The following is a 58,366-nucleotide window of genomic DNA, read 5'->3' on the forward strand; positions in this document are numbered from 1 at the left end:
CAGCCCAGTAGTAAAAAAAAAAAAAAAAAGATACGGATGATAGGAGTTCATAGCCCAGAAACAAGAGAATCTTGAAGGTACGGAAACACTTCACCTTCACTTGTTATACTAGAAACACGAGTCAACTTTCTCAAAGATGCCATTTTTTTCATCCTGTGGGATTTGCAAAAGCCCTGGGGTTTGAGAACTCTGGGTGTCTGCCTCAGTGGGCGGGTAACTGGGATGCTCCCAGCAGAGGAAGACCTGGGGCATCAGAGCCAGCAGTGCCACCTGGGGGTTTGCCTCACCTGTCACTTTGCATTGTTCAGGTGATGAGTGTACAAAGTTCTTGTCACATGTCTAAAAGAAGAGACTGAAAACAACCCAGTGTCCTCAGGATGTCCACAAAGTGAACAAAGTCTGATTCACTCACCTGGGGAATATTATGAAGCTTTTCTAAAGGGTGGAGGCACCTCATTCACTGACCCGAGGGGTCTTCAGGGACAGTGGAGATATGGACAACCCAAGGGCAGAACAATGTGTGCCCATGTGTAACACATTCTCATTTGTTGATTGGAGCACCGAGAAGTCCAAGAGAATCGGTCAGTTTACTTGGGTGTGGAGGGGCCAGGGATGCAATGACTTTCCAGTCTTCCCGGGGGAGCTTTTTACATGTCTTTCGGATAGTTGAATGATGTGAGAGTAAAATTTTTTTTTTTTACTTTATTTTTATTGTTGACACTATTACAGATATCCCCATTCTCCCCCCTCCCGCCCCCCTTTGCCCATCTCCACCCAGCCCCTGTCCAGCCTTGTGAGGTAGAAATTAAAATTTAAAATTAACTGTAAGTTAAAGAAGAGCACCTGTTTGTGCTGGAGGAAGCCCATGATTTGGGTGTCGCACTGCATTTTAGGTGAGCATTAGTGTTGCTGACCTGAATCCCTAGAGGCAGCCCTTCAACCATTGAATGGGTCACGAGTAGCCTGGGGTTCCCGGTTTGTAGACAGGCATGTGTGCCAGGGCCCACAAACGCCTTGAATCCTTGGCCAGTAGAAAGGGAGCTAGGGTTCTGCCCCCAGGTGCGTGGTGTGAGTTTTTGTGGAACCCTGCAGCCCCTGCCCCAGGAGCCCCCAGACTCCTGACTGCTTACCCAGACTGACTGACCACCAAGGTTATTTATTTGGGTTGTCATATAACCCACTTCACAAATAGGGAGATTGAGACCAAGAGGGGAATATTAGTGGCTCGGGAGCCTAGATCAGTCCAGGGGCCCTGGCCAGAGCTTACAGAGGTCAAATCGCTGCCTGCTCATTGTTCAAGTGGGGAAACTGAGGCCCAAGGGCTGTTGGGGTCCAAAAGCATATTGTCCCCCAGCTTGGAGCCCCCAACACTGACACACTCAAGAAAATAGTATTTTTCTTTTTTAAGGAGAGGAGAGGAAAGAGAGAGAGAGACAGAGACAGGGAGACTGCGGAATGGATCTCCTGCTCCCTCTCTCTCCCTCCATGCTTGGGTTCTGGTGACTCAATAGACCCGATTCCGCTCCTGCAGCCGTTGCCTATTATGCCACCCACAGTTGGAGTGGAAAGGGGACGAGGCAACAGCTTCCAGCCCCCATTTCCCCTCCACCTGCCAGCTGGACCCCCAGAGGCTCCAGAGGGTTCCCTCCTGTTACACTACCCCCCAGGCTCTCCCCTGCCCCCAGCTTTTGGCCCCAGCTGGGAGCTTTCCCACACCCCATTCCCTGCACCTCCAGGTAGCCCCCTCCCCTGCACTCACCTGGGTTCATCCACACTGTAGCAAATGTCAGCACCTCCTTTCTTTAACTCCCTGGGTCAGGGGATTCCACTGACCCCAGGAGACTCTGGGTTCAGTAACCATCTGACTATTGAGGTCTTGGGAGGCTTCCCACATTGAAATATACAGCCTGAGTGGAACCGAGGCGGGAGGTGACTCACAGACACTGGAGTCATCCTAGTTTATACTGTCTGACCATCATGATTTATTCTGGTGTGTACTGTGAGCAGGGAGTGAAATAAAAATTTTCTCAAATAATTAATTATGCCCTAGCAGGTTTGGCTCAGTGGTTAGAGCATTGGCCCACAGACTGAAGGGTCCCAGGTTCGATTCCAGCCAAGGGCAGGTACCTAGGTTGCAGGCTCGATCTCCAACCCTGGTCGGGGTGTGTGAGGGACACAACCAATGTGTCTCTCTCACATCGATGTTTCTCTCTGTCTCTCTCTCCCTTCCACTCTCTCTGAAAATCAATGGGGGAAAAAATTAACTAGGGTTTCTTCACTGTTTACACTGGGGGACTTGATCCACCCGAGGTTTGTGCTGACCGTTGCTCACTGCCTGGAGAACATGTGAGTGCCCAAGCGGACCTGCCCTAGGTCTGAGTGGGGAGGGGGAGCAGATCATCTTTATGGGGAGCCATCCTGGGCATTGTGGGGTGTTGAAGATGGTCCCTGGCCCCACACACTGGATACCTGGAGCCATTCCCGGTCAGTCCTGACAATCACAGTGTACCCAGACAGTGTTCCCTGGGGGAACAATCACCTAGTAAGGACTCTGCCTTTGAGGGAACAGTGAATTCTCATGGGTCTCAGGAGGGCACATGGCTCTGTGGCTCCCACCACCTTTTCCTGTCCTTTTCTGTCCCCATGAGTAGGGCTCATCCCCACACCTGGACACGCTGGCCACAGTCCGCTTTCCTCAGGTCAAAGGGACCCCGTGAAGAGAGGCATGGAGAGCTGTGTGTGTATTCCCCTGAGGGCCATGCCATGCTGCCCTTTGTCCAAGGCACCCAGGCATGGGTAAGCAGCAGGCAGCTTCTCATACTCGAAAGGGAGTTAGGACCCTAAGCCCAATGTTCCCTGTCCTCCTGGAGTGTGATTTGACTCTCCAACTCCCTGTGGCCCAAGTTGAAAGGAGGAAGTGAGGACGCCCAGTCCAGGCATGGGGCAACCCCAACGGCCTCCAGGCCTCAGGCTATAAGAGGAGTTGGGCAGGCAAAGGGGCCCTGGAGCCCCCACCTGACCATGACCCAGAACCACCGACCTTCCCATCCTGCCCTGGCTCTCAGCTTGCTGGCTATGCTGCTGGGTTGTGAGTGGGGCCACGTGTTCGTTTGTTCATCTGTCCAGGCCCTGCTGATTCTGGGGAATATCCACCCATGACAGCCAGCTCAACACCCTCACCACACAAATGGGGAGACTGAGACAGGACCAGGGCAAGACCCATTTGCCTCAAGGGGGTGGGGGGTGGGAGCTGGGACATTCAACTCAGTTTCTCCATCTGTAAAAAGGGCAAAGCCCAGTGCTTCCCTCCCAGGGAGCTGGGTGGAGATGGACCCAGCAGGGACAGGTGACCGACGTTGATGCCACTCGTTCTCAGGTGCAGCATGGGCTTCAGAGATTGTGGGGGGGCGGGAAGCCAAACCCCACTCTCGGCCCTACATGGCGTCACTGCAGATGATGGAAGACCACTTCTGTGGGGGCACCTTGATCCACCCGAGGTTCGTGCTGACCGCTGCTCACTGCCTGGAGAACATGTGAGTGCTCGGGTGGACCTGCCCTAAGTCTGAGTGGGAAGGTTCAGCCCTCCCCTGGGTCAGAGGAGGGGAAGCAAGGTCCTGCCCTAGGTCTGAGGGGGGAGGTGGCCCTGCCCTGGGTCTGAGGGAGGCTGTTACCCAGGGAGCTGCATTCTGGCCCTCAGGATGCCCAAGGGGACAGGGATATTGGAAATTGGTGGATGTGGAGGGGAGGCAAGCAATGAGCATCCTGAACCCTCAGGCCCCAGGCCCTGGTGAAGGTGGTGCTCGGGGCCCACAACCTACTGACTGCTGAGCCTAGCCAACAGCGGTTCTCTGTCACTCGCCTGTTTACCAACAACTATAATCCAGAGCAGAATCTCAACGACATCCTTCTACTGCAGGTGAGTGGGCAGGGCCAGCAGGACCAGTAATTACCCCTTCATTCATCTTCAGTAAACATATATTGAGCACCTGCTGTATGCCAGGCCCCTGCAGGTGCTGGGACATAGCCTAGTACACAGTAGGCCTGGTAAGGAGAGGGCCATTCAGACAATAGCCCCACAAATGGCTTCCCCACCTGCCGCCCAGCGTTTGCCTTGGCTGTGCCCCTTGCCCAACGCCCATCCACCCAACATCCTCACCCCCAACCTCAGTGCCAACCTCACCTTCTCAGCGAGGGTTCCCCTCACCCTAGTGGAAAGACAGCCACTCCTCCCCTGATTTTTGGTTCACCAACTAATCTGTCATTCTCCTGGCCTCTCCAACTCCCTGAAAGATCAGCTCCCTGAGGGCAGAGGTAGTATCCCCAAGGCTTAACAGAGGACCAAGCATACAGTTGGCACTCAATAAGTGCTTTTTAAGTGAATGACTACCACAGTGACAAATGCTACAAAGTGGAGGCCCATGGTGTCAGAGAATGTAAAACTGAGCACTGGTAGGGTTTGGAGGATCAATCAGAGCAGATTCCTTGGAGGAGGTGAACCCTGAGGTAGAACCTCAGAGTGAGTGGGAGGGGGCCAGGCAGAGGGAACAGCATGTGCAAAGGCCCAGGGGAGGCCCTTTGGGGTAGTCAGGATGTGAGTGAATGTGAGAAGGGGGTGGCTATGGGGCCTGGAAACAGGATCTCATTGCCCACCGGCTCTCACTCTGCCCCAGCTGGACCGCCCTGCCAACCTCAGCGCCCAGGTCGCAGTAGCCCAGCTCCCCGAGCAGGACCAGCTGCTGCCCCACGGCACCCAGTGCCTGGCCATGGGCTGGGGCCGCCTGGGCACCCGTGCACCGTTGCCCAACATCCTACAGGAGCTGAATGTCACCGTGGTCACCTTCCTCTGTCGGCCAGAGAACGTGTGCACCTTTGTTCCCCGTCGCAAAGCTGGCATCTGCTTTGTACGTACCTGCCCGGCTCCTAGTGCCCTGAACCACATTTGGATGGCCATAGGGACCTCCTGAGAGGCTGGGGCTGCCCTGGAGAAAAGAAGGCTCCAGGAACTGCCCATAGGAGGGAGGGTGTGGATGGCAGCAGTTCAACTCCACCTCCTCCTCACTGAGCAGCTGCAGGCTATCCTGGGTCTCCCCATCTGGAAGAGGGGCACACAAGTGAGGGCTCCGTAAGTGATGTGTGGAACAGCCTCAGCTCCCACAGGCACAGAAAGGGTGCTCATGTCTACCCAGTGGCTTTCGTGGCTCTAGCGACTTTCCCACCCGGGGCCCCATCTCAGACCCAGGGGAGGTGTGAGTGACCAGCCTAGCCCATTCCAGGGGTCAGGTATATAGCAGGAAGCCAATAAATGTCTGCTCTCCTCCAGAGTGGCCTTGTCTCCCCTGTTGTCCACATGTCTTAAAGAAAATTCTTGATTGGAAACATTTTACCACTAAATGCTTCACTGTACCTGACGTGACCACATCCTGGGTGACTGACCAACCTGTTCCCACCCTTCCCAGGGGGACTCTGGCGGCCCCTTGATCTGCGACGGCATCCTCCAGGCCGTGGACTCCTTCCTGATCAAGGAGTGTGCCTCCCGCCAGTACCCCGACTTCTTCGCTCGTGTTGCCCTCTACGTGGATTGGATTCAGTCTGTGCTGAGAAGCGCTGGGGGCGAGGGCAGCCCCTGAGCCACTTCCTCCAGATCCCCCCTCCAGGGGCTGAGGCCAGAGAACAAGCCCTAATGGGGGAAAGAGATCTGGTGCCCAGCTTCACGGTGACATCAATAAAAATTGAAACCCTCCTTTGGCTCCTGTCTGTCCTTCCTATATCGGGAGACATGGGAGAAAGTGGCCAAAGGTCCCCAGCATCCAAGTCTCCAGACCCCAGACTCTGGATGGGGGTTTGGAGCAGAAGCCTAGAAGCCAGTGGAGAGCCCAGGTCATAATGGGCCCCATTCCTGCACTGCCCAGACATGGGTTCTAATCCAGCCTCACCAATTTGGCCCTGGGCAAATTGATGCCCATCTCTGTACCTCAGTTTCCTCGTCTGGAAAAGGGAGCCACCGCAGACATTTCCCAGAACTGACCAAAGGCCCTACCCTGGCCTTCAGGGATGGGGGGTGTTGTCGGGCTCTGTGTCTCCAGCTCTGGGCGGGGCAGCTGGAGGACTAGGCTGTCATAACACGGAGGGCCCAGGGCCTATGGGGCCCCTGACTCAGTCAGGGGCAGGCAGAATGGCTATTAGGGAGGCTCCCTGGATGGGGAAGCTACGCCTGACCAGGAGCTTGAAGAGAAGGGTCCCCAGGCAGAGACATGTCGAGTGCAGAGGAACAGGATGGTGTCTGGTATGGCTGGGATGGAGACAGTCAAGAGGATGGGGAAAGAAAGTTCAGGTATATGGTGGGGCTGGAGGATGCAGGGCCACAGACATGAATTGGAGTAGGCCTAGAGAAGAGGCCTGAGGCCAGGAAGAGGTAGAGATCATTGGTTAGTAGGTGAGCAGCCATGGGAATGAGGCTCAGAGAAGGGGCCAAACTGCAAACTGCTCGCAGGACATACTGGAACAGGAAGGAAGCTCATCCTTACTGACTTATTCTGCCACCACCTGGGGTCAGGGTACAAATTCAAGCAAGAGTGAGAACTCCCAGGCATGCCCCCTTTTGCAACGCTTTTACAGCTCACCCCAGGGGAAGGTGACTGGTTTACAGGAGCAGATGTGTGCTGAGACAGTGGACACGGCTGAATCCTGGGCAATGCACGCTGAGGAGTGTCAGGGGGATGCTGGGGATTCCCTGCATTTCCCAGGAGCCCAAGGAGAGGAAGTAGTTTCTATAAAAACCCCACAGAGTTGGGGATAGAAGAGGTTTGCAAGAGGGAATGTTGGGGACAGAAAGACCCACAAAAACACAGCAAGAGATGTTTTCTGTTTTTTTGTGGGCTTGTGTGTGAAAGATGGCTCAGTGAAGCTCTGCACAGCAAAGATCAAACTTGTCAATAGTGGGCGTTGAGAAAAAGGGAGTTGGGGGACCCTGGGTAGATTCAGGAAATGACAAACCCATGGGAATAACAAGCAGGATGATCAGCACATACAACTTGGGAGGCCTCAGGGAGTAAAGGGTTTTTTAGGAAGCCCCAGGGATGGGCATCTATGCTGCTGGGGGCCACAGTCAGGTGGGGCCACTCCCTACAGCTCAGGGGTCCCCCGGCCTCCAGTAGTGGGTAAAGATACTCATATCATTGTTTTTTCCCTGCAGCGTAACAGGTCTATAAAGTGCACACATCTTATTTGGAAGACTCATTACTCTTTACAGAGGCATGGCCAGTGTCACCACTACTCTTGATTGCAAATTAGAAGCCTAGTGTTTGCCTCCCAGCCTATACCTGCCAGGCAATCACCACCCTGCACTCCTGGAGGTGGTTAATGGTTAATAACCCTCTAGGACATCACTTTCTTATCTAAGAACTTTACAAATGTTCTTTCATTTAATCCTTGGGATAATCCTATGCAATGGATCCTATTATTATAACTTCTCTTTTACAGACAAGGAAACTGAAGCACAGATTAAGTCAGTGTCCTAAAGTTATGTAGTAGGCAAATGGCCACGTCAGGATATGAACCCAGAGTCGATAGCCTTGACCACCATGAGATGTGTGAGCATAGTATACAGGTGGTGCTCAATAAATGGGGTTAAATGGGGTCTCCCTGCTTAAGCGCCTCCCCCCCCCCCCCCAAGACATGACTTCCCCACATTCCCTCATCCCTGGACTGGAAACAGGTCTGTGTATACTGTAGGTGCTTACTAAGTACTCTATGGTAAATTTAACACAACGGGGTGGGGACCCTGCCAAGTAGACAGGGGAGCAGGACTGGTGATGTGCATCTGATGAAGGGAGGGATGAAGATGGACACTGACCACCTGCTATGTGCCAGGCTCTGGGAAAGCAGGGCCATCACCCTCACTGATGGGATATGGGGGTTGGTTTGCCTGTGGCCACAAATGGAGGGGGGCCCAGGGACAAATGAGGCTCCAGCCCTGGCTCTGGGTGTTCTCTGTGTCACCATCCACTTGTTCCTGCAAATGGATCCGTTGGTTCCCTCCCCTGAACCCTGCTCCCGGCCAGGAGAACGTTGCTTCTTGCAACACCCTTGGCTACAGCCGTTGCAACTGGAGCATTCTGGGGAAGGTGGGAAGAGGAACAGGGCCCTGGGGTGGGGGCTGGGCCCTGGGGGGCCCCTTCTCCATTGTTTGACCTGAGTGACTCCACAGCCCCAGGCAGAAGCTCTCAAGCTTCAGTGGACATCCATGGTCCAGCCCCCAGGCTGGAAAGGAGTTCGGGGGAAACTCCGGGAGGTGGGAGGGTGTGGGGTGGGAGAGGTTCTTTCTCAACCTCTGCTGATGGCCAGGGACTAATAGGGCCCCTGGGTGGGAATGAGTTCCTCATTGTGAGCAACAACCAAAGGGAGGTTGGAAGGCCAGGCCCAGAGAGGGAGACCCAGGACTCAGGGAGGTGGGCAACAAATCATCATTCAGCTGTGAATTGTGGGGACCTGAGTTCAAACCCCAGCTTGTTCACCATGTTCTGGGTACGAACTCATGGGGAAAGCCTCTTGTACCTCAGTTTCCTCGTCTCAAAAGGGGACCTAGCAGCCCCCTATCACCCCTGTAAAATGCCAGGACAGAGCTGGATGCACTGTCATTATTACACTGTCCTGGGTAAACTGAGGCATGTGGGGGAACCCAGACAACATTCTTTGGCCTAAGGTTGCCAGACTTAGCAAAAATACAAGACAGCCAGTTAAATTTGATTGTCAGATAAATACTGACTTTCTAGATAAGTACAATATTTGAGACGTAGTTATACTAAAAATATTGTTCAAACAAAAACTCATAGACATGGACATCAGTATGGTGGTTACCAGAGGGAAGGGGACTTGGGGGATAGTAAAGGGTAAAGGGGGTCAAATATGTGGTGAAAGATTTGGCTTTGGGTGCTGGGCACACAATGCAATACACAGACCATGTATCAGAATTGTACACTTGAAACATATAATTTTATTAAGCAATTTCACCCCAATAAATTTAATTAAAAAGAAAAAATTTTTATCTGACTTTCAAATTTGTATCTTGAATTTGATCTCGAGCCAACCCAGGCCCCTTGCACACATCACCCCAGTTCTTCCCATCATCACCCTCATCTATTCCTGAGGGTGGAGAAAGGAAGTGGGGACACCTGCCTCTGCCGTGGAGCAATGCAACGGCCCCCGGGCTTTGGGCTATAAGAGGGCCAGGTGGGTGCAGGGGACAGAGACATTGGAGCCCCCGCTCAACCATGACCCAAAGCTGCAGACCCTCTGGCCCTGCCCTTGCCTCCATCCTGCTGACAATGCTGCTGGGTGGTGAGTGGGACCACGTGTCTGCCCAGCCATCTGTCCCTGGGCAGCCATTCCTGCCTCTCAACTATACCCTTGACCTAAGTGGCCCCCTTATCCTCATGGAAGGGGGCGGTTGGGATGAGGACACCCATTTCCAGAGGAGGAGACTGAGGTTCAGAGTGGTGAGGGGCCCAGAGCCCAGAGTTTGAACTTGGTGGAGATGGGTCGGTGGGTTTGCTCTGGGGACTCCAAAGCCAAATTAAGTCCAGATCTTGCCCTGGCAAGAGGCAGTGGCAGGCCCCTCTTTCCTCTGTATTTCAATTTCCTCATCTGGCAACATGCACATAAAGAGCCCTGACCCATGGGTTCTTGGGGGGAGTTCAAGGGCTAGCTGGCCTACTGGAGTAGGGCTCCTCCATGGTACTCACCATCACCATCCCTGAATGTCTCCAGGCCCTGTGCTGGCCTCCAAGATCGTGGGTGGCCGGCAGGCCCGGCCCCATGCATGGCCTTTCATGGTGTCCCTACAGCAGCGAGGAGGCCACTTCTGTGGTGGCACCCTGGTGGCCCCGAACTTTGTCATGTCGGCTGCACACTGTGTGAATGGCATGTGAGTGACTCCCGAGCACACCTTCCCTCTTCAGGTCCTCTTTTCCACATCTGTCAAAGCGGGGTGGGGGTTGGAGGAGTGGGGAGTGAGACCAGGGCCTGGGGTCCCCCAGGGCACACCCATTAATGCAGCTTCTCTACCAGGTCTAAGTGGGGGCATTCAGCCAAGAGGCCCAAGGATCTGCCCTGGGTGGCAAGGCACCCCATGGGGATGGGGCTGAGCTTGGTTGAGCTCTGGGGTCTCTCTGCCACCCCCAAACCCCAGAGATACCTCGAATCACCTCCTGCACCCACTTTGCTGCAGAAACTTCCAGGCAGTGCAGGTGGTGCTGGGCGCACACAACCTGAGGCAGCGTGAACCCACCCGGCAGTTGTTCGGCATCCAGCAAGTCTTTGAAAATGGCTTTGATGCCCAGAGGCTGCTGAATGACATCGTGATTCTGCAGGTGTGAGGCCAGCTGGGCAGGGAAGGGATAGCCCAGGTGGGGAAGGGACGCTCAAGCAGGTGTAAAGGCCTGGGGGCCTGAGGCTTGGGGAGGGCAAAGAAGGGGCTATAGACTGAAGGGGGGGGTGTCACATCTGGCTCTAACTGGTAGGTCATCTTTGTGCCTCAGTCTCCACCTGTGTAACCTGGGGAAACCCCACCTGGCAGGGTTGTTGAGCAAATGAACAAAAGGATGCCGAGTACTCTGAACAGTGGTCCAATTAAAAAGACGGCATTTAAAAGACAGCATCATACAAACTCCATATATTTTCCAGGATCAACTGTACAAATAATGGTTTCTTTCCTTTTGCCTGTAAAAAAGAACGTATATGCTTAGGTTTCTGAGTATGTAACAGACTGTTGTGATTATTTGTGCCTTGTGGCCAAGGGCAGGGACAGCCCTTGACTTTGTGAAATGGGGCAAAATTCTTCACATCCAGACTGGAGGGAGAATCCTTCCCTTTCCCACTGCTTGCAGAGTTATGATTATTCTCTGTAATGTTCTAGAACAAGGGTTTGGTTGTCATTGCTGTTGCCCATAGTTTAGTGTATTGAGTACCTAATGTTTACTGCACTCAAGACATGTCCAGGGTTACCCTGAGCCACTGTGGTTGCTCTTACTTCATAGATGGGCAAACTGAAGTTCAGGGTGGGGAGCATCTTGCAGATTGGGAATCCTACTCCATAAAATTCTAGAACTACTATGGGTCCTTAGATGGGGAAACAGGCTAGGAAAGGGGAGAGTCGGTGCCCACTGCTCCATGTGATTCTTTGATGCTCTGTCCTGCCCACTGCAGCTCAACGGGTCAGCCACCATCAACGCCAATGTGCAAGTGGCCAGGCTTCCTGAGCAGGACCAAGGTGTGGGCAATGGGGAGCAGTGCTTGGCCATGGGATGGGGCCGGCTGGGCACAAACCGGCCGCCACCCAGAGTCCTACAGGAGCTCAATGTGACCGTGGTGACATCCCTCTGCCGCAGAACAAATGTGTGCACACTGGTGCGGGGCCGGAGGGCCGGCATCTGCTTCGTAAGTACCTGCAACCCCCCTCTCAGCCCTCACCCCACTCCCACCCAGGCTGCAGCAACCAGGACAGCAAGCCAGGTTCCAGGAGGACTTCCCAACCCTGAAGGGAGGTGGGTGAGGGGCTCTGGAAGCCTAGCCTCCTAATCTCACCTGGCTCCGCACAGGGAGACTCCGGTGGGCCTCTGGTCTGCAACGGGCTGATCCACGGAATCGACTCCTTCATCAGAGGAAGCTGTGGCTCGGGCTTCTACCCAGATGCCTTTGCCCCCGTTGCACAGTTTGCAGACTGGATCAACTCCATCATTCGCAGGCACGATAACCACCCTCGTCTCCACCCCAGGGACCCTGCAAGTAGGATCCACTAGAAGGGGCTGTGCCAGTCACCGCACCTCACCTGCCTCTGGCCAGGCCCATCCCATGGTGCATTATGCAGCATCTGGCACAATAAAACCCTCTCTGTTTTGTAGAATATGTCCCTTGGTTGTGTACTTGGAGATTGAAAGCATTCAGGAGAGTGTCTTGGGCATCTCACGAATATGCTGCCACCAGGTGGCAGCAAAAACAGGGCATTGGGGTAAGAAGTTCCTTCCCCTCCTGCCACAAAAGGATGCCAGTTGCTGTTTCCAGTTTCCCTCCTGTAAAACCCATTTATACACGATTAAGTTAGAGTTACAGGTGGTTATGACACAAAGCATTGTAGCAGGTGTTTGTTGAGTGCTTACCAGGTGCAGGAATCATTCTGTCTTTGCAAGCGTTGGCTCATCTGGAGCTCTCTCCAGCCCTTGAGGCAGGTCCCATCAGTGCCACATATTACAGATAAGAATGTGGAGGTGCAGAGAAGTGAAGCCACTCTCAGGAGCCTGAGTTCGGGTCCCAGCTCTGACGTTGGGTAACTTGGTTGCTGTCTCTGAACCTGTTTCCCTGTGGGGAGGAGTGAGGTGCTGGCTGGGAAGGGTGCAACCAGGGGTTGGGGTTTCGCTGGGTAACAGAAACAAGCCCTCCCCCATCTCCCTAGCCTTTTGCTCTGACAAGTGGGGAGGAGCAGAGCAGAAGATTCCCAAGGCATCCCCCAGCCTCGCTGGAAGTTGCTGCCCCCGGAGGGCATCACTGACTCATACCCCTCTTCTGCCTTCCTGGGCCCGGGAAGGAGCTCTCTGGGGCCACCGGTAGAAACAACAGACATGGCCTCTGCCATCATGCAGCTTACAGTCTGATGATGGGGGAGGAAATAGTCACCCAAGCAAAAAAACAAATGAGAGTAGTAACAACGGGTAACGCCCCGCCACACACATACCCTGAGTTTGGGATAAATCTCCTTTTCTTCTCTGTTCCCTGGCCCCAAATCCCCTCCCTCTGGAGCTCAGCCACCTCGGTCCCCCTCAGGGCTTTTGCCTTAGCTGTTTCCTCTGCCTGCCTGCTCTTCCTGTAGGCTGTTCCCTTTGCTAGCCCCCACTCTGCGCCAAGTGCCAGCTGCTCAGAAAGGTGACCAGCTGCCCTCCTTTTTCAATTTAATTCTATACCCAGGCGGTCTTCCATTGTCCACACAGCATCTGGATACGTTCAGGGTTATTTATTGAACTGCCCCATCTTCCTGGGTCATTTCCAAATTTTGTTGCAATTTTGAACATTCTTACATAATCTGGACTCAATATCCTCATGGGCTTTCATTCAGAACTTCTGATTTTAATAGGGAAACATGTTAGGATCTAGCAGATCACATTTGTTATTTTCTATTCTTTTCTGTATGTATGAAATAATCTACTGTGAGGAGAAAAAAAAGAGGGGAAAGTTTTGTGCACTGTTCCTACTGGGGATGTTCAAAGTCCACCCCACCCTTCTGGTCCCAGCACCTGCCACCCTTCTACTCTTCAGAATCTGCCATTGTGGTGGTTGGTTTGGGAGGGGGCATGTGATCCAAGCTCAGCCAGTCAGAGGCAGCCTGGAGACATTGACTGGAGTGATGGAGCATTGGGGGAGGAACCCACTGGGCCACTGGGCTGAGTCTGGGGTTCCTGGGGTCACAACAGGGGAGCCTAGTAAGGAGAGAGGCCATCAAGGAGGAAGAGAGAAACCAGAGGCAAAGACCTGACTGACATTGTTCAAAGTGCCTGGATCAAGCCACACCTGAAGGCAGACCCTGAACTTTCCATTTAAATTTCCTTATTGAAGGCACAGTTTTTTCAGCTGCCCCTATATACCACCTTTCTAACATTCTACTTGTTGGGGCCCCAGAGCCACAGCAATGGGGACAAGGGTGTAGGGTGACCTTACTCCCACCCCCACTCAAATTTCTCTCCAAGTTGGAGGAGGAGGACAAATAAGGGAGGTGCAGAAAAAAAACGAGGAAGTGGGTTGTTTACAAATTGTGGCCTCCAGCTGCTGTTGCGAAACTTGAGGGCTGGAAAGACACTTAGGAGATTGGGCTGGGGGGCTGGAGTTCTTCATCCTTCTGCTCTGCTCCTGCATCCTGAGGGGTTGCTCCCCACACTAGGGCCACCCCTGGGCCAGGTACACAGGAGCAGGAGGCATCCCCTCATGGTGCAAAGTCCAGCAGGAGATAATTCCACCCTGATGAGGGTGGAAGCAGACTGGCGTGCTCCCCTTTACCCAGCTGGGCAATTTGCCTATTGGACAGATAGGGCCAGTTGGAGCCGCCCCAACTTCCACTCTCATAAGAGTGCCTCAGGGCCCCTCCTTGGTCAGTACTGAGGCCACAGCAGCATCATGGCAGACCTCTCAGTGCGCCTGGCGGCTCTAATCCTCCTAGGAGTGGCCCTATGCGGTAAGAGTAGACCTGGGACTGGGGTGACAGCAGGGGGTCAACAGTCTGCAGGGTAGTCAGCCAAGGGGCTCCCTGAATCAAGCAGGACTGTCCCCCAGCCCTACTAGGTAGGCAGAAAGGGGGCAGTGCCCAGGTGAATGGAGGGCTCTGAAAGTCCAGGAATTCTCAAAACTTGGATCTGAAATGCAAGCTTTCCCCAGAGCGAGAACATGCAGTTTTACACTGGAAACTGGCGGCCTGCATGTTCAGCAGCTGGCAGGAGTGTTGGTTTGGTCTATCCTTTTTTTCTTATGTTTAAATCAAAGCTGTTAGGTTCAGTGTATAGAATGGAATTTACCCCAGACCCCACCACTCCCTGTTGTTCCCAGGACCCCTCAGCGCCCCAGGCATCTAAGTTTGTGACCCTGGGATGTGGGGCTCCAGTGATGGAATACCAAGTCTGAAGGGGGCTGGAGTGACCTGAGGGGTGGGGGGCCTCTCAGGGCTGGGTTGTAGTCATTCGTGGAGTCCTCACGCCCATCTCCCTACACCCAGCGGCGCAGCCCCGCGGCCGGATCCTGGGCGGGAGCGAGTCCAAGGCCCACCAGCGGCCCTACATGGCCTCGGTGCAGGTGAACGGCACACACGTGTGCGGCGGCTTCCTGGTGTCTGAGCAGTGGGTGCTGAGCGCAGCGCACTGCCTGGAAGACGTGTGAGTGGTGGCGGTGGTGGCAGGGGCGGACACAGCAGGGGTGGGATTGGGTTGGGGTGCGGCTGTGGATCTGACGTGGACCCCGCCCCACGCCCAGGACCAACGAGACGGTGCAGGTGCTCCTGGGCGCGCACTCGCTGTCGCAACCCGAGCCATCCAAGCACCTGTACGACGTGCTCCGAGCCGTGCCTCACCCTGACAGCCGCCCCGATACGATCGACCACGACCTCCTTCTACTGCAGGTGGGCCAAACCTGGCCGCACTCCCCCTGCCGCATGCACCCCTCCACCCCGCGACCCCCAGCTCTGATGCCCGCCTCCCCCCACCCGGTCCCACAGTCTAGCCACAGCTCCTCCTGCTAAATGCTCCCCTGCAACCCTGACGCCCGCGTCCCCCCACCCCAGCTGTCTGAGAATGCCACCCTGGGCCCCGCCGTGAAGCCCCTGCCCTGGCAGCGCGAGGACCGCGACGTGGCGGCCGGCACGCTCTGCGACGTGGCCGGTTGGGGCGTCGTCAGCCACACCGGCCGCCGGCCCGACCGCCTGCAGTACTTGCTCCTGCCCGTGATGGACCGCGCCACCTGCAACCTGCGCGTGTACCACGACGGTACCATCACCGAGCGCATGATGTGCGCCGAGAGCAACCGCCGGGACAGCTGCAAGGTGCGGGGTGGGGCGGGGCGGGAGGCGCGACAGCGCCGGAAGGGAGGCCGATGGGGCGGGGCCTCCGGAAGGTGCGCCCGCGCAGGCGGGGCCTGGGGGCGGGGCCAGTGGCTGGGCGGGGCGGGAGGGGCGACTGCGCGGGAAGGGAGGCCGATGGGGCGGGGCCTCCGGAAGGTGCGCCCGCGCAGGCGGGGCCTGGGCGCGGGGCCAGTGGGTGGGCGGGGCGTTGAAGCCTGGGGGCGGAGCTGAGGGCAAGGGAGGGAGGGCCTTGGCCGATGGGCCCTGAGGAGATGGACACGCCGGGTCCGGTCGGCCCGCGGGAGGAGCGGGAACTGCAGTGTCCGAGCCTCGAGGTGACACTGAGGGCGTGGGGGCTTGTGCGGGTGAAACCCCCCTCACGGCCCTGTCCCACATAGGGCGACTCCGGGGGCCCACTGGTGTGCGACGGCGTGGCCGAGGGCGTGGTCACCTCGGGATCCCGCGTGTGCGGCAACCGCAAGAAGCCGGGTATCTACACTCGAGTGGGGAGCTATGCGTCCTGGATCGACAGTGTGATGGCCGGAGGCGTGGCTGCCTGAGGAGAGCCTGAGGGGCGGGGTCACTAGGAGCAATAGTTTCACTCCTGCATCCCGGCAGACTTTATGTTTTATTTTTTCTCTTTCGTTTATTCATTTGTTTTTGTATTTGTTTTAAGATTCCACATATAAGTGAACTCATATGGCATTTGTCTTTCTCTGTCTGATTTACTTCACTTAGCATAACACCCTCTAGGTCCATCCATGCTGGTGCAATTAAGGTTTCATTCTTACCCTAGCCAGTCTGGCTGAGAGGTTAGAGCTTCGGGCCATGGGCTGAAGGGTCTCGGTTAGATTCTGGTCAAGGGCATGTACCTCCGTGGCAGGCTCCATCCCCGCCCTGGTTGGGGCGTGGGCGGGAGCGGGATTCAACCAATCCATGTGTCTCTTTCATTGATGTTTCTCTCTCACTCTTTCTCTCCCCCTTCCACTCTGAGAAGCAATGGGAAAAATATCCTCAGGTGAGGATTTAAAAAAAGGGGGGGTTGTATGGAAAGTAACCTCTTAGGGTGATTTGATTACAAATTCCTAAGTGGACAGGTCATGGTGAGTAGTAAAGCCCCAGGCCTATAACTTCTTTAGTGAAAGGTTTTAATCCAGCCCTGTCCATTGTTCTTGGGACTCTGAATTCTTTACCAGGAAAATTACTTATCTTTTTCTGGAGATCTTTCTTGTTTCTTCAGTTGAGATATATTCTGCCATTTAATTTTGTTTAATCTCTGTGTTTGTTTATATCCATTAGACGAAATAGCTGTCTCTACCAGTCTTGATAAAATGGCCTGGTGTAGAAGCAGCCTCTGTATAGTCAGCATGAGCCCAGAGGTTTTGGGAAGCTGGTGGGAGCTGAAGGTGTTTGGGGCACTGGCCCACTGAGCTGGAGTGGCTCCAGGTGGGGAGGCCAGGTGAGTGTGGTGAGGCCCTGTTGATCCTGCTTAGTTTCTTTGTTCAGAGCAACCTTGTAGGTAGACCAAAGCCCCTGGATAGAGCCCCTACTGCCCTAAAGAGGTAGAGGGGATGTAAACAATGGCACTCAGGGCCCCTCTGATCCAGTCATCGGTAGAGTTTCTGCAGTTTGCTCTCCAATCTTCTCTATATGTTCTCTCTCCTGTTTGCCCTTTAGAAAGTGGTCTGGCATAGAAGCAACTTCTGTGTAGGTGTTATGTGCAGGTTTTGTAGTTTAGGAAGTTGGTTGGAGCTGGGCAGGCATAACACTTGGGGCTCTGGCCTGTGGACCTGAGTGACTCCTTGGCAGGGAGGCTAGGTGCTCATGGTGACACCCTGTTGTTCCTTTGTTTGGAAGCAAAAGGCCCCAGGCAGTGTAGCTGGGAACCTGCTGTGCTGACCTTGAAGGCCAAATCCCTTGAATAGAGCTCCTGCCACCCTATGGTTCTGTCTCTTTCTCACTTGCTGTTCGGAAGCTGTTCATTCAGTCATCAATTAGATGAGTTCAGCTGCTCCCTATGCTGCTGCCATCTTGAGCACACACTGCATGACTGAGGCAAGCCAGACCCGGGGTGGTAGAATCTGCAAACATAAGTATGTGCACCAGTAATGCGGTGCCAGAAGGTGACAGGAGGGCTGAAAGGTGGTAACCCTGGTTCGGGGGGAACTTGGGGTGGGGTTAGTGAGGTAAAAGTGGGGAGACCTGACACCCTTCATGAGGAGCTGAAGTTGCCAGGCGCCTCTCCATGCCTCAGCCACATGGTGATGTCCTTACTCCTCTCTACCAGTCTAGAGGACACCTGAAACCCTGGGAGGGCCCACATGGGGGTGTCGCCTTGGTCTTGCTAATGTCCAGCTCTCCTTTTGCTTCCCAAGTGGAATGTGAGGGCCTGTATGTGCAAGACCCTGCTCTGGGCTGAGATTTAAGTGTACAGAGACTCTAAAGTTGTGCTCTTGCCCGGCCAGGCGTGGCTCAGCGGTTGAGTGTCGACCTGGGATCCAGGCGATCGGCGTTCAATTCCTGGTCAGGGCACATGCCCAGGTTGCGGGCTGCAGCCGATCAATGACTCTCTCATCATTGGTGTTTCTATCTCTCTCTCTCTCTCCCTCTCCTTTCCTCTCTCTGAAATCAATAAAGATATATTAAAGTTGTGCTCTTATGATCATGTCACAAATTGGGAAACAGGCTCGGAGATCCTCAGGTCACACAGAAGCTCCGGGGCAAAGTCTGGATTTGAACCCAGAGCCATTGTGCTTGCATTCATAGGCATTCCCTGAGCTGAGAGGGTCATAGAAAGAGATTGATGGGTGTCCCTGAGCAGCCGTACAGCTCTGCCACCCCAGACTCACTGCCCTCCGTCTGGGCAATGACAGGGAGGTGACAGGGCAGAACCCAGACCCCAAGGCCCTGTGCCCTTTCTCCTGCCTGGATGAGGGACCATTGAGGCCTAGCACCTACAAGGCCCCACGAATTAAGCCTAATCCCCAAAGAGTGTTCACGACTTCCCTTTTGATGAAAAAGAGACATAAGGTCTGAAAGGTGAAGTCATGTGTCCCACTGGGGATTGGGAAGTTGGAATTGGAACCTGTGGGAGGGTATTGTTTTTGTACCATGGCACATTAATTTATACACAAGCATTTATTGAGCTCCTCCTGTGTGCCTGGCCCTGGGCTGGGTGCAGCAGACAGAGCTAACTCCCAGTCCTGCTCATAAGAACTGGTCACATATTCCATTGCACCGGACCTAACTCATTTAGGCTTTCCTATGACAGGTGTGAGGTTCTCCTTAGTATGCTCATGAATTTTGTGTGTAAGAAATTGTGCACATTTGAATAAGGGGAGCGAGAGACATAATTGCTAGTCATTCAGCATCAAAGACTCAGTCACTCAATAGGTATTTCCTGAATGAAATGATGATACCAGGAAGTGGCTTTGAAATGGTTCAGTTTGGGGAGGGAGGAGGGTGACTATATTTAACAAATAAAAATACAGGTTGGCTAATTAAATGAGACTTTCAGAAAACAAATACATTTTATACTAATAAGTATATCCCATGTGACATTTGGGGCAGACTTATATTAAGAAAATATTCATTGTTCATCTGAAATTCACTGGGCATCCTGCCTTTTATCTGACAACACTGGTAGGGGTTACAGATAAAACTGGTCTGCTCCCTGTCTGTGGGCTGATGACTGATGAAGCTGGGCTAGACTTTCTCTACCTGGAGGGTGGGATGGAGGGAGGTGGAGGGGGGACACAGCCTTAGGGGTGTCACAGGAGGTGCACACGCATCCTGTGGTCAACGGGAGCCACAGAAGTTTCGGAGATGGTTTGGGAGGAAGAGGTGGATTATGAGTGGTGGAAGGCTAGAGGCCTGGGAGCACCATGGACACTAAATGAAGAGAAGGAATGGGTGTCTTCCAAGACCAAGGCACGGGCTCCAATCTTTCAGCAGCTGCGGCCCTGTTTTCCTTGTCTATAATGAAGGCCCAAGGTCACTGGCTCCAAGGAGGCTATGAGGACTCAGTAGGGCACAGAGAACATGTGCAGCTTGATGCGCTGAATGGCCTCTTCCTGTAACAGTGTCATTGTTGATCCCAGAGGCAGGAACTATGAACTGTGTAAACACTCATGGGCAACATGATGCCCCCAGGTGGGGAACAGGTTGGGGCGTAACAGGACATCTTGATCCACTGAATCTCCCCCTTCAACATTCATTCCAGGAAGCCCATGGCAGGTGGGCCACCCCATGTGCCAATAAGCCAATGCTCCTGGGCAGCCTGGTACATTTTGCCTATTGGGCCTGCACAGCAATTTACAAGATATTCTGGTGGCCTGCTGCAAAACAAACTACCTGAACTTGGTGACATAGAGCCACTATGTCACTTATGCTCAGCTTCTGCTGGTTGGGAATCAAGAAGCTGGTGGTTTATCCATTCTTCACCATGTCCAGGTGACCTGGGGTCACATGTAGGCATCTTCGCTCCCCTTGGGCCTGGGCTGGGGAGACTCCGGGTAGGTATGTGGTCAAACAAGGTGCAGATGACATGACTGTAAAAGGACGAGTCTTTAATCTCCATTCACCTCAACACATAGATGGCATCAAGGTGGAGTTATGGGTGAGGTTTGGGTGGGACAGACCCAGGGAAACACTTTTGTGGAGGAAAGGCCTTGTTCCTACTCCCCAAAGAGCCATGAATCTGTTCCTAATTCTGAGTTAGAACAAATGATTTACAGACATTTCCTCCACTGGCTCATGATGGCTCCATCCCTGGGTAGTGACCCCTTATCCAGGTCTACCTCCTGCAGGGGGACTGCCTTGGGAGTTCCCATTTCACTAAGGGGCAGTGGGTGGTGGCAGCCAGGAGCCCACCCACTTGGCCAAGGGCCAGCTTCCCTGTCCCTTTCCAGTCCTGACCCAGGAGCCTCAAGTCCCTGTGGAAAGCACCAATTAGACCACACTGATCAAACTTAGAACTGGACACTGTCAGAGTCCTGCAGCCATGGTAGATGGGCTTTAAACATGTCCCTAGCCCAGGTAAGGGGCTCCCTGAGCTCCTGCCATCCTGAGAGGCCAACAAGTGCCTGTGCAGTAGCAAAGGCATTACCTTCTCTGGGATGCCCACCTGGCCTGCCTCCCTTGAGCTTCCAGAAGAAAAACATGAGAACCAATTACCACTAAGGCAGGCCACTGCATCTTCCACAGGGGTGTGGGACATAACTAGGGAAAGTGCCTGCTGGCAGCAGTAGGTGGGACCCCTTGGAGATGAGGCTTAAGCTGCTCTGGGTTGAGGGGTGGGTCAAGGAGACAAAGACAGAGCAAGGAGAGAGACACACACTCAGAGACAGATGAGGCAGAAACCCACCCACCTACAGAAAAGCTGGGCAGGTTGGGCACAGTCCTCACCCAAGCCCAGTCTGCAGGTCCCTGTGGGATCGTTGTGCCTGAAGTAATATACTAGGCACTCCATAAATACTGATAGAGCAAGAGCGACACATATGGGCACATGGAGACAGAATTTCTTAGAAATGCATGATGGCGGAGGGGGAGTCGGGATTGGGTAGGACTTGGGGGTAGGGGAATGCTGGGGTAATGCCCACCACATGGCCATGCACCAGCCACCCTACATCCTACAGAGCGCCACCTCTGCATGAGCAGGTACAACATCAGTAGGTACAGATGAGGAAACAGAGGAAGATGTCTGGTGGGTGTCAGCAGCAACCACTGGACACCTAATAGGTTCACATGGGACATTTTGTTATTATTTTTTAAATATGTTTTCATTGATTGTAGAGAAAGGGGAAGGGAGACGGAGAGAGAGAGATAAACATTGATGTGAGAGAGAAACACTACTCGGCTACCTCCTGCACGCCCCTAGCAGGGATCTAGCCCGCAACCTGGGAATCAAACGAGCCACCTTTTGGCTCATGGGACCATGCTCAACCGAGTCACAGTGGCCAGGGCTCACATGGGACATTTTAAAGGACTGACACCCAGAATATCCTGGACCCTCTGAACTGTGACCAGGGGCATCTGAGAGTGGTGGGGCCTGGAGGTTCTGGGAAGTCAGCACTTGAGCCATGAAAGACATGTGAGGAAGGCCTGGGTCTGTTTTAGTCAGCACACAGCATGTATAGAGGTGCAGCTGTGAAATGGGGTCCCACTTCCTGGGATACACCATTAGGTCCAGAGAGAGCAAAAGTGGATCCACTGGGCTGAGGGGCACCAACCTGAGGCTTCAGGCCATGTCTTCACCTGCTCCACCTCACAGCAATGCTGGCCTTGGCTGAGAGGCCCTGAAAGTCGCACTTGAAGAATGATTTTTTTAAAAATTATTCAATTGATTGATTTTTAGAGAGACAGGAAGAGAGTGGGGGAAACATCAATTTGTTATTCCACTTATTTATGCATTCCTTGGCTGTTTCTTGTATGTGCCCTGACCACGGATCAAACTCCCAACCTTGGTGTACAGGGATGATGCTCTAACCAACTGAGCTACCCAGCCAGGGCCAAGGATGACTATTTTTTTTCTTTTTTTAAAAAGACAGTTTATTTATTTTTAATCCTCACTGGAGGATATTTTTTCCATTGCTTTTCAGAGAGAGTGGAAGGGAGAGAGAGAGAGAAAGATCGATGTGAAAGACAACATCGATTGGTGCCTCCTGCACACGCCCCAACCAGAACTGGGGATCAAGCCTACAACCAAGGTATGTGCCCTTGGCCAGAATCGAACCCAGGATCCTTCAGTCCACAGGCCGACGCTCTTAACCACTGAACCAAACCAGCTAGGGAGAGGATGACTATTTTTTAATGCATCCAATAAAGATCCTGAGTATGTGGAATGCTGTCACTGACGAAGGGATCACCTTCCTATAAAATCCATTAGGAATCTATTTACAGGGCTTGGGGGCCCCAGTCAGGGGCAGCTGAGGGGCATCCGCCGCCAGAGTCCCCCACACAGGCAGTTCTTGATCCAGCGCTGTTCCCATTGTTTGACGGCTGTTGTCTTGTTGGGTGACTTGAGCATGGTAACACAGCCACACCTGCAGGCAGAGTGGGTGGGAGCGGGTGCTAGGCAGGGCCCTCTCCCACCTGCCATGGAGCCCTTATACATGCTGTTCCCCCACCAGAAATGCTATTCCCTGCACTACCCCCCACACTGAGCTAACTCCTTCACATCCTCCAATCCAGGCTCAGGCATTGCCCCCTCAACCTCGCTGAGTGGATAAAGCAGGGGTAGAAGTTCCAGACCTGCTTGGACACTCCCCAGTGGTGTGACCCTAGGAGTCAGAACCTGCGCCTGGGGTTCTGTGGCAGCCATCAGGGCCACGTTTGAAAGGGCCAGTGCAGGGCTGGGTCTCAAACTGCTGTGATTGTTCCTTCATTCCTGCACTTGGGTTACTGGGAGCTCTGCAAGGGCTGTGTGGTCACCTGATAACTATTGATGCCCCAGGAAGGGAAGCCCAGGACCTCCCAAGGTAGCTGGGTCCTTATAGAAACTGCCTGGTATGCCCTCTCAACAGCCCCACAAGTAGGGAAAATGGGTCACAGAGGAGAAACCTCTTATTCCAAGTCACTGGGTGGCAGAGTGGGAACAGTATTTGCTGCATGACTGACAAAGGGTCCATAGTGGGTGGCTCACCTTGTACAGGCCTTGCATTCCTCTGTGGGGTGGGCTCCCAGGTGCAGCCTCCGCAGGTGGTCGATCTTGGGCTGGCCCGTTGCCCTGGCAGGTGAGAGGGGAGAGCAGAGGGGATCAGACTACCACCCCACAGCACACACAAACACACAGAGAGATGCATGCACATGTGAACACAAATTCATGCATATAAATTCATGCACACACATATACACATATGAACACAGATGCATACACGTGTCACACAGCCACTGTGACAAAACACAAGGGAGTGTGTAGATGTGCATCTACACTCCCTCTACTCACAGAGACACCCCACCCTGGATGGTGCCAGACCCCCTGGATGACACCAGAGAACCTGATAGTGGGAGCCCCCATAGGAGTAGACCTGGTGACTGGGGCAGGACAGTTGGTTATATTCATGTAAAACATGTTTGAAAGTTTCCAAAACAAAGAGTTCAAAACCTCCCTGGAACCAGCATACTCATTCAGACCCAAACACAGAGGGAAGCCTATGATTCATCAGGCTGTGTCTCACCGTGACACAAGAAAGGAAATGTAGGGAGGTCCCAGAGCTGGGCTCACAGGGTGTGAACAATCTTCCTTTTACTCATCTATTATTTTTCTATTCTCACTCAAGGATATATTTATTTTTTTTAGAGGGTAAGGGGGAGAGAGAGACATTGATCAGTGGCCTCTGACCAGGGATTGAGCCCACAGCCTAGGTATGTGCCCTGACCAGGAATCAAACCTGCAACCTTTTGGTGTGTGAGATAATGATCCAACCAACCAACTGAGCCACTCAGCCAGGGCTTACTCATCTGGTTTCTGAAACTTCCATCCAAAGTAAAAGGATACTCAGTGAGGTCACGTGTGTTTCTCCATTAAAAGAGCACTAAGCAGGGGTGGAAGCCTGATGGGTCCCGGTGCAGATGGTGGCCCAGCCACATCCTGGCTGTGACTCTGGCTTAATGACTGCACCTTTTTTGTTGTTATTTTTTGCTTTTTAAAATATTTCTTTTATAGATTTTTTTGTTATTGTTGTTCATTCTCACCTGAGGGTATTTTTTCCATTGCTTTTCAGAGAGAGTAGAAGGGAAGGAGGGGGGGAGGATAGAGAAAGAGAGAGAGAGAGAAACATCGACCGGTTGCCTCCCGAACAAGCCCCCACTGGGGGAAGGGAGCAAACCCACCACCAAGGTACATGCCCCTGACCAGGAATTGAACCCCTGACCCTCTGGTGCGCAGGCCAATGCTCTAACCACTAAGTCACACCAGCCAGGGCTTTTTATTAATTTTTTTTCTTTAAATTTTAAAGTATCTTTATTGACATATTTAATATTAATATGTTACATTATATTACATTATATTATGTTTTATATGTTATATTATCATACCATATCATATCATATTATATACTGATATATTCTGAGAGAGAGAAAAGGAGAGGGAGAAAGAAACATTAATGATGAGAGAGTCATTGATCAGCTGCCTCTTGCACACCCTCTACTGAAAATCAAGCCTGCATCCTGGGCATGTGCCCTAACTGGGAATCGAACTGAGATCTCCTAGATCATTGGTCAGTGATCAACTGCTGAGCCACACTGGCCAGGCCTTTTTATTGATTTTTATAGAGAGAGGAAAGGAAAGGGAGAGGGAGATAGGAACATCAATGTGAGAGTGTGACTGGCTGCCTCCTACATGTCCCCTTCTGGGAATCGAATAGCAACCTTTTGGTGCACAGGACGATGCCCAAACAACTGAGCCACACTGGCCAGGGTGTGACTGCACCTTTTTGAGCTGTTCATTTGCCTTTGAGATGGTGACAAAACCCCACCCCACCCCACAGTACTGTGGGCAATAAAGGGTTAACTTAATAGGCTTGGGCTATCCAGACCCCTGTTCCAAAGACAGGGCTGGCCCTTGACTGTAGAAGTTACCCTCATCCCTGCGAAGGTCCTGCCTGATTTAGTGCCCACCAGGGCCTTGGGCCAGGCTGGGTATGATTTACAGTGGGGAGCTCAAGCCATGTATCAGCCTCACCTCTGTAGAGGCCGGAGCCTGAGTAACTACAGTCAGCCATGTAGGCACTGCATGTAAGAGGTGACAGACCAGGGAGAGGAGGATTTACACAGATACTCAAGTGCGCAAATCAGTAAAGATTGAGGTGATGGTGGAGGGAAGTGACAGGTACTGGGAGGCGAGGGGAATTTAGTGCCTAAGCAAGGGATATCTCCTAGGGACAGCATTTAGGTCAAGCTCAGAAGGAAGCAGCAAGTCCAGCACATGCAAAGGCCCCGAGCAGAGGCATGAAGGAGTCAGGTAGGTTTGGGGGGAACCTTCTAGAAGGAACATGCAAAGGGCCCGAGGCAGAGGGCACGCACCTGATAAGGCCATCCAGCTGCAAGGTGGTGGCACTGCCGGGGAGACTGGGAGCCTTGCCAAAGTGCAGACGCAGGGGCTGCTTGGGCTGCAGGCGGCTGACCAGGCCGTCGCTGACAGGCAGCCAGTCCAAGCTGGGGATGAGCAGCTGGCTGGGCAGGAGGCAGCACTCATCAACGAGCGTCTCATCTGGCTCACATGTGGGGCCCTCATCACGGCCTGCAGAGAGGGACCATGGGGATGTCATGATCAGCTTGGAGCTCAGGGACCAGATATTTGGGCCCAGCTCTAACCTGACTTTCTGAATTACCCTAGAAGCTCCTGCTGGTCTCTGGCCTTAGTCTTCTCTGCAAAACGGGAACCCAATCATTCATTTGAAAAACATTCAGTGAGCACTGGGTGCCTTCCTGGGAACAGGGCTGCAAGAAGGAAAGAACCTGGACCTCCAGAAATACACAGCCTGGTGATGTGAGACAAGCCACCAGGTAAAGTATTATTAGCCTAATAATGGCTAATGTTTAATGAGCACCCACCCTGTGCTTGGATCTGTGCTGGTGCTGGATAAACAGTGGAGACCAAAACAGAGCCAGTTAAACTTGTGGAAGCTTATATTCTGGTGGGGGGGACTCAGCTAGGGTTCATATGCTGGTGGGGTGCAGGGAACAAAGGGCTGGGCATCTCACAGCAAATCCAGAGCTTGGTGAGCAGGCGGAAGAGCAGAGACATGCTGTCCTGGGTGTCAGAGGTGGCCGTGTACACGGGCAGGCAGCTGGGCTTCAGGAGGCCCCAGATGCGGATGACGACCATCAGCTCCCTCAGCATGCCAAGCGAGGTGCCATCCCGCAGGAAGCTGTGTCCAGGCCGCAGTGGAGCACCCTGTAGGAAAAGTTATTTGGGCTGAGTATTTAAATGTGTGCCGCATCCTAGGACCTCCATGGGTCCTGGGGGAGGGAACTTTGGGGAGGGAGCACACCTGGTTGGGCAGGCTGGCCAGCAGGTAGAGCACAAAGTCGCCCACCCATTGCAAGAGCTGTTGCAGGGCCTGAAGTGTGTTCATGTCCAGGACAAACTCCTCCGTCTTGAGGTTGATCATGACCTTGTCTATATCTGGAAGGGGAGGGTGGTTAGGGGTGGCCAGGCCCCACCATGCACAAGAACCGACCCTACTTTGCACCTGGGGTCTCTCATTACCCAATAGCACCCACTGTGAGCTGGGCCTGGACGAGGTGAACCCAACGCCGTGAACAAGCAAGTGGGTAAGGTGGCTGAACTGGGGACCCTGGAGGAAAGGGCTGGACTCAGAGCAATGGAGTGTCCACGGCCAGCTCTTAGGACAACCCCAATGTCCCTTGGGCCAACCTGTGGTAGGCCCCTTACAGCTCCTCCCCAGCATGGCTGATGGGACTCAACCTGACTGATCTTTGGTTCCCCTCTGGTTAACATCTGTCCCCAGCTCCAGGGCAGCCCTGAGGGCCAATGCCTCCACCTCCTTCAGGTATCACCCCCATGCTTGGCACACAATAAATCCTCAGTGGACAGTGTTCAGTGGGATTTAGGACATTCCCGCACATAACCCTGCATGTGCGGCAGCTCTCAGGGTGGACTACTGAGTGGAGGTGGGACCCACCAACATCTGTGATCTTGGCACAGATCTCAGTTAGCCGGTCGCTGGGACTTTTGTCGGGCGTGTTGAGGATGTGCGGGCGCAGCAGGGACTTGAGCGTGGAGCTGATGGCGATGAGAAAGAGCTTGGCATGGTAGTCACACACAAGGGTCACGGTGCAGGGGGAAAGCTTGCAGAGAGAAGCCTTCATGGCCAGGATCCGGGTGGAAAGGACCTGGGGGGGGGGGGGTGCAGCGTGAGTAGGACATCCACCTGAGGGGCCTGGGGAAGACACTTCTGCCACAGTGTGTAGCTGGGCTGGGCAAGTTGAGGCAATCTGCGTCTGTCTCTGTGCCTTACCTCCTTATGGTAGAATCAGATAAGAGAACCTATCTCACAGGATGGGTGGGGTGTTAACCTGGCAGTAGCCCTGCTCCCAGGGGACACTAGGGCCTAGTCTGGGGACATCTGTGGTTGTCATCCTGGGGTGTTCCTGGCATTAAGTGGATGGGGGCAAGGGATGCTGCTCAACATCCCACTTTGCCCAGGACAGCTTCTTCCCCACAGAGACCTGGCCCAGGTGTCAGCAGTGCCGAGGGGAGATCTGGTCTCGTGGGACTGGTGAATGCACTAAAGTATTATAAAGCTTCGGGTTAGGGCCCATACACAGTGATTTGATTTCCACCGTGATCAGTTCTGAACCCCTGCTACATCCTCATATCCTCCCTAATAATCTCACTCATATCCTATCAGACTGCTCTTGTGAAGGGAACCTTTATCCCCATCTTACTGTTTTACTGGTCATTGCTGGCAGAGGAAAGCTACCCACTTCTGAAAATGTTCTCTATGCAGCGTCCATGGTGAACTCACGATGGAGTTAAGGGCCCCTCTCAGATGCTAGTGGTTTCTTGTCACCTGGTCACTGTCCTTTCTTCCTCTCAGATCTTTAAGTCTATTTATTGCTCCTATCTCATCATGCGTGTGAGGCCCCCAGCTTCGCATGCACGCACACTCATGCACTCTGAGCTGTTTGAGAAGACAGCCCCCACTAGCAGCAGAAGTGGTGGCCCCAGGGGTTTACATGTCACCTGCAGGGCTCTGACTTCCTACAGAAAACTCTCCAGATGAAGGACTAGGTAAAAGGGAGGGGGCATCCTCTGTCAGGTGATGGCACGTGGCCCCCGGCTACCTGCTGAAGGGCAGCTTTCTGTCGCGTGTACTCCTCATGCAGTCGCTCTACCAGGCTCTGCACCATGGTGGGTTGCACGTGCAGCAGGATGTCCCACCAATCATAGCCGGTTACCATGCAGTACTCCAGCAGGAAAAGCAAGTGCCGCAGGGCCAGGTTCACATCCAGTGTGTGGCCCATGGAGGGTGAGATGCGTAGCATGCTCAGCTGTGGGAGAGGGAACAGCTGGTTAGGCCTCAGAGGGAGCACTAGACGGATGAGGTTCCTACCTTCACCTAAGGCTCCAGGCACCATGCTTCCTTCCTGGACCTTATGGTCCTGCTGCCCTGTGGGCAGTCAGAGCCTGGCATGTGGAAGTGTTAATGGGCTTGAGGGAGCTGTACAGTGCTTCCCAAAAACAGCCCAAGAGGCCGCCCTATACCTGCAGGCACATTTGGGGTTACTGGACCCTTCATTTAGGCTCCATGATGGACACAAACCATGGGGGGGCAGAATCCCTCCAGGCACAGACATGGTTCCCCAGGGAAGCTGAGCACCTCATGAAAGGACAGGCCTGTGGAATGGCAGACAATCCCCACATGCAGGTGCCGAGGAAATGGCCCAGGATTGAGGTGGAGCTAAAAACAAGTGGCATGTGCCAGACAGTGACTAGATGGAGCCCATTTCCTCCAGGGAAGCCATGGATGGGGTGGAGGTTGCTCCTCACACACACACACTGAGTAGGCAGCTTTGGAGTGCCTGGGACAGCACTTACCTTCCCATGGTTGTCGATGCCCACAAGGGCCAGGGAGGTCCAAGACAGTTGCATGGCCTTGAAGTGGACAGTGGGGCCCGTGGTCCGAGGGCGCTTGATAGCTGGCTCATCCATGGAGCGTGGAGCTGTGGAGCTATAGAAGATGGCCATGGTCTGCAGTGACAGCCGGTGCACGATGTGGACGCTACCATCATGGAAGGCCAGGGCTAGCCCTAGGGGCAGAGCACATGCAGGGTCAGGTGCAGGAACACACCCATGGGTGGCTGTGGGGCTGCCCAGCTCTGAACAATGAAAAGTGACTGCCCTGGGGATGGGTGAGTCCCAAGCCACAAAGAACCCACTACCCCGTGTCTGGCTGGCTGCCCCCATAGCCACTACCCCCTCTTCCTTTGCTAACAGCCCATTAGAGTCAGTGGAACAAGTCATCACCAGCTCAGGCTGCATATTCCTGGCTCCCTTGCAGCTGGCACTACGTTTTGGCTGATGTGAGCAAACACATAACTCTCAGGGGGACAAAGTGGAGGGGACAGGAGCACACAAAGGGCCTCATGGCAGGAACAGAGGTCAGTGAGGTCAGGGCTCCTTGAGCCCAAAGCTTGTAATGAATGTGTAACAGGGTTGGGGGCTGACTGTTAGCCATCCGTGTTTCCTGCCTCATGGTCACAGGCTCCAGAAACAGAACTCAGGATCAATGTCTCAGCAGCTACAACAAGGAAAGTTTGTCCTCAAGTTTCCCTACCTTATTGATTTCTAACAGCTCTTTACATGTTAAAGATACAGCTTTTCATCAGCCAGCCTCACAGTCCTTTGAGACTGTTGGATCCTGAAACCAGGGCCACTTCCTTGCTGGGAACTGACTTGAGGCCAGGAGGCAGCTCCCCTGCCCCTAAGACCCAAGCCCTGAACTCCAAGCCCACCATACCGAGGCCAGGGTAGAACTGTGTGTCATTGGCCACCTTCAGGTCAGTGTTGGTGAGTGAGATGGGTAGCTTGGGTAGTGCCACAGCAGACACTCGGTCTAGGTCGTTGGTAGCCGACAGGATCCGCCATTTGAGAATCATGGGTTGCTTATCGCCAACTGAAATAGAGGCAGGGACACAGGACAGTAATGGAATGAGGACAAGACAAACACCACAGTGGTGGGCCCCAAAGGGGACACTGGCCAAGCCCCCTTCTCTGATCCCAGTGCCTGTCCCCAACCAGAGGCCCTACCCCAGCCCTGGCCACTCAGAGCACTAAGTACCAGCCAGCTGATTGGTGCAGGTCGGGCATATGACCCAAGGTGGCCAACAGAACCCAGTCCTGGGACTTCCTGGGGTCAGGGAGGAGGCATTCTCCAGGAAGCTGTCAGCTGGCAGTAGTGTGTGTCCACTTGATGGACCCAACACACTGAAAAGGGGAATGCCACCATCTAGATCCTGCTGCCACACAAACCCCAAAACTCCCCTTGTGACTCAGCCAGCTTGGATTCAGTTTTGTCCCTTATGATGTAAGAGATCCTAAGTGGAACCCCAGCTCTCCTCATCAGATAAGATGCATTCCCTCCCTATACCCACACCCTCAGCATGATGATGAAGCCCCCCAAGAAGTGGAATGATTTCCGTGAATCTGGGCTTGGCTAGTGGGAGCTGATGAACATGATATAAGCAAAGGATCAAACAGTGCTGTACCCAGGAAACTGAGGTGAGCAGGTTGGGCTGTGGGGGCATGCACCATGGGAGGATGGGCCCAGGTGGTGGTCAGCAGCCCGAGCCCAGAGGCTGATGGTAGGCACAAGGAACCAAGTAGGTGCAGCTGAGGCCCAGAATAATATGGGCTGTGGTTTTGAGCCTGAGTTTGGGGCTAGTTTGTTACACAACAAAGCTGTCAGAGGGCTCATCTCTGCCACCATCTATGTCCAGATTTGTGCCCTGGTGGCTCCTCACAGTTTATAACCTTGCTGCAAACCCAGTAAGGGAGTCTCGGCAAATGCTGCCCTCCAGAGGAAACTGAAGCCCAGGGAGGTCAGAGTGGAATTCAGTGTCTGGATGGAAGACACTACAGAGTATAAAGGTAACAACCACAGCAGATTTCCAGGGAGGGTTTGTGGGCTGGGAACTGTGCCCAACATTTAAACTCTCCCTTCCCCGACTGGTGCACACTGAGGTGCTGATACAGTCCTGCCTGCCCCCTGTGGGGCCACCAGCCACCGTCTAAAAGCTCTCCCGGGATGCTTGTCCAGGGACAGGGCATTGTGGCCCTCTTCACATTAATTACTCTGCAGCCACAATGGACAGCTTATGTAACCACCTTGAGCAGCAAATGGAGCCTCTGAGCCTCGAGGGGCCTCTTGACATGGCTTCATTAATGGCTTTCTTTAGTGCCACCGTCCCCCAACATCCAATCACCCCAGGGTCCATTAGCACTAATCAGTAAAAAGCAGAGCTTTCTTTTGCCAGGAAAACATCTGCATCTGTGTCTTGGGTCAGGGTTTACTCCCCACAGCTCCACCATCAGGGAATGAAAACCAGTGGCTTTTCCAGCTTCCTACTGATTTTAGGCCAGGCAATGCATCCCAGGGCCTGTATTGAGGGGGGCGTGAGTCATCCTGAGCCATGGGGTATCCCGGTGGGTATAAGGATAGGGGAGAGGGAGGTGAGCAGGTGAGTATGTTATTGGCAAACTCAGTTAGCTCCTCCAGCCTCTTTTTTCACCCTAAACCAGGGTTTCTGGAAGATTCCATGGCTTTTAGGATTAAGTGCCTCCTTGAAGCCCCTGCCTCCTTGCGGAGCTGGCTCCAGCTCCTAGCCTTGTGTCCCAGGACTTCTGCACTGCTGTTCCTCCACCAATCCCATGCTCCCCACAGGTTTCAGGGTAGGTAGTCGGGCTGCCTATTGGGTAACTATGAGTAAGGATTTCACTTCTCTGAGCCTCAGTTTCCCTAAATTAAAAGTCAAATATCCAGGCTCCACGGAGGGGACTCACCCACAGGAGAGATCTGCTGGAAGATGTTGTTCACAGGGAGCCCCTCCTTCCGCAGGGACCAGCACTCCACGATGCTGCTCGTCTGGCTGGAAGCGCACAAAAGTACCTTGGGGAACGGTGGGTGACTGGATGAGAAGGCAGCACCTTGGGCATCCAAACCTTATGGGAGGTGCTCACTCTAACCCAGACTCAGGTGCTCGCCTGGCTGATCTAGCCACCTCCCCTCCCTGAGCCTCCGTTTCCTCAGTAGCTCACACTGGCCCCGACCTCACAGCTGCTGTGGACTCAAACCCAGGCCTATCTGCCACCCTGCTGGAACAGCACACACCACCCCAATGGTGCCCTCCCTGGTGCTTTCGGCCTTACTGCTGCATAGTTACGATGGGAACATAGTGACCTAGTGGGGTCAGCTGAACAACAGCCCCAAATATGTCCCTGTCCTGGTCTCAGGACCTGTGGACATGTCACCTCACACAATAAAGGGGTTTTGCAGGTGGGATTAATTCAAGGACTCTGAGGTGAGGACAATTCTGGATTCCTTGGGGAGCCCAGTGTCATCACAGGATCCTCCTATGAGAGAGGCAGAAAGGTCAGAGATGGAAGAGGCTGTGCTACTGGCTGTGATGATGGAGGAAGGAGACACAAAGCAGGGATACGGCACCTCTAGAAGCTGGAAAAGGCCAGAGGTTTTTCTTAGAGTCTCTGGAAGGATCAGCCCTGACTAACCCTGGGTTTAGCCATGTAAGACCCATGTCAGACTTCCAATCCAGGACTGGAGATAAGAAGTGTGTGGCACTGTAGCCACATCCCAGATGGCCTCACCTGCTCAGACATGTCCCGGGCCAGGAATTTGAGGTGGGTGATGGCAGGGAACTTGTCCTTGCGGTTGAGGTCAGTGGTGCAGCGCATGAAGAGCGAGGGCAGGATCTCGGTGTCAATGCGACACTTCTCGCTGACTACGCTCACACACACCTTGTAGAACTGCACGGGGGAGGCACTGCTGCCATCTGCCGTGGCTACCACGATGTTGCCACCACCCGTGAAGGCAATGTCAGCCAGGGCAACACGGCCACGCAGCCGACATAGGCTCTCCGTCGATGTCAGCACCTGCCCGCTGGGCTTGAGTAGGGACACAGTGACCAGACCGCTGACCGTCACTGCAATCCAGCCCTCCATGGGCTTGCCCCCAAACAGTGTGAGCGATGGTGAGAACTTGACGCGAGAGAACTTCTCCCCGAAGCTGGAAGCGCCCGACTGCAGGAGAGTGAGTGAGGGTTCTTAGTATTGATGCCACCCCCAACTAGGGCATGAGGAAAGATGCCCCGCTGAGCGGTTAGGGGTCTGCCTCTTGTGACCCGACAACACCCTTCTGGGAGTCAAACCCACAGAAATAGAGGAACAATGACGCAGAAGGTATAAGAGCACGGATTTGAACTCAAATTCTGCCTTGGCCCGGCCAGCGTGGCTCAGTGGTTGAGAGTAAACCCATGAACCAAGAGATCACTGTTCATTTTCCAGTCAGGGCACGTTCCCGGGCTGCAGACTTAATCCCCAGTTTGGGGTGTGCAGGAGGCAGCTGATCAATGGCTCTCTCTCATCATTGATGTTTCTATCTTTCTCCCTCTACCCTCCTCTCACTGAAATCAATAAAAACATTTAAAAAAAACCCAAAAACACAAACACAAAAAAACAAATCCTGCCTCAGCCACTTGAACACTGTTTGATATAGGCCTCTCTGTCCCTCAGTCTCCTCAGCTGAACTTCAGAGGACCATGGTGAGGATCAAATGATTGAACACATGAAGGTCAGGAGTCAGCAATCTTCTCCTGGAAGGGGCCAGACACTCAGTATTTTCAGGTTTTCAGGCCAGGTGACCTCTGCTGTGACTACTTGCTCTTTCTCTGAGTCTGTAGAAGCAGCTGCTGATAAGCCTGTTCACAGAAACAGGTGTGGCTGCATTTGGCCTGCTGGCTGCAATGTGCAGACCCCTGTGTTAAGAATTCAGGAGGTGCCATAAAAGTACTGGCTGCTATTTTATTACTATTTTATGTCAAATTAGGTTTAAGTTACAATTTAAGTGCAACAAAATTCACTATTTTTTAAGCATATGGTTCCATGGGTCTTAACAAACGTATTGTCATGGAAAACAGCTAAAATCGTGACCGGAATCCACTTCCCTCAAAAGGGACCTCACGTTCCTTAGCAGTCAGTCCCCATCCACCCCACCCCGGGTCCCTGGTTGTGTCATTAGTTTTGCCTTTTCTAGAACTTTACCAGAGTGGAAACAGTGTGCAACCTTTATGCCTGGTTTCTTTCACTCAGCATGACACTTCTGAGCTTTGTCTGTGCTGTTTAATCACTGAAACGGCACTGAGCTGGAGGTTACACAGGGTTTCTCTAAGTGGTCTGACAGCATCGGTGTTCCCCTCTGGTGAGCTGGAAGAGAATGCAGGTTCCTGGGCCTCTGACCTGTGCCAAGCCCCAGGCTGAAACGTTTCATGCATTCTCTCAATGAATCCTCATCATGACCCACCACCAACCTCACTTGATAATAAGCTAAGTGATATACAGAGGCATGAAGTCAGGATTTGAACTCAAGTGCCCCTTGACCCAGGAGGCTCCCAGTCTTAACTATGACAGTGGGCTGAACCACAGAGTATAAAGCAAAGAATTCTGGAATAAAGTGTGGACTAGGTTCTTAGTACAGCAACCACCAGTTACACGGGAGATTCACTGAGGAAAGCAGCCATCAGTTAAATACGTGGGTCACTGAAAACACAAGTGCCAACTGACAGCTTGATCGAAGGTGTGAGCCAGGTCCCAGGCTCAATAACCTTAGAGGATGCTGGTGGTGGGAGAAGAAGAGCCAAGTTGACAGACGGACGGATAAAGTAAATGGTCTTGTCCACCACACATACTCAGGCATACACCTACTTTTTCCACATGGAGTGCCAGCTTCACACCGTTGTGCAGCCAAGACAGGGCCACGATGGGGTCCCCCTCCACCAGGCTTCCCACAGGGCTCTCCCAGCTGTTGGCCAGGTGGTCCGCCATGCTCCAACACTTGATTTGCCCATTGGCATCAGCTGACAGGAGCCTGGAGCCTGTAGGGAGCAAATCTGCATCACAAAACCCCACCATGGACAGGGACTATCACCCCATGTGCATCAAGGGCCTGGGAGAAATCAGCCCAGTAGAGGTGGAGCCAGGGGAGTGGCATGAGGCTTGATGTGGAAATGGCTCTGAAAACAGGCACAGGAAGAACAGTAGCCCCAAAGTCATTAAGTCAAAGGTTTGAGTCCCAGTTCTGACTCAGGACAGGACCAAGAAAATACAGAACACATCTCCCTGGGATTCAGGGTCAAGAGTGAGCATCACCATGATCTCCTTTGGCCACAAAGGACCCTACCAACCCCACCAGCGCCACCCTCACCTGACTGGTCCCACTCAAGGCAGGTGATGGCTTCACTGTGCTCCGAGCTGATGGAGTGCACATCCCAGGGGTGCTCCGTGTCCAGGATGTGGATCAGGCGGGTCAGGTCTGCAGGGGATGGAGCATGGTCAGTACAGTGATGATGACATGGCCCTGAAGTCATGGAGGAAACCAGGGAAGGACCCAGGAAATGTCTCACCCACAAGGAAGTCGTGGAGATGCTGCTGACCATATAGACAGCCTGCTCACTAACGAGGAACAGGCTTGTGCTCCCTTGGGAAATAGAGTAGGCCTGTGAGTTTGCCACCAGTGTATCTACAATCACATTTTTAAGAAACCCAGAAACAGAATGGGAAGAGAATGACCCCAAAATGCTAACAGTGGGCTTCTCTCAGTGGAAGATAATAGGTGGTTCTTTCTTTTTTTTTAAATGTTTTTATTGATTTCAGAAAGGAAGGGGGAGAGAGAGATAGAAACATCAATGATGAGAATCATTGATTAGCTGCCTCTTGCATGCCCCCTGCTGGAGATCGAGCCCGCAACCCAGGCATATGCCCTAATTGGGAATTGAACAGCAATCTCCTGGATCCTAGGTTGATGCTCAACCACTGAGCCATGCTGGGCAGGCTTATGTGGTTCTCTTTATTTTAAATTTCTGTGCTTTTCTCATTTTCTCTAAAGAGCACACATTACTCAAGTGATGGAGAGAAGACGGTGGTGGCCATGCACCTTAGAGGTTTTCAAAAGTCAGAAGTAGCTTGTGTAGCTCAGTTGGTTGGGCGTCATCCGACACACCAAAAGGCTGCCAGTTCAATTCCCAGTCAGGGCACATGCCTGGGTTGTGGGCTTGATCCCCAGTAGAGGGCATGCAGGAGGCGGCTGATCAATGCTTTGCTCTTGCATCAATGTTTCTCTCTCCCCCCTCCCTCTCTCTCTCTCTCAATATCAATTATATACACACACACACACACACACACACACATATATGTAAAGTGACAATGTAAGGTATGGAAACTGAGGCAGGAATCTTTAACAAGCCTGAGTAAAATGCTCCTCTTCCCCTCTTCTATCCTGCAGGTGTGATCCCAGTGTCCCCCAAGCACCAGGTGGTCTGCCATGGGAGCAAATCTCCCAGGTGTAGGAGAGCACCATCACAGCAGCCATCAGTTAAATGGGTGGCTCACTGAGGAGAGCAGCCTCCATTTAAATGGGAGGTGGTTCACTGAGGACAGCAGCCATCAGTTTAAATGCATCTGCCTTTTGCACCCTGAAATGTTGAGGCCCTCACCACTCCCTAGTTATGAATGAGGAAGGCCTGAAAGGGCCTGGACTGGTGGGAGGTGGCCCTCAGGCAGGCTGAAGACCTGGCATCACCCCATGGCAGTGTGCCAAGCACCACGGGAGCCAAGGGTATAACACTGTGTGGGGAGGGGAGGAGAGGAAATGGGAGATGGGCTGGAGGTGAAAGGATGCACCCTGGTCGTCATTCCGGAGGTCTGTAGTGAAAGCGATGAGGTTGCGGCAGGACCAGGCGCAGGCCAGGGGCACTGATGGACAGTGGGTGCTCTTGGGCCACTTCTCCCACTCGCAGACGTAAGCCAGATCCATTGTGCCCACCTGCCACAGGTTACACACCAAGGGTAGTCACCTGAGAAAGAGAATGACACCTGAAGGAGGGAGTGACAGGGAGGACTGGCTTGCCTTTGCCATGTGTCTGCAAGATGCTGAATGCCATGCTGGATGTTGGGTCACCACAAGGAATGAAAAGGACCCAATCCCTGCTCTTGGGTTTTATGTGTGTGTGTGTGAAAGGGGAGGGGCATTTTAAATACAGAGGACCAGGGAGGCCTCATAGGGAAAAGACACGAGCATAGATGCAAGGGAAACACAGAGGCATGCAGATGTCTGGGAAAAGTATTGCAAGTGGAGGGAACAGCCAGTGCAAAGGCACAGAGGGAGTACTGAGCCTGGGGTATTTAAGGAGTGGCCTGGTTATTGGGATGAGGGTGGGAGGTGACAGGGCAGGTCGTGCAGGGTCCTGTGGGCTTTCACCGTGCGTCACATAGAAGCCCCAGGAAGGCTTATATTTCAACAGGACACCTCTGCTGTCTGCAGGGTGCAGCTGGGGTATGGGGTGAGGTGACTGCACTGGTCCAGGTGAGCAGTGGAAAATGCACGAAGAGATCAGACCCTGGATCTATCCTTAGGTTAGGGCACTGGTGGGGCTACCTTTGGCAGAGTTAGGGAGACAAGTTGGGGAAAGGCCCCACCTACAAGCCCCTTCAACACTTTAAGTTCTGCCCCCAAAGCCTTCCTTCCCCATCCCCTTCAATCTTTGCTTTCCACACCACGCTCCCAATTTGCCTCTTGAACCTCCAGGCCCAGCCTAAACTCAAAGGCTTCACCACAGGGACTCCCAAACAATCCCTAGGTCCGTTCCCAAAGTCCTCGCCCAGTCTCTAACACCCTATACTTTCCAAACCCCGCGCCATAACCTGGCCCTCCAGGTTCTGCTTCAATTCTTCCCCATAACTCCAGGCCCCACCCCTGGCACCCCATGTAACCGCTAGGTCCCGCCCCCAAGTACCCAATAACCGTCAAGCTCCGCCCCCAATTCGCCCCGGGACCCTCCCCAGAGAAACAATCCCCACCCCCCGCCTCGATTTCACCGTTTCCGCAACAACCCCCAGACCACGCCCAGGCCGCATACCCAGTACCCTTTGCTTTCCAGACCCGCCCTCTGACCCCACAAGCCCCTCCCCGATACCACGAGTGCCCGCCTTCTCCGGCACGCACTCCCCGGGGTCTCTTGGAGGCCCGCTGACCGTTCCGGACCCCCGGACCCATACTCACCGGGCCAGCTCGTGAGCTGCGGCCGCAGGCCACACTCGCCCTAACGGCCCGGCTCCAGCGCCGCCATCTTCGCTGGGACCAACGAGTCGCCCGCGCGGCGCGGCCGCTTCTCAGAGACTTATGGGACGGCGGCGGCTCTGGTTCCGCCCCACTTCCGGGCTTGTTCGTCTGTGAGGGTTAATAAGCTCCCAGCAGCTGCTTAAGTTTTGTTAGAGTAACGAACGCTTGCCGGGGCAGGTTTGCTCCGTGGTTAGAGCCTGGGCCCGCGGAATGTATAGGGTCCCGGGTTCACTCGGGCCAGGGGCAGTACCTCGGTTGCAGGCTTGGTCTCCAGTCCCCCTGGGCTGCCTCTGGGAGGCAACCAGTGGATGTGCCTCTCACATCGATGGTTTTCTCTCTCCCTTCCACTCTCTGAAAAAGCAGTGGAAAGGAAATATCCTCCGGTGAGGATTAAATAAATAAAAAGGCACACATTAAAGTTATATTAAGAAAGAAAAAGAATAAGGAACACTTTTCACGTCCAGTGAAAGACCCCATTTGGTTACGCCATGTGCTATGTGCTGCACTAGTACCATATAAAGATGGGATGCCAAACCTTTGTAACATGATTCCCCCTTAGTGGAAAGAATTTATATGCCCTGTAACTAGCCCCAGGGTCGGCCCCTAGGCTCCTGCTTGCTTAGACAGCATATATACTAAAATTGGGACCATACAGAAAAGATTAGCATGCCCCATGCATGAGGATGACACACAAACTCCTGAAGCGTTAAATATTTTGCTTTTCTCATATCTGTGGGTAGGGAAACCAAGGCTGCGTAAGAAAGTGCCTTAATCGAGGGCCCTCCCAGCCTCAAAACCCACCCCTAATTCCTTCAAAAGCTAGTTCGAGTCTCTATTTGCTTTACTTTTGTATTGTTCATAGGTGAGGAAATCGAGGTGACTTATCCAGTTGAGGGCCCTTCTGAACTCAAACCCCATCCCAAATTCCTCCTCCAAAAACTGCTTCTATTCCTGCTAGACTCTCCCCAGTTTGGAAGGTCTTCCCCAGGAAGACATCCTGGGACTGTAGGGTAGGGTGTACCAGGCAGAAGGCAAAGCCTGGACAAAGGCTTGGTGGCCAGGCAGCCTGGGAACCAGCTGGGGAAGAGGGGCAAGAAGAACCCCACACAGCCCCACTCCCTGAGACCCAGTCCTGTCCTCTGGGAACCTGGGGATGAGTCCCTTTTGCAGATGAGAGCCTCTGAGCTTGTTACTCAAATATCTCCTTTTGTTCTCCATACTAACCATTTGGATTTCTGTTATTTAGTGACTACCTTTAAAACTATTTAAATGCACGTTAAAATGGAATACAGTACACCCAGCGCCCACTGGTTTCTAACACGGTGCCCCAATAAAAGGAACTGGACTCCTTGGAGAAATACACAAGCCCAGCCTGAGCATCATGTAATGGCAGAAGTCAGGCCCATGCTCAAGAAATAAAAACCCCACAATGATGGTCCCTAAAGAGACAGAAGCCCTGCTGGGCAGCTCAGTTGGTTAGAGTATTATCCCAATACCCAAGGTTGCGGGTTCGATCCCTGGTCAGGGCACATACAAAAATCAACCAATAAATGCATCAATAAGTGAAACAACAAATTGATGTTTCTCTCTCTCAAATCAATAAAAAAAGACAGACAAAGGAGCCAAACTTGGAATCATTTTTGCAACAAAATTAAGTAACACTGCATTATAACCCAAAGTAGGAAGTAAATACTCATGCCTCCACACTGCTATATAAAATGATTGAACAAATTCATACATGAGTGGAAGAGACAAACCTCCTGGGCAGAATTCTCCATAATTAATGTAGATTCTCTGCCCTTAGGGAGATGGAACTAAGGGACACCAGAGCCACTAGGAGCTGGGATAGGTAGGCTCTCTCCCTGGAGCCTCCAGAGGAAGCAAGGCCTTGGAACATTTTTGAGTTTGGACTTCTGGCCTTCAGAGTGGGGAGGCAATAAACCCCTATTGTTTTCAGTCTCAGTGTAGGTTATTTTATTGCAGTATGTGGTGTTTTGTGCTGGCTGCCCCAAGAACTGCACTCAACAGACTTTGGAGGTCATACAACTGGGAAGTGGCAGACCTGGAGTTTGAGCCTGGGCACCCAGGAGGGGCTAGGGCGGCAGAGCCAATGCCCAGATGCTCCCAGCAGTCTCCCCACCCTCCAGGCGTAACTCAGTGCCAAGCTCCTATCCCAGGCCCTCAGCCCTCAGTGACCAAGACCCAAGCACATCCTGAGCATCTGTTGTGCCTCCAGCCCTGCCCCAAAAGAAAACCCCACATCTGGAGACCAGAGCACCAGAAATTTATTGAATTCTCCACTTTCCCCAAAGCGCAATTAGCCACACCACACACAGGAGTGGGAGGGTCCCCCAACCCTGCTTTTGTGGCCCAGGTCAGGGTGACCAGCATGAGGACACCCCAAAGCTATAGGTCAGACTCAGGCTGGGGGATAGGGAAGTGAGGGAACATGGAGAGGGGAAGGTGGTAGTGGGAGAGTGGAGGCTTCTGGCTGGAAGTCCCAGACTCCCAGTATGAAGAAAGGAGAAAAGATGGGGGGAGGGGTTGTAGAGCAGGCAGGGCCCCCAAGAGCTACCAAAAGGCACCAGGGGAGGAAACACATTCCAAAAAGAGGGTAAAACCAGCCTTTAAGATGCAGCTTCTGCCTTGGGTCGCAGGACACCAGCATGCAAATGCACACACACACACACACACACACACACACGCAATATGTAATGCTCCTGGGGTGAGGGGCAGCACCCCAGAGATCCCCCAATCCTAGCCAAAAACTGGGAGTCAAGCAGGGACTAGAACAAAGCACCCAATTTATCAGTTGGGGCATTTGGTTTTTCTTCCCAAAGGGGACATTTAAAAATCTACAACACATCATGCCAAATTCATTAAAAATGATAAAAACCTAGGCTCCCCTTCCTTGCTTAAGCTTCAGAATGGGCTAAGAAAGCTGACTAAAGAAGGAACATGGAAGTGGACAGACTGGTTCTTGCCACCCAAATACAAGTCCCAGAGAGGAGAGTTATGGCTAGTAATATGGGATAGTCTAGGGTGGCTCCAGCTGCCAGCATTTACCTAGAAGAGCTGGGACGGGATGGGGCCAGGGTGAGAGTGCCACCCCAAGGGGGATAGCATGTTTCCAAGGACAAATTCTAAAATTAACAAACATATTTCAGTGGACGGTATAGGAAATCTTTATGGGAAGAGGGCGGCTGGCTGATATCAGCTGCGTTGCTCCAGGTAAGCAGACAGGAGCAGCCCCGGGGGCAGGAAGTCCAGATGCCGATTGCTGACCTTCATCTGCCTCTTGCCCTCCAGGTCGGCACCTGTAAGAGGTGTCAAGAATGAAAAGAACCCAAGAGTCATGGCACACATAGGTGCCGTGTTCTTGGCCCTTCCCTGCTGGAGGTCATGGGAAGCTGGCACTTCGGGTCTGGCTGACCATGACGGGCTCACAATAACAGCTACAGCTCCATGAGAACCCATTTCATTCTTTCTGTTCCTTACCCATATTCAGACAGACATACTGAGATACACAGGCCTGAGGCCAAGGGTACACTCACAGCCTGGAACAAGTGTCCTGCCTCCTCCCAGGTCGCCTGCTTCCATCCCTGCCCTAGTGGAGACTTTGAAGCTCTCAGACCCACCTGGAGGCTTCTGCCTGGCTGTTCCCTCTTCCCTCTTCCCCATCTTGCCAGGGCCACTCCTTCTCTGTATACAAGAAACAGCTGGACTCCAGCAGAGAAGCACCCCCTAGCCCAGCCCCCCTCCATCCTGAATCTATGAGAACAAAGACAACATGAAGATGAGCCATCTTGGGGTTGCCATGGGAACTGTCTCCTCAGCAACTCTGGGCAGGAAACAGAAAGACAGGTAGAATGGGGCACCTGCAAACAGCCACCCTGGAGAGCTGTGTCCTGAGGCCACCCTCCTTGGTAAGCAGGGACACAGACCCTAGGAAGGGGCACTTGCCAGAAATCATATGTGGGACAGCAGAGGGGAGTATGGCTAAATGAAGGCCCTGCAGACACTGGGGTCCCCTCAAGGCTCAGCTTTATCATCCCCCACATAGGCTCCTCTCTCCCCCTGGACCTGAAGATGTGCATGGGGGGTCTGTGTCCACAATATCACCCTGTGTGGGGCCAGGACCACAGGAATCTCTGATGAATTAATGCAGCATCCCACTACCACTGCTTTGCCTGTCCCCACTCCCTCAGAAGCCTCCCACTGAGTAAACACATCCCATGTAGCCTCAGTTTCCTCAAGCAGAATGGGCAGAACTGGCTCACAGGGGGCATTGCAAGGCTGCCAGACACTTACTGGCTGAGATGAGGTCCATGTACTGGCAGACAGCATGGAGTAGGAGCCTCTCGAAGCTGTGGAGAAATGCGTGGTGAGTGGCCATGGGCTGAAACCATCCACCCAGGAAGGGAGCTTACTGCACCCACCCCCACACAGCACCTGTTGTCCAGCATGGCCGTGTACACAGCCTGGGGGGACACAGAGAAGAACCTCAGCAGCCGCTCCTCCCAGGTCTCCAAAGTTTCCTGCAGGAGAGATAGGCTCAAGGTCAGGCGGACTTTGGGATCTTGGTCAGGCTGTCTAGGAACCCCCATGCCCAGGGCAGCCTCCGGAGCTCAAAGCCTTGGGTTCCTATGTGGCCTCTAACCCACAACATGAGGTTACTTAATGGGTTCCAAGAATTCCAAGCATTTAAAATCTTCATATCTTTGAATGCCTGCACGTTCTGCCTAGTGAACTCCTACACATCCTGTAGTGCCCACCTTCACTGCCCCTGACCCTCCCACCCTTGACCAGCCCTAGGTCCTGCATTCTGATCACACTGGTGTGTATCCTGCCCTGTCTCCACTACAGCACGTGCACTAAGTAACTGGTGTCCCCTCATGCTGCCTGCAAATGAAAAGTTGAGATAGGCAGGTGGGGAAAGACAGGTCCAGCCTGGTACTCACCATGGGGATGCGGCTCCGCTTGAGAACGGCTCGCAGACGCCGGCTGATACGCTGGAAGCACTCTCGGGGCGTATAGGCCGGGTCCTCTGCAAGAGTCCAAGGCTTTGGGCAGCAGCTGAAGCAAACAGCCTGCCCACCCCCTCTGGGCTCCTCCCCACCTGTCCCTAGTCCCACCCCACACACTAGGCCAGGCCCCTATCCACATGTCTGGCCCTCCCACCACCCATGCAGGCCGCACCTCTCCTCCGGTCCACCCCCCGGCTAGGCCCCCTTCTCCGCGCCTTGCTCTTGCTCTCATCCTCCAGGTATCGGAGGACCCGCTCCTGCTCCTCCCCAGAGCGGTTCATGAAGTCGTTCCAGACCTGGAACAGAGACAGGCAGGCCCTGGGCTAATGATGGTGCATCTCTGGGTCTCAGTTTCCCCACCTTGCCAGTGCACACAGAGGGCCACAAAGTACATGGAAATACTCCTTGTGGACACCTTTGCCTGCTGGACCTGCCAGGAGTTCATGGGGCACCTGAGGACCTGCTTCTCAGGGGAGGGGTATCTGTATGGATGAGAGATGAATCATGGGTATTGGGAGGTTCTAGGGGGGGTTGGGGGTTCTGGCTTAGTTTGGGGACCCAGAGGGAGATTGAAGGGGCATTCATCAAGGGACCAGAGGTGGGTAGGTACTTCTGGCGAAGGCACTAGCACAGGCAATGCCTGGTGGTGGGAGCCAGAACAGAAACACAGAGGCCAGTGTGACTGGAGCAGAGGAAGAGAGCCAGGGGTTAGGGAGCCCCACCTCTACATAGGTCTCATTGTTGCAGGCCTCTGCGAAGATGCCAGGTGCCGCAGGGGGTGTCAGATCCCCATCCTCCAGACCAAGTGTGCCCCCGTCTGTCTCCAGCAGGGTCAGGAGGTACTGGGCTAAATGGAAACAGATGGTCTCTGGGCTAGAGTGTGGCATTTGGGGGCCCCCCAGGCTCCACGGAGACCGGCGGACCATCTCCCCCCCACCATTTTTTTGTTAATCTTCACCCAAGGATATTTTTTCCATTGATTTTTAGACAGAGTGGCAGGGAGGAAGGTAGGGAGAGAGAAAGAGGGAGAGAGAGAGATTGATGTGAGAGATACATCGATTGGTTGCCTCCCGCACGAGCCCTCGACCAGGGCTGGGGATTCAACCTGCAACCCAGATATGTGCCCTTGACCGGGAATCAAACACTCTAACCACTGAGCCACAACGGCCAGGGCCACCTCTCTATATTTTACTCTCTGGCTTGCACCAGCCTCCCCACCTCCACACTTCAACTGTCTTTCCCAGAAGGCACAAAAACCAACCAGCCTCCAGAACTACTCCTACCTCTCCCTGCCTTGTTGAACTCCTATACACCCTTTAAAGCCCCAGTTCCAATGCCTAAAGTTCCCTTTGGCCCAGCCCCAGCATTGCCCAGCTCAGGGCCAGGCTCATGGAAAGGGCAACAGATAATTCCAATATGCACATCATTTTCATCTGAGGCCTAAGAACCCCCAGGAGGTGCCCCTGACCCCTGCTCACTGTTCTCTAGGCGCTGGAGGCTCTTCCGCCCTTTGGCCTTGGGCACAAGGTCTGAGTTCCGCACAGCCTGGTTGATGAAGTGCTGCTTCCGCTTGGAGGCTGAGAACCTCTTCACTTGGGAGCCAGCTAGAGCGGGCAGGCATCCCGAAAGGTGCCTGTGGGCCGGGGTTGGAGCGGGGAGCAGTCCTCAGGGCCAAGACAGGCCAGGACCCGCAGAATCCTATCACTGCTGTTCTACCATAGTCATCACCTGCTTGGTTTGCCTCAGCAACGGGAGCTCATCCCCTGCCATGTGTGTAGCCCTGGACCCTTAAAATTTCATTGTTTCATTTTCACATCACCCGAAATGCAGGCATAATTATTATGACAGATTAGTAAACTGAGTCTCAGAGAAGAGAAGACACTTGCCTAAATTCACACATCGGGTGGGTGGCTGAGAAAAGTTGCTCTCCCCTCCTCCAGGCTTCCAGATTTCAGCTGCAAGCTGATGAGGCCCAGAGTGTACAGGATTTGAACACCACCATCCTCTGGGAGTTTCTCAAAGACTTAATTCACCTGAGCCCAGCTGCCTTGTGCTCCTGAGTCCCCCTCCCCCAATGTGCCTAGGGACTAGGACCAAGACCAGGGACAGAGCTGGAGTGCCCCCATATCCAAGCTAATCTTCTGTCCTCAGAGTAAATGGCATTAATTATGGAAATGGATTAGCAGAGCCACCAAGCCTCCTGCTGGGGACCAGAAGGACAGATGCAAGGGAGCAGCAGGGGGCTCTTGGATGGAAACTTCCTGGCAAGGAGAAGTTGCTGGGCCTTTCTGTTTAGTTCCTGACAACCCCAAACCATAGGATGGTCCCCCGCCATACTCACATAGACCACAGGATGGTCCCCCACTGGGCTCAGAAACTCTTACCCTACAGGGGGGCAATAGCGGATTCTGGCCCTTAGGGGATCTGGGGTGCCAGGATCCCCTTCCCCATGTCCTAACTACCTTCCCCCCATTCACTCCAGTCATCTCCTGCTGCTCCTCCAATAAGCCAGGCACAGTCCCACCTCTGGGCCTTTGCACTGGCTGTGCCCTCTGCCTGGTGCACTGTCCCCTAGACTCTGAATGGCTCACTGGCTCACTTCCTTTTGGCTTCTGTTGAAACCTCCTCAGTGAGACTGCAGCCTCTTCTGTTTAATACCTTATTGCTTTGGCTTTCTGATCACTTTGTACATTCTACTCCACTGATGACTCCTCACCTCTCCCAATAGATCATAGTCTCCCCTGGGGCACTCACAGCCATGCCTGGCACACAGTAGGTGCTAAAAACAACAAAAAAAAAGCCCCTGCTAGATCAGATGTCCTGGAAAATCCCTGTGGATGCCTGTGGGTCTGAGAGAAGATACTCAAAGCCAAGAGAAACTGGGACAGGTGCCCTCCCCTGGCAACCCAGCCCCTGTCTGCTTGGTCTCCTCCTGTGATGGGGAGCTCACTCCCTCAAGCACACCAATGATCATAGCAACATCCCTGGGTTGAGTGTTCACATATCAAATCAGCACGGGATCCAAACTGAGAGTTGACTCCTGGAGGCTCAAGCACTACCACCCCAAAGCTCCAGATTCGCCCATGGCCTCCCTGAGGTTCCAGTGCCTATGTCTCCACTCCAGGAGCTGGACAGAGTCCAGGATGGCAGCCTGGTTGGGCCGATAACAAAAGCCACATCCGGTGGGGGGAGCTGTCAGAAGACATCAGAGCAGGGCAGGACTCAGTGAGAGAGCTCCAGCCCTCAGGGCATGGGACTCTTTGAGAAATGGTGCTTCCCAGCACCTCCAGAGTGGGAGCAGAGCTAAGATTTGAAGCTGAGTCTGAACAGGAGCCCTCCCCCCCCAAAACAGAAGGAAGCTTCCTGCTTTGTTCGTGGGTCCACAGAGATCTGTGGTGGGTTCCTCAGACTAAAGCCCACCTAGCTAAGACCCAACTGGTCCCTCCCCTGCTCCACACCCCCCCATGGCTCCCCAGCACCCTCAGGGCAAGGCCCAGCTCTTCCTTGATCTGGTGTTGGAGGCCCTATCTTGTACCCAGACCACATGGTCTGTGGCTGGTCCCACAGGCATTCAGGAGGCTTACTACTCTCTTACAGGCCTCAAGTGCTGAGCTGAGCACTGGAAAATGAGTCCGCCATCAATTCAAGCTTGCTAACTTCAATCTGATTCCAGCAGGAGATAAAAAGCACATGGCTTGGGGGGGGGGTGCTGGACTACCCCCTACTCCAGACACAGAGAGGACAAGGGATAAAGGGGATGGCACAATTACCCAGCAAGTCAGATTTGTAATAAAGGCAAAGGCTGTGGGAAGGGTGCTGGATATCAGTATAAACTTTATATAAAATATCTCTACACGGCAAAACATCAATGCCTGACCCCATCTCTCCCCTGGGGGCTTCCTCTGCTCTGGCCACATGGGTCTCTCCATGTGCCTCAAACTAGCCAGAAACAATCTACCTCAGGATCTTGACATGTGCTGAAGCACCCTTTCTCAGCTCTTTCTGGCCTCTGCTCAAAAGTCACTTCCCCAGGAACTGCCCCACCCCCACTAACCCAGTCAGCTCTGTTTGCATGCTTCACCAGTTGGCATCTAAAATCAGCTGGTCCATGTATGTGTTTACTCCTTAATCCTCACTTTCCTTGTTAGACCTGTGCAATGAGGACACAGGATGAGGTTGTCTTGGTCTCTGCTGTGTCTCCAACACCAGTGGGCCCACAGTGGATGCTCAATAGCTGTTCATCTGCTCTCTGTGCCACCCAAAGAGACCACTCTACAGATAGGGAAACTGAGGACCCAGTTGGGGTATCTGAGGCTTCCTGGACCTGTAGTCCTTGAGAAATGTGTGCACAGTGGACAGACCCAATGGTGAAGAGCTGCTAAGTCAGGTTAAGTTTGGGGGGATCAGGCCCCATTACCCCAATTCTGCTCCCTGAAATGGGGGATTTTGACACCACTGCCCTAGGCAAACATCACCTTCTTTGACCTGTCCCCTCCCCCAGAAATGGGCTAGAGAGGAACCTACTTCCCCAAGGGGAAACCAAGAGGGCTCAGGGCTGAGGTGACTCAGACTGGGTGGGGCCAACTGGGGCCACCCACAGCAGTGGCCACACATCCCAAAACATGGGTGAGGGGCACTCATGCAGGTCAGAGGAACACACCTGGCAGGTAAATACCCATTTTGTGTAGTTAAGTCCCCTTAAAAGAAGTATTGTCTCTCTTTCAGGTAAATATCCGTATCTGTAGAGACCAGTAGGGCCTCAGGTAACTATCCATAGGAGGTAATAACATAAGGTAATAATAAATAGCAATAAAGTAATAATAAATATAATAATAAAATAACAATAGGAATAATGGAATGATAAAAATCCTTTCAAAATAATAAAACTAAAATAATAAGATGTTTAAGATAATTAAAGAATGGATGCTCCTGTGCTGGGCACCTCAGGGGGCACAGAGTCACTGACCCCCCAGCCACTGAGACCAAGTGGGGAAACTGAGACAGGGAAGGGTGGACCACACAGTTTTCTGTGTAAACACTAGGGTTCAAAGGAAATCCTGGGGGTGGGGGTTGTCTACAGCCATATGGGTTCGCTCCGCTTGCTTCCAGTCTCCCTGCCGGGACAAACAGGTCCGGTTGTCCGAGTTTTAAGCCCCCGGCCACCCTGAATTAATCTGGGTATGTAGCAGGAGATTAACCATAGCCCTGTGTACCCAGGAAGGAGGCTGGTAATCCACGTGGGAATCCAGCCTGGGCCGTGGGGTAAGTACCCAGCCTGGAGACAGGAACTCCGCGTGTGGATAGAAAGCCCGGGGACACCGCACAGCGGCCGCCTCACCAGAGCCACAACAGGCGCACAGGACCCCCAGACCGTTCAGTACCCGGGACTCCAGGGCCCCGGGGTCCTGAAACCCACAAGCGGAGTGCGCCCCTCCACCCAGCCAATACCCTGGCGAGTCGGGAACGGGATTTCCCCAGGTAAACACGCGGTAACGATAAACCCTCCACTCCCACCGGCGTCTAGGGGGTGCCACGACCTAAAGGGGCGGGGCGGGCTTGGGGCTGTGGCTGGGCGGGTATATTGAGGAAAGGGGGCCCCGGAGCCCTGGGGGGCGCGCTCCGCCCGCCCCACCGCGCTCACAGCGTCCGCCGCCCGCCAGGTACGTCCCCAGGCGTCGCCGCCGCCTCCGAGCTGCCCTCCGGGTTCTCCAGCGCGACCATGGCTCGGAGGTCGCCGCCGACACCCCGCCAGGCCTCCTCTGGGCAGGCAGGAAGTGACGGGCGCACGGAGGGGGGCCGGGGCGGATCTTGGAGGCTGGCGGCGCGGGGCGGGGACCGCTGCCAGGAAGGCGGCCCGACCCCGGCCGCGGCCGGAGGGAGCTGCCGGCCCCGGGGGGCAGGCTGGGGAACTGAGAAAATGCGGTGGGGGTCGGGGGTCGGCGCCCGCAAACCCAGGCTGTGGGCATGGGCGAGCACCCAGCCGGGGGAATGGGAAACTGAGGAGTAAAGGGGAGGGACGGGGATGTCCTTTTCGGAGGCAGTGGACGAATGAAGTGACCCATACTCCCCGCCTCCCCAAGCAGCCACGGCGCCTTTTCTTCCACCAGCTCCCTCCCAGTCGTTCATTAAAGTGTAGCCCCTGGAGCACCAGCTGGGTGCCTCAGTTTACTCATCTCTAAAATTAGGATGTCAGGCCCTGGCCCTGTGGCTCAGTTGGTTGGAGCGGGGTCCAGTACCCGAAAGGTGGTGGGTTCGGTCAGGGCACATACCTAGGTTGAGGGTTCAGTCCCAGGGTCAGGCTAAAGCAACTGATGGATCCTTCTCTCTGTCTCTCTCTCTCACTTCCTCTCTCTAAAAAACTCAGTTGAAAAACACACATATCCTCAGCCTAGCTGGGGTGGCTCAGTGGTTGAGCATCGACCTGTGAACCAGGAGATAAGGGTTCAGTTCCAGTCAGGGCACATCCTGGGTTGGGGGCTTGATCCCCAGTAGGGGGCGTGCAGGAGGCAGCCAATAAATGACGCTCATCGTTGATGTTTCTATCTCTCTCTCCCTCTCCCTTCCTCTCTCTGAAATCAATAAAAACTTATTTAAAAAAACAAGCGTATCCTTTGGTGAGGACTAAAAAACAAAAAATAAAACAAAAAATTAGGGCATCAGCACCCACCACTTTTGCCTTTTAGGATGCCTCCTATTACATGGGGCCACTTCTGGGCTCTGTGGACCCAGCAGTGACCAAGACAGATTCCTCCCTCACCCAGCAGGGAGGGGAAGAGGAGCCTCTGAGTAGGGGACTGGCAAGCTGCGAAAGCAGGAACTGTGTGCCAGGCAGAGGGAACAAATAGCCAATGCATCTAGAGTGGCCAGAGCAGAGAGAGAGAGGTGGAGGGGAGGGGGCAGGCCCCTGAGCCTGGTGGCCCTCTGGTGACAGATCTGGTTTTGGCCCAGAGGGCAATGGGGAGTCATGGGAGGGCTTAGAGCACAGAATTAAAACTGCTCTAGAATCTAGACTCCATCCTTCAGTCTACACCACAGGGATCCAACCCACCAGATTCAGCCAGGTGCAAACTGTACACCACAAATAACTCAATTATCTTAACAAATAAAGAGCAAGGGGGGAGATTGCAGGGATGGGAGTGAGTGTGGAGGTGGAAGTGAGCATAGAAGGGATAAATGGTGATGGGAAAAAAATTTTTTTTTTTAAAGAGCAAGGGGAAAAAGAAAACCAAAGGAGGAGGAACAATGAAAAGACTCCAAAGTACTCATACTGTGTAACTTCATACAGATAAAGATGCAAAAGAAATTAATGGTGGTACATGTTAGGAGAGAAGGGAGAAGTGAGAAGGGGGTTCTGGGGCCCACAAATGTTTGCTCTCCTGCTCTGGCCCATGATGAGTAGCTGCTCAATAAATGTGCCAAATCTAGAGTATACAGCCTGAGCCTTGACCTGACGGGGGCCTGACTCCCAGGGAACCTGGACTGCACCTTCTTCAAATCTCCTGGACCCTCGGCCTGTCAGTGAGCTGCTGCTGCTCCCCAAATCCCCCCCTCGAAGGTCCAGCCACTTGCTGAGTGCTCCCTCAGGTCCATTCACCTCAGCAGCTTCCCCAAAATAGTTCCTTTATCTCCACTTAACCTTCCCCTTTCTGATTTTTATTCTGATTTGTGGAGAATAACTTTAAGGTATAAAAAGGGTGAACAAGGAAATGTTCCCCTTCCCCTGGCTCTTTGTACTCCCCCCTGGAGAGAGGTGATGTGCTTTGATGCCTGTGCATATCTATTCATTTCTCTCCCCTCCCATTTTAGCCTTTTTATATATGTGGTAGCATCTTTTTCTCTGCTGCATAGTATTCCACAACGACGACCATCCTGGTACATGGGCTAGTCTCTGGGGTCCATTTCTAGGTGTAGGTTTTCAGGATCAACGGTGTCCTTTGTAAATTGCCCACCACCTGGTCCCTGCCACCAGCAGCACAGGTGTCCACCAGCAGTGCAGGTGTCTGCCAATGGCTGGCCATGAGCCGGGAAGTGGACACTCCCAAGAGGTCTGATTTGCAGCAACCCAAGTCCAAAGAGAGAGAGAGAGAAAGAAACATCAATGACAATGATGGGAGAGTATTGTCATTGATCGGCTGCCTCGCCTGGACTGGGGATCCAACCGAGATCTGTACTGAGGTCGATGCTCAACCGCTGAGTCATGCCAGCCGGGTGATACTGACTTCTTTAAAGAACAGGCATCTTCTAACCGACCGACAGACGCTGGGCAGTGAGACTCTATTCCCTGGTCAGGGTGGGTCCTTTCAGGGTGCATAGTAGCCTCCACACAGCCTACCCCACCCCATCCCCACTCTGCCCCAACCTCCCCTCCAGTGGGTCTTCTCCAGCGCTCTCACCCTGACAGTTCAGGGGGAGGTGAGAATGGGGAAAAAGTTGCTGTGTGGATGGACAAAGGGCCACAGGCAGGGGAAGGAGTGGCGATTGACTGCAGCAGAGGCAGGAAGGTGGGGACAAGGGGGTGGGGAGGTTGGGTATAAATGCCAGGCGGCTGCAGTACAAGCAGAGGCGCGGCTTAGGCCAGTGGAGCCGCCCTCCAAACCAGGTGGCTTCCAGCAGAGACCCTTCCGGCCCCAGGCAGCCTGGAAGAGGGTCTCCGCTGCGATCCCCGGCGCAACCCCGGAGAGTGATCGGTAGGAAGAGGGCGGCAAAGTCATGCGCGCCCTTCCCAGGTCTGAGCCCAACGCGTCCTGGTGGGCGCTGGCCAACGCCTCGCGCTGTGCAGGCTGTGGCGCCAACGCCTCGGACGGCCTCGCCCCTGCGACGTGGTCCGTGGACGCCTGGCTCGTGCCGCTCTTCTTCGGCGCGCTAATGCTGCTGGGCCTGACAGGGAACTCGCTTGTCATTTTCGTCATCTGCCGCCACAGACAGATGCGCACGGTGACCAACTTCTACATAGGTGAGCACCCCGGCCCCCCGCGGTGCCCATCTGCCATTCCCCTACCTGCCATTCCCCCATCTGCCATTCCTGGGGTCGCCACGAGGGCCGAGTGGCCCGCTGACCCCTAGCGGTGCCACCGAGCCCTCCCAGAGAGGAGTCTCTCCCCGGCAGGTCTCCAGTCTTTCCTCTATTGTCCACATACCTTAGGTTAGAGGTCAAAACTCTGGCATTGGAGGGTTCATGCTGGCGCAGCAGTTAAAAGGGAGGTTGGAGAGCTCGCCCCTGCCACTGGAGGAAGATGTCCAATTGAAATGTGATTCTTATGACACAGTATCTGATGAAGAAAAGCAATAGGGGGCGGGACTGCTTGGTCCATAGGATCCCAGTTTGCAACTTCTCCTACAGTGGCTCAGTTTGCACACTTGTGTGATGGGGTGGCCCACCACAGGTGAGTGCTCAGTTAGCGTTCTCCATTCTGTGGTGGATGTTGGGTGAGCACCACTGTCTCCAATTTTCAGACAAGGGAACTGAGGCTCAGGGGGACAGGGGCCTGCTCAGGCTCTCCCAGCCTAGGCAGGGGTGAGCAAGGCCCACTGAAGCTTGAATAGCTGTGAAGCCAGTGTAGGGGGATGTTCGAAATGTAAAAGGGGAAGACTGGAGGAGGTAGGGAGCCTTCTGGAGCTGTCCTGCTGATCACTCAGACAAAGGTGAGTGCTAGGGAGCTGGGCCAGAAGTGTTGGGTGGATGAGGGCCGGCACCCCACGTCCAGAGCCGCACATCTCCTGCCTGCAGCCAACCTGGCAGCCACGGACATGACCTTCCTACTCTGCTGTGTTCCCTTCACTGCCCTACTCTACCCACTGCCTGCCTGGGTGCTGGGTGACTTCATGTGCAAGTTTGTCAACTACATTCAGCAGGTGGGCTGGAGGCTGGGGGAGAGGAGCTGGGGAGCTAGGGGGTGGGTCTGTTTGTGGGCAGATAGATGCCATGGGAGAGTTTGGGGCCCAGTGGGAAGTGGGTTGGGGAGTGATAGAGTCTGGTGGATAGGCTGGGAGGAGGTGTAGCCTGGACCCAGTGGCGGAGGGTGGAGGACCCCTGGCACTGGGAGGGGAGGGATACATATAAGCACTGGGTGTTGGAGATGAGAACAGGGAGGATGATGCAGGTTCTTGCCCCCCTGTCCCTAGGATGGCTCTGCCTCTCCCTGTCTCAGTCTCTGAGTTTCAGTGGACTCCCAATGGTCCCCCCAAACCCCCACCATTCTGGGGTTCTCTCTGGTATTGCCCCTCTCCTGACCCTTCAATTTGTGGCCCCTGAAGACTCTCCCAGAACATGTCCTGCCTGTGCCTGAGTGGGTGGGCATTTGTGTGGGAGGCGGTGACCCACAGTGTGGGCACAGACAAGGCAGGCCCCAGACGGGGGTGGGGGGGCGCGGGACGGGGATGACGGCACATGCCCAGCTCCCGGCCCTCCCAGGTATCGGTGCAGGCTACGTGCGCCACTCTGACCGCCATGAGCGTGGACCGCTGGTACGTGACGGTGTTCCCTCTGCGCGCCCTGCACCGCCGCACGCCCCGCCTGGCGCTGTCCGTCAGCCTGGGCATCTGGGCGGGTGAGTGCAGAGCGGGGGCACGCGGGGTGGGGGGACACGTCCTCGTTCCCTGGGCACCTTCCTACTCACCACCTCTCTCTGGGCGCTGGTCTTGCATCCCTGGCCCTCTCGTGCCCCTCGTTCCCGGGCAAGGTCTTCAGCTGCGCCTGTGGTGCAGGCTCCGCTGCCGTGTCCGCTCCAGTGCTCGCCCTGCACCGCCTCTCGCCGGGGCCGCGAGCCTACTGCACCGAGGCGTTCCCCAGCCGCGCTCTCGAGCGCGCCTTTGCGCTCTACAACCTGCTGGCGCTCTACCTGCTGCCGCTGGTCGCCACCTGTGCCTGCTACGGGGCCATGCTTCGCCACCTGGGCCGGGCAGCCTTGAGCCCGCCGCCCACGGACAGCGCCCTGCAGGTGCGCCGCGGGGTGGGTGGGGGAGCGGCAGGGGTGGGGTGGGCGCATCTGGAGGAATCTGAGGGGGTGACCCAGTAGGGGAATCTGAGGGGCTAAGGAGGGCAACTCTGAGGGAGTGTCCCACAGCCTCTCCTCCTCCCACCTCTCTGCACCCCCAGGGGCAGAAGCTGGCGGGTCGAGCGGACGCTGTGCGGGCCAAGGTGTCACGGCTGGTGGCGGCCGTAGTTCTGCTCTTCGCTACCTGCTGGGGCCCCATCCAGCTGTTCCTGGTGCTGCAGGCCTTGGGCCCGGCGGGCTCATGGCACCCGCGCAGCTATGCGGCTTACGCGCTCAAAACCTGGGCGCACTGCATGTCCTACAGCAACTCGGCATTAAACCCGCTGCTCTACGCGCTCCTGGGCTCTCGCTTCCGTCAGGCCTTGCGTCGGGTCTGCCCCTGCGCTCCCCCGCGCCCGCAGCGTCCCCTGCGGTCTAGACCCCCCCATTCCCCTGCCCCCCGCGGAGCTACCCCGCCTGGCCTCCCACCCCGGCCCCAGGACGCCCAAGCCCGGGAGCAGCTGGCTGGGGCCCCGCAGGCTGTGCGTCCTGAGGGAACATGCTGCCCCTCTCTGAGCCGACTCTGGTGGAATTGAGGTGGGCCCCTAGGGAACAGGTGTTGCTTGAACAGCAACTGCTATTATTCTGTTACCAATATCTTAACTTTTGGCAAAGATAATTTTAGTGAAAATGTTTTGTCCTCTTGTAACGTTTGGTACAAATTGGCTGTGATGTTTGCAGTTCTTGCTATTGTGATGATTATTTCTGCATTGTCTGAAATTGAAGATGCTTTGATGCTGGCACCCTCTGGAACTTTCCAGGAAGCATCAATAGACAGTTTCACAGTGCCTCCTGGCTGACTGTAGGATTGTAAAATTCATCCCATTGTCAGCAATATTAAGGTTCCAACAGGCCCTGGCCACATAGCTCAGTTGGTTATAGTGGTCATGCCAATATGCGCGGGGGGGGGGGGGGGGGGGGGGGGGGACACGACGGGACGGGGGACGGGGGGGGGACACACGACGGGACGGGGGACGGGGGGGGGACACACGACGGGACGGGGGACGGGGGGGGGACACACGACGGGACGGGGGACGGGGGGGGACACACGACGGGACGGGGGACGGGGGACGGGGGGGGACGGTACACAGACACACGACACATACAAGAATCAACCAATGAATGCATAACTAAGTGGAACAACAAACTGATGCCCCCCATCCTCTAAAATCAATAAATGAAGTCCACGGATCCCCCTAGGGGACATGCAGGAGGCAGCCTAGCCATGTTTCTCATCAATGTTTTTATTTTGCTCTCCCTCTCCCTTCCTCTTTCTGAAATCAATAAAAACATATTTAAAAAATAAATAAGCCCGGCTGGGGTGGTTCAGTGGTTCACTGTGGACCTATGATCCAGAAGATAGAGGTTCAATTCCCAGTCAGAGCACTTGCCTGGGCTGTGGCCTGGATCCCAGGAGGGGGGGTGCAGGGGGCAGCCAATCAATGACTCTCATCATTGATGTTTCTATCTCTCTCCCTTCCTCTCTAAAATCAATAGATATATTTTTAAAAAATAAAAAAATAAAATCAATCAATAAAAAACAATTTTAAATGTGAACACATTGCACATCTTTAAATTGGAGGACCAGGCTGTTATTGTTGCTACCTGGAGAGTGGCCAGCATCCTGGCTGGGAACACCTCGGTGTCACTGAGTAAATAAAACCTTCCTGTGGTACAGTACATAGAGCTGCTGTGGAAGATGCAGGATTGATCACTGTGTAACAAACTAGCCCAAACAGGGGGTCTCAGAACAGCAGCCGTTTATTATCTCTTACTATTCTGTGGGGTGATGGGACTCAGCCTGGTGGTGCTGGGACCATGCCCCGTTGGCTGGACCAGGAAGTTGGGAGTAGGCTTCCCTCTAGTGGCCCGCGAGAGCTCCTCTGAGGCCATTGGGCTTTCTCCCTGGATGGCGGGTTGGGAAAAAAAGACATTACTTGGCAGAAACTTCTGAGAAGAGGCAGAAACTACACGCTTCCTGAGGCCTGGGCTCAGGAGTCCTAAAACGTCACTTTTCCACACTGAGCTGTCAGAGTCCCACTCAGATTCCATAAGGGCAGGGAGGAACCCCACCTTCTGGTGGGTTAGGGCTGCATGTGAAGCCTCCCCAACAGCCCTGCAAGCTGAAGGCTTCATTGCGCTGAAAGACAACTGCCCATATCTTGGAGGGCCCCAGTCTGTCCAAAGTATTATTATTCTCTTTGTTAATTTTTTCAAAATAAGCCCAGACCATTAAACAAGTGAAACTCCAACAGATAAATCTCCATCAGGGAGAAAAACTGTACAGTTACTCAAAGCTGATTCTGCCAGTGGGGCTGGGGATAGAAGGGAGGGTGAAATCATGGTGGAGGGGCTGGAGGTTGGGGAGGGACTGAAGCTGGAGCGGGTCAGGACCCCATAGAGTGGGGCCACCTGTGTCCTGCACACTCTGGTCAGGTGGGGGAAGGGCAGCTCTTGCCTCCCATTGCGTGTGTGTGGGGGGGTGTCGCTTACCACCTCCCAGTGCCAGGCAGAGTCAGCTCACCCTGATGGATAGTGAGCAAGATGGGACTGGCTGGGAGGAGGTGAGGGTCCTGTAAGAGGGACACCCTGCTGATCTTCCCAAATTATTTGGGGACGTTATGGCTCTCCAAACCATCCAGATTTGTGGAGATATTAATATGAAACCAAGAGGGTAGAACATCATGCTGTTTTGATGTTGGCCTAAGGCTTGTTTGTTCCGGTCTTCAAGACCTGTCCTCCAGACTAGGCTGGATGTGAGGGTAAAATTCTCCTCTTTGCTCATGGGCCCTGCCCACCTCTCTCTTCTCCCCCCAATTCCCTCAAATCACTATCTCCCTCTGGCTTCCTGAACTGCTGCCATTCTTCTTGCTTCTGGGCCATTATACCCGCAGCTCCCTCTGTTGTGCCAGGTGTACCTTCACTCGCCCATCAAGTCTCAGGTCAGCTGCCTCCTCCTCAGGAAGTCCTCCCAGATCCCTCCAGGCTGGGCCAGGCACCCCATCTGACTTTCCATCACAGCTCTAACATCCTTGTGCTGTACCTTCTGGGAACATGTCTTACTTGGTCCCCCAAGTGTCTCCAGGGCCCAGTGCACAGTAAGGCTGAATAAATATTTGTGGAATGAATAACCAAGTGTGCTGTGGGGATTAAAAGAGGAGGTGTGTGCACAGTGAACGGCAGGATTTCTCTGTGAAAAAGAAATTCAAAATATAATTTAAGCCCTGGCCGGTATTTCTCAGTGGTTAGAGCGTCAACCCGCACACCAAAGGGTCTCGGGTTCAATTCCTGGTCAAGGGCACGTACCTGGGTTGGGGTTGCCTGAGGGAGGCAACCAGTAGATGTGTCTCTCTCACATCGCTGTTTCTCTCTCTCCCTCTCCTTCTCCCTCTCTCTTCCTCTCTCTCTAAAAAAAGTCAGTAAAAGAGCATATCTCCTGGTGAGGATTAGAAAAAAATTGTAGGGAACAAAATACATACACACTGGTACAAGCAAAATGGGGAAGTCAAATAGTATGGCTGAATTCATCAGTGTTGCTGTCCTGATTGTGATATTGTACTTCAGTTTTGTAAAATGTTACCCTAGGGGAAAACTGGTGAGGGTATGGGACCTCTCTCTGCATTAGAAGTTAGAATCTACAATAATTTCGAAACAAAAGGTAAAAAAAAAAAAAAAAAGTTAAAGGGTTAAAAGGGACATTGACAAAGGGGATTCATTTTAAAGCTGCAGATACAGGGTGTGTCCTTTGTTTCTTTTCACATCCATTCAGCTGAACACTGTTTTTGGAGCCCCTTCTGTGTGCCAGGCTCTGTGGTAGGGACTGGGGCCACACAGTAGCAATGAACA

General features: G+C 53.8%; 6 protein-coding genes and 1 non-coding gene across 8 annotated transcripts; 5 read left to right on the forward strand and 2 right to left on the reverse strand.

Moving 5' to 3' along the window:
- The first annotated feature begins 3,021 nt into the window (after positions 1–3,021).
- Positions 3,022–5,627, forward strand: PRTN3 (proteinase 3). The gene is made up of 5 exons (XM_016214832.1): positions 3,022–3,088; positions 3,377–3,533; positions 3,775–3,916; positions 4,671–4,901; positions 5,457–5,627. Exons 1-5 carry the CDS (start codon positions 3,022–3,024, stop codon positions 5,625–5,627), a joined length of 768 nt encoding a protein of 255 aa, XP_016070318.1.
- A 3,642-nt stretch (positions 5,628–9,269) lies between these two features.
- On the forward strand, positions 9,270–11,795 carry ELANE (elastase, neutrophil expressed). The gene is made up of 5 exons (XM_016214830.2): positions 9,270–9,336; positions 9,766–9,922; positions 10,226–10,367; positions 11,203–11,433; positions 11,595–11,795. The coding sequence occupies exons 1-5, from the start codon at positions 9,270–9,272 to the stop codon at positions 11,793–11,795; spliced, it is 798 nt and encodes a 265-aa protein (XP_016070316.2).
- Positions 11,796–14,154: 2,359 nt separating this feature from the next.
- Positions 14,155–16,143, forward strand: CFD (complement factor D). Its single transcript, XM_087815983.1, has 5 exons — positions 14,155–14,212; positions 14,747–14,903; positions 15,001–15,145; positions 15,308–15,565; positions 15,982–16,143. Exons 1-5 carry the CDS (start codon positions 14,155–14,157, stop codon positions 16,141–16,143), a joined length of 780 nt encoding a protein of 259 aa, XP_087672109.1.
- Positions 16,144–22,264: 6,121 nt separating this feature from the next.
- MED16 (mediator complex subunit 16) lies at positions 22,265–39,857 on the reverse strand. 2 transcript variants are annotated; one of them, XM_016214876.2, is made up of 15 exons: positions 38,401–39,857; positions 37,023–37,195; positions 35,548–35,655; positions 35,049–35,218; positions 32,937–33,368; positions 32,115–32,220; positions 30,073–30,228; positions 29,151–29,362; positions 28,397–28,603; positions 27,232–27,442; positions 26,578–26,711; positions 26,288–26,480; positions 25,607–25,823; positions 23,226–23,309; positions 22,265–22,626 (listed from the first exon to the last, which is right to left on the reverse strand). In XM_016214876.2, the coding sequence occupies exons 2-15, from the start codon at positions 37,153–37,155 to the stop codon at positions 22,500–22,502; spliced, it is 2,490 nt and encodes an 829-aa protein (XP_016070362.2). In that variant the 5' UTR covers positions 37,156–37,195; positions 38,401–39,857; the 3' UTR covers positions 22,265–22,499. The 2 variants fall into 2 exon arrangements, with proteins under 2 accessions (XP_016070362.2, XP_016070363.2); XM_016214877.2 differs by lacking the exon at positions 38,401–39,857 and having other exon boundaries at positions 37,023–37,906.
- Positions 39,072–39,178, forward strand: LOC148093313 (U6 spliceosomal RNA). The gene has a single exon (XR_015714511.1). It is a non-coding gene; the product is annotated as a U6 spliceosomal RNA (small nuclear RNA).
- An 871-nt stretch (positions 39,858–40,728) lies between the features above and the next one.
- On the reverse strand, positions 40,729–49,236 carry R3HDM4 (R3H domain containing 4). The gene is made up of 8 exons (XM_087816583.1): positions 49,129–49,236; positions 44,966–45,120; positions 44,210–44,334; positions 43,660–43,783; positions 43,422–43,507; positions 42,913–42,998; positions 42,772–42,827; positions 40,729–41,777 (listed from the first exon to the last, which is right to left on the reverse strand). The coding sequence occupies exons 1-8, from the start codon at positions 49,206–49,208 to the stop codon at positions 41,674–41,676; spliced, it is 816 nt and encodes a 271-aa protein (XP_087672709.1). The 5' UTR covers positions 49,209–49,236; the 3' UTR covers positions 40,729–41,673.
- A 2,960-nt stretch (positions 49,237–52,196) lies between these two features.
- Positions 52,197–55,036, forward strand: KISS1R (KISS1 receptor). The gene is given in 6 exon segments (XM_087815984.1): positions 52,197–52,440; positions 53,215–53,339; positions 53,899–54,034; positions 54,192–54,424; positions 54,583–54,920; positions 54,922–55,036. Coding segments are annotated over 6 exon segments (1,191 nt in total).
- The last annotated feature ends 3,330 nt before the right edge of the window (positions 55,037–58,366 follow it).

The sequence above is a fragment of the Miniopterus natalensis genome, chromosome 4 (assembly GCF_054644295.1).
Source record: "Miniopterus natalensis isolate mMinNat1 chromosome 4, mMinNat1.hap1, whole genome shotgun sequence".
Taxonomy (NCBI): domain Eukaryota; kingdom Metazoa; phylum Chordata; class Mammalia; order Chiroptera; family Miniopteridae; genus Miniopterus; species Miniopterus natalensis.

Coding starts and splice junctions, on each gene's coding strand:
- MED16 (XM_016214876.2), bottom strand. CDS start 37,155: ATGGATCTGGCTTACGTCTGCGAGTGGGAGAAGTGGCCCAAGAGCACC. Junction 35,656..37,022: donor CCTCCGGAATGACGACCAGG/GTGCATCCTTTC, acceptor CATCCCCTGCAG/ACCTGACCCGCCTGATCCAC. Junction 27,443..28,396: donor AGAAAGCTGCCCTTCAGCAG/GTAGCCGGGGGC, acceptor CCCCCCCCCCAG/GTCCTTTCCACCCGGATCCT.
- PRTN3 (XM_016214832.1), top strand. CDS start 3,022: ATGACCCAGAACCACCGACCTTCCCATCCTGCCCTGGCTCTCAGCTTG. Junction 3,089..3,376: donor GCTGGCTATGCTGCTGGGTT/GTGAGTGGGGCC, acceptor ACTCGTTCTCAG/GTGCAGCATGGGCTTCAGAG. Junction 3,534..3,774: donor GCTCACTGCCTGGAGAACAT/GTGAGTGCTCGG, acceptor CTGAACCCTCAG/GCCCCAGGCCCTGGTGAAGG.
- CFD (XM_087815983.1), top strand. CDS start 14,155: ATGGCAGACCTCTCAGTGCGCCTGGCGGCTCTAATCCTCCTAGGAGTG. Junction 14,213..14,746: donor CCTAGGAGTGGCCCTATGCG/GTAAGAGTAGAC, acceptor CCCTACACCCAG/CGGCGCAGCCCCGCGGCCGG. Junction 14,904..15,000: donor GCGCACTGCCTGGAAGACGT/GTGAGTGGTGGC, acceptor CCCCACGCCCAG/GACCAACGAGACGGTGCAGG.
- R3HDM4 (XM_087816583.1), bottom strand. CDS start 49,208: ATGGTCGCGCTGGAGAACCCGGAGGGCAGCTCGGAGGCGGCGGCGACG. Junction 45,121..49,128: donor CCTGGCGGGCGGCGGACGCT/GTGAGCGCGGTG, acceptor CCCGGCCCACAG/GCACCTTTCGGGATGCCTGC. Junction 44,335..44,965: donor CCTCCAGCGCCTAGAGAACA/GTGAGCAGGGGT, acceptor GTTTCCATTTAG/CCCAGTACCTCCTGACCCTG.
- ELANE (XM_016214830.2), top strand. CDS start 9,270: ATGACCCAAAGCTGCAGACCCTCTGGCCCTGCCCTTGCCTCCATCCTG. Junction 9,923..10,225: donor GCACACTGTGTGAATGGCAT/GTGAGTGACTCC, acceptor ACTTTGCTGCAG/AAACTTCCAGGCAGTGCAGG. Junction 10,368..11,202: donor ATGACATCGTGATTCTGCAG/GTGTGAGGCCAG, acceptor TGCCCACTGCAG/CTCAACGGGTCAGCCACCAT.